This window comes from Perognathus longimembris, chromosome 13 (assembly GCF_023159225.1).
Source record: "Perognathus longimembris pacificus isolate PPM17 chromosome 13, ASM2315922v1, whole genome shotgun sequence".
Classification (NCBI taxonomy): domain Eukaryota; kingdom Metazoa; phylum Chordata; class Mammalia; order Rodentia; family Heteromyidae; genus Perognathus; species Perognathus longimembris.
This window is the reverse complement of record NC_063173.1, coordinates 55,420,546-55,492,634: the sequence shown is the minus strand read 5'-3', so window position 1 is coordinate 55,492,634 and position 72,089 is coordinate 55,420,546. Positions and strand designations below refer to the sequence as shown.

The 72,089-nt window shown below is 42.6% G+C and overlaps 1 protein-coding gene and 1 pseudogene across 1 annotated transcript; one reads left to right on the top strand and one right to left on the bottom strand.

Annotated features, from left to right (window-relative positions):
- Positions 1-23,375: 23,375 nt before the first annotated feature.
- Positions 23,376-24,613, top strand: LOC125362613 (annotated as a pseudogene).
- A 19,447-nt stretch (positions 24,614-44,060) lies between these two features.
- Positions 44,061-46,905, bottom strand: LOC125362612 (mammaglobin-A-like). Its single transcript, XM_048361429.1, has 3 exons — positions 46,775-46,905; positions 44,891-45,078; positions 44,061-44,099 (listed from the first exon to the last, which is right to left on the bottom strand). Exons 1-3 carry the CDS (start codon positions 46,827-46,829, stop codon positions 44,061-44,063), a joined length of 282 nt encoding a protein of 93 aa, XP_048217386.1. The 5' UTR covers positions 46,830-46,905.
- Positions 46,906-72,089: the final 25,184 nt, after the last annotated feature.

Genomic DNA, 72,089 nt, shown 5'->3' with positions numbered 1-72,089 from the left:
CACCTCCAGCCCTAGCATTCTGGTAGTTACTTGAATGTAAGAATTTCACAGATTTTCTTGCCTTGGCTGCCTTTGAGCCAAAATCCTCAAGTCTGAGTCTGGAATTACAGTCTTGATACACCAACACCAGTGTCTTGGATGATTGATCTTCCTTTGCTTTCTGAATCTTACATTATTTTGCTACAGTGTGCCTTTACAACCACTCGACAAATTTCTGTATAAACTATATAAGTAAGAAATCAGCCATATGCCGGTTGTCCATGGCAGTAGTTCTAACTATTCTGCAGGCTGAGATGTGAGATCACAGTTCAAATCCAGATCAGGCAGGAAAGTCTGGGCCACTCTTTTCTCCAACTAACTAGCAAAAAAGCCAGATGTAGAGCTGTGGCTCAAGTGGTAGACCACTGAAGTGGCCAATCTTTGAGGAAAAAAAGGAAACTCTGAGGGGTAAAAACCACGTTCTGAGTTCAAACAACAAGACCAGGAAAAAAAGAAAAATGCTCCAGCTCTACCTCCTGGCTGTTGAAGTTTCAAGAAGCCACCATAGACTGACAATATCTGGGGAAGGAAACATGAAGCGCCAAGGAACCCATCTATTAAGTAGTTTCAAGGCTTGGCAAAGGGAGAAAATGGTAGAATGCCAAAAACTAAATTTCTTTTTACTGTCATTCCACAGCAAATCCCAAGTCCTGCCAGAGTCTTGTTTGGGAAAACTACGTCTTTATAGCAGGGCCCAAGGAGCTGGTAGAGAACCAATTTAAGAAGTATGGTGCACCCCGAGAAGCTGAGGAAGCAAAAATGGAAGCGAAGAAATGTGTAGCTGGCATGGGATTAATTTATACACTACCTTAAAGCAGCATTGGTAATTTCTTTTATTATTATGATTATCATCATAATCATCGTCATTAGTATTGTTATTATTATTTCACAGTCCTTGGGCTTGAATCAGGGCCTCAGCACTGTCTCTGGCTTCTTTTTCTCAAGGCTAACTCTTTATCAATTAAGCCACAGCACCACTTCTGGCTTTTTCTGCACACGTGGAGGTGACAAATCGAACGCAGGACTTCATGCATGCTAGGCAAGCGCTCTACCTCATGCCACATTTGCAGCCCTTTCTTGCTATAATTAAGGAGTTTGCACAGAGGGGTTCCAATTCCATCAGTCAAATGATGAGTGCTGTGCTTCTTGGATGTTGTCACCCCTTCCTTATTGCTCCTCTCCCCATTTTCTCCCTCCTGTCACTACCAACAAGTTTAATAGTCCATTTTTTTACATAATGTATATTGAACACAATGGCGACATTATGTCACCCTTCTTCCCTCCATTCCTGCACCCCAGTACTGGTCATTTCTATCTTCTTTATGCATAGAGGTTTCTGCTCAGTCAGCTGGTCAACAATGAGGTGGGCCTGCCAATCACAGGACACATAGGTACGAAGCTTTCCAAATTTCTGACCTTCTCATTCAACGTTCACCCACAGCTGCAAGGAGGTAGCCTCTGATGTCAATGCTGCACTCACCCTAGGAGGCCATCACCTCTTGTGTAGCCCCTCCCCTCGGACACTGCCCTGGATCTGACATTTCCCATGGTGCCACATTCCCAGCTCGACCCTGTGGCTTTGAACTTGGAGTATGTGCAGTTGAGTTCTGCAGAACAAGGGAGTCACAGCCCTTGTGGTGTTTCCCAGAGCTGAGAGGATGAGAATGGGCAGGGTAAAGGTAGGGTACAAAGAGCTAGACGGGGGCTCTGCCCCAGTCGTGCTGGGCTCTGGTAGTCTGCCCACCACACTGGCTGAGTATTGCTCCTCCAAGCAGGGCTTTTCAAAACTCCCTCTCATTCCTGTCCAAGTCTCCCACATGGGTCCCTCCTTGAAAAGTAGGGAGAGCCTGCTTTTATGACTTAGCAAAGAAAGTAGCAACTGAATTGCTAATTCCTCCTGGGGCCTCTCACGGTCCCACAAACCTGAGTCCACTCAGAGTGCATTCAACCAATGGTAATGAGGATATTTATTTATGTACACCAATTGCTGTAACTGCATCAGATCCTTCACTGGTGTATGGGTGTGTGTGTGTGTGTGTGTGTGTGTGTGTGTGTTTGTGTATGTGTGTGTTGTGTGCTTTTTGCACGTAGTATGGCTGATTTTAACTTTCCTCTCTTTGTTCAACTTCGGTTTACAGTTTTGATGGAGTGTGAGCGTCATGTTAAATGTATTCTTCCTGCTTTCTGCTGTCTTTCATGGTTCTACCCGTCTTCACCACAAAATGTTTCAAAGTGTTGCTCCATTAAATTTCTTGCATCACACATTGGTGTCAGTTTGTTATTATTCCACAGTATTGGTTTTTGGGTAGCAGAGATTTGATCAGGAAACAACCCATTGGATTGGTAAGAATTAGCTATACAGACAATCCCTGTAGCCAATGGCAATCGTCGGGGATGGGAACCACAAGGCAGGGTACTGACCCAAATCACATGTTTGTGTTCTTTCTTCTCTATAATTAATGTTTTGAGTGTAATATGTTATTCGGGGAAATCTATTCTGTTCTGAGCCTTCTAAGTAGCGAGGATTATACCAGGAACCACTGGTACAATGGGAAAATGGCCTCCCCACTTGCTGTTCCTTAATATTGAGTGAAAGGTGTAAATGCTCTGAGCTTCTTTGTGACACTGGTGCTGGTAGCTTTTAACAAGAGGAAGAAGAGAGGAGCCAGATGAAGAGCATCAACAGCCTCATTGTATCCATGACCGCATGACAGCGCTCATCAGCTTTTGGGTGGTTAATTGGAGATAAGAATGTCAGGGACACCAGGCACTGGTGGCTCATGCCTGTCATCCTAATTATTGAGGAGAGTGAGATCTGAGAATGTCAGTTCAATGCCAACCCAGGCAGGAAAGTCTGATAATGTGGTGGCTCCCTTGCATTGAGCCAGAAATCTCAAGGACAGCACCCATCCCCTCCCCCCTAAAAAACCAAACAAAGCAGAGTATCACTGATATTTTTGTCAGTGGTGTGCAGAGGGGTTATAGTCACATAAGTCAGGTAGAGAGTACATTTCTTTGTGCACAATATCACATCTTCCTTCATGTTTTCTCAGTTTTTCAAATGTATGAATCACCAAGTCTCGAATTGTTGTACCTCCAAGACTACTTTTTCTATCCAGGTTTACTTCTGTGACTCATAGCCTAGTAAAGTTTCCTGTGAAATTTGGGGTTGTTTTCTCTATCTAAGTGAAGCATAATGTTGGGTTGTTGGTATTTTGACAGGTCTTGCATTGAATTTGTCAATTGCTTTGGCCATTTTCATTATTTTTATTTCTGCCAATACAGGAGTACAGGGTCTCTCCATTTCCTCATGCCATATTCCATGTCTTAATCCAAAATTTTATAGTTCTGGGGCAAGTGGGGGAGAATGAAGGAAAGGTGATATTGACTAGGAAGCGTTGCATTGATAACCTGACTTACAAAATGCATTCCTTTTGTACAATTATTTAATGTGACAACAACACCAATAATAATAAATGTACTGTTTTCGTTGTAGAATTTATTCACTTCATTTCTTAGGTTGATATCTAAACAGGGTTTGGTTTTTTTTTTTGTTTTGTTTTGTTTTGTTTTGTTTTTTGCCAGTCTTGAGGCTTGAACTTAGGGCTACCCAAAAAGTGTGTTTTTTAAATGAATGAATAAGAACTTACTCCAACTTTACTTGCCACAGAGGCCTGATTCCATCCTTATTAAGCAATTGGCCTTTAATAATTTTGTAATTTATCCCCTCTGTTAGTAATGTGCTTTGTCCTTGAGTTGTACCCTCATGAGGGAAGACCGAGTGGCATGATTTAAGAAGACAGAGACAACAACAGACCAGAGCACACTTTCATTACCTCTGCAGAGGAAAGCCAAGTAGCATCAAGCAGTCAGAGATGCAGGGGCACAGAGGGAGGGGGTCCAGGGGTCTAAGTGTAGTCAAATGAGGAAGTTAGTACTTGTGAAATGGGACAGCTAACATGGACAGACGTCAACGTGGGCCAGGGTGAGGTCATTCTGAGCACTGGCCCTGGTGGGCTGGGGGGCAGTGGGTTGAGAAGGCAGCAATTGGGCTTTGAGAGCAATGCAGATTCCCGTCTTGCTCCCTGGAAGAATCCTTACATTTCACCTCCCTGCCTTGAAGAATGGCAGCCCTGCAAACATTCTCTTCTTGTGGCACTAAACCCTGTGATTGCAGAAATCATACTTGGATCATCTTGGGTCCATCAGATGCAGCAATGCAAGGAAGTACTTTCCCTCACTGAGGAAGGAATGTCACTGACTTCAGGTTCAACAGTCAAAGCATCTGCCTAGCAAATGGGAGACCTTACTTTCAAACCCAGTACTATCAAAGCTGTGACATCTATCAGGATGCATTGAACTCACAAACTGACCTGTTGAATGAAAACTCCTTTGAACGACTAAAGGTAATACTAGTATTAACAAATAAATAGTATTTTATTGGTAATTTCATTAATTTACTTCATTATTTATTTTATTGATAATTTGATTTTCACATTAATTGATATTTTGATACTTATTTTATTAACACATACATAGTATTTTTAAGAAAAAATGTACTGCCAAAAAGAAAGCAGAAAACCTTTATTGCCACCCATTTGTATGTAGAGCTCCCTAAGTTTTGGTCCAAGCCTTTTCCAATACTTGAGGCCTTCCTATAGGAACTTGGCTTTGGTATTTCTTCTACAGACTCTTTAGGTAGCTAGTATGCACTAGTCTCTCTACCCAGTACAGAGCATCCTATGAAGCTGTTACTGCTTCTATGGCCCCTTCCAAACAAACACTGCCAAGAGAACTTCCGGGAGGTCCAGTTCGAGGGCCCTTTCTTGAAATCTAAAGTTCACTTTCTCTCATGGCAACAAACTGTGCTTACTGGCCAGCTAATGAATACTCAAATTATTCCCAATTCATTCCCTTTAGGAACAGTGATCTGGACTTCTGGGAAATTGCTTTTGGGGATTTCAGAAATAGTTCTTCAACATTCATGGAACTCTTCTGAGAGTCAGGCCCTTTATTGAATCTTATAGTACCAAGAAAAATGTCTAAGAACTTTAAGATAGACAGGCCCACAAACAGCTGTCACCTTGCCAGAGGAACCTCTTTATGAAGGAAAAACACAAAACAAAAACCAGACAATGCTACCACCCCAAATCAACATAGGTGGTAGTTGTACAACTTATTTAGCTTTACAACTTTGGGATAGCTGTCTCTATCCCTCAATGCTACAAAATTACTTCTGAGGGATAACTTAATCATTCCTAGCCAGCTGCAATCCCCCCTTAGCTTGTCTCCACAAAGAAGCTGAATTAAGCATTCCAACACCCAGAACTTAAGAAACAAAAGCAGCTCTTTATCATTCATCAGGCACTTGCAAGAATACTAGGAATCAGCAAATTTCCCAACTTCCTGCCCAGGTGCTGTGGTTCCCATCAAGTTGGAAGTGCTCCTAGCCACCTGGTGGATGGGAAATTCTTTGACCAGGAGCTGCAAAGCTAGACTTTTAACCCCAGCTGATTCTGGTCCTAACTAAAGCCTGAGAACCCCCTAGACCAGGCCGCTGGTGTAGTGTGTGGACCAGTGTCTCATCTTTCTGATCAAGGAGAGAGAGAGGGCTGGGAAGTAGAGCCATCATCTTCCAGGATAAATATCATGCTCACTATGGTAAGAAGAATGTTAAAACCAAGAGGTCTCTAAAACACAAAGGTTTGGAGCTGGGCACACTCCAACCTCCTCAGGAGGCTTATATCTAAGGATCAAGATTAGAAGCCAGGAAAATCCATGAGACCCTTATCTTCAGTTAACTACTAAAAAAATAAACCCTAAAGTGAAACTGTAGCTCTAATGATTTGAGCAAAACAAAGCTCAGGGACAGTGCCCAGGCCCTGAATTCAAGGTCCAGTTATGGCACACACAAAAATAAATACAGGGGCTGGGAATATGGCCTATAGGTAGAGTGCTTGCCTCATATACATGAAGCCATGGGTTCAATTCCTCAGCATCACATATGGAGGAAAAGTAGAAATGTTACTGTGCTTCAAGTGTTAGAGTGGTAACCTGGAGCAAAAAGAAGCCATGGACAGTATTCAGGCCCTGAGTTCCAGCCCCAGGACTGGCCAAAATAAAAATAAATAAACACATAAGTAAAGGTGTGGTAAGCTCCCCCATGGACCAATTTCCTAAACTACCAGCAGCGTAACCAGCTAGTAGATGGGAAAATGTCCAACATATTCAACTTTCTCTTTATAATACAAATTTGGAGAGAAGAAAGCATAAATCTGTCAACAACCACAAAAAACTAGGGGATAAAAATTAAGACAAGAGAGTTTTTGTTTTAACAATTACTTGGCAAACCCGGGAGAGGTGGCCTTTGGTAGAAAAACAAAAGTATACTGAGAAAGAATGAAGGGCAAAGCTGGCATATACAGAAATAAGCTTCCATCCCAGCCTTCACTCTGGTCTGCTATGCAAATGAGGGATGTAAGCCTTGGGAACCACTCAGCCCTGAGTAGCTGGTGTTCAGACTTTATTTCCGTACACACCATTGATTGGTCTGATATGGATGGTATTGTGAGACATCCAGGACCTTTTTAACCTTGGCAGTTCTGCAGGAACACAAACAGGCAAGAGCTGCAAGGTTCAGTGTAGTTCTTCCTGTTGGGGTCCATCTTCCCCCTAGATGGAAGGGGCCTGAGGCACCTCCCCCCGCTGGGGAATGCAGCCTTTCCATCCTCCCTACATTGGAATCTGGAGAAACCGGTCCGATAAGAGACCCCCGACCTAGCTGGCAGCCAGCCCCGCCCTGGAGGTCGAGTGACTTAGCCCCTTGGAGGTCAAGTGACGTAGCCCCTTGGAGGTCAAGTGACCAGCCCCTTGGAGGTCACCTGACAGCTCGCGGCCTATGGGAATCCTGGCCAACCCCCTTTCCCCCGGATCATCTACCCTTGCCCCTCTCTCAATAAAGTTAGTTCGCTCTCAGAAGCTGACCCGTGGTCTATGTCCGTTGCTTCCAGAGTAGGATAGCGGTCACATTACCACGCGGGTCGCGCGCCCGCCAGGACGGAGACATCCCCACGTCTCACCCCGACAAACCTGCAGGCCGAGGGTCGGGGGAGAAGGCGATGAGAGGATAATAAGAGAGAAAGAAATGAGCACTTGAGCCGGAGCAGAGAGAGCAGTCCCCACATCTTCCAAGAACATAAAGTATGTATGCAACCCCTGGTGCCCAAAGAGCTACCAGATGCCATTTCAGATTTAAGTTCTCAGTCCATAGCTATAGTCATGGGCACAGAGACCATGCGTCTCAGCTGTCACCTTTTATTTAATTAGCAACAATAACGAGTTTAAGCAGTGACTACCTGCTTCGGCTTTAGCCCGTTGCAGTACCAAGGCTGGAAAATTGTCTTGATCACCAGACACTGATCACTGGGACTTGCGAAGAACCTAAAGAAGCCATCTCCAGAATAACCTCCCCAGAATTTTAACACTGGATCAGACATGATAGCCATTTATCCCGTGGCTTACTGTTCTTTGTCTAAAATATAAAAGCAGTGTGCTTTGTTTGTTTATTCCTTCAAGCTTCACTCTCTTGTTAGTTGAATAAAACTTTATGGCTTTCTATTACTAAGCAGCAATAAAGATAGCTACTGAATTTATCATATTTCAGTTAATAACATTCATATACACTTGCCTGCCACACAACATGTTTGCTTAGGAGTTTCAAAGCTAAATCTTGCTTCCACATATAAAGGGAAACATGTCTTTTGTCTTTCTGGGCCTGACTTAAATAGTTTCCTCATGACGCATTTGGATTGAAGGAAATAAATTCTTAGGTCTGTAATTAGAAAGAGTGGTGAACTCAAAGAAATGTTGGAGAGGCATGTCGCTCTATTCCAGCTCTTTAGTCTCTAAATATGTATGGGCAATTAAAAAATAAAGTGTACATAAGAACACTGGTGAAATCCTCTAAATCCTTTGCAAGGTCATGAGTTTGTTTCACACTGCATGCAAAGCAGTGACTTCATCACCACACGCTGTTAGCATGCAGTCAGGACACCTTCTCCTTAGTCTCTTGGGTTTGTTCCTTCCTGTAAGTAAGTACTTGATTGCTGAGGATCTGCTTTCCACCCTATGTTCCTTCTCAGGAAGCAGTGCTGACTGAGCACCACAAGCCTCCCTGGAGTGGATCTTTTCTACATGGGAAGTTATGTAATCTAACAAGATTCCAAATGGAGAAGTGCCTTCCACCCCTGCTGTCCAGATCCTATCAGCTCCACCTGGAGATCCAAGGGCACTAGTTTTCTGGGTCTGGTTTGAGGTCCTGCAGCTCATTATTAGACCCATCACACTGTGAAGCAGACACGTGAGGATAAAAAGTCCCCTAGCTCAAGGGAACTTCCCAAATAGGAAGATTTGGGAGGCTTGACAAAAAATGAGCTCTAAAAGGATCATGAAAATACACAATTCCTTGCTTCCTTCCTCCCACTCTAGCTCTTTCCGTCTTTGCTTCCTTTTTCCCCTTCTGCCACCGCCCTTCCAATTCAACTTGTCAGCCCTAGGTCTTGAACTCTGGGCCTAGGCAATACCCTGAGCATCTTTGCCTGCAGGCTAGCACTCAACTAAGTCACAGTGCCACGTCTGGCTTCTTCTGTTTATGTGGTGCTTCGGCATTGAACACAGGGCTTCATGTATACCAGGCAAGCACTCTAGTGCTAACCACATTCCTACCTCATCTATATTATTATTCCTACTACTAGTAGTATTGGTAGTTGTAGTAGGAATACAGTTAGTAGCAGTAGCAGTCTGGAGAAGCAGGGATGCCTACAAAAGGTTTAAAGTAATTAGGAATGAGTCTCTGAAGCACGTCAGAGAGAAGCAGAACAAGAAAGGTCAGGATGTGTGAAATGTGCCAGGAAATTGGGGACCTGGGAATCCTTAACGATCTTTGACGTCCTTTACTTTCCTTAATTTACTGTGTGTAGTCAGGAAAGACTTAGTTCTTCTTCTGCCCACTTACAAGTGTTTTTGCTCATGGCTGTTGGCCTTTGCTGTTATTTTACTTCCCAGTCTTCTCTTTTAAATTTCTTATTGTTATTATCAAGGCGAAGTACAATTCCATAAGCGAGGTCAAGTGTACATTTCTTTTTGCACAATGCTATCCCTTCCCTCACTCCCTTCTAGGCCATTAGTCTTTATTAATATTCATAACCAATTCTTATAAGTATGCATATCTTATTACTTTGGTCCTGTTTTGTCTGACATAGGTAGGCACACACAATATATTCGTATAAAGCCATGTGCCCTTCATTCTCATTTTCCCTTCTTTATTATGTATATCTAATAATAATAATGGGGAGTGCTTTGGAGGTACTATTTGTACTATTTTCAGTAACTACACAGAGGAGCTTCAATTCCACAAGTCAGATTCAGAGTACAGGCATCTTGATCCATGTCACCATTCCAGCATCTTTCTCATCCCAGCCCATCCCATTCCCTGAGATGAAGTAGTTTAACTTTTCAAAATGTATCCATCCTCCCTCTCTCTATTTGTCTGACCTCCTCTCCTGACAAAACATGTTTTAAGTCGCTCTCATTTTGTTTTTCCTTGTAGGAATCCAGAGTGCCAGCAATTTACTTTTCTATGGAGCTGGCAAATAGGGCCAACTGGCTGAAATAGAAACCAATGGCTCCATCCCCCACAGTTACTCTGTGGCCCCCGTGGGCATATAGGTTCTTTTATTTTTTTTGACTAAAACTCTTCTAACAGGAAAGTCCTGTGAATTTCCAATCCAAGACTCCCTTGCCACCTGGCTCTTTGGGAAGATAGGAGCATGGAAAAGGTTTAGAATCTGAGTTTTCTCTGTGTCTATCACACCTTCAGTGGTGGCGGTGAGTCCTCTGCACACAGGAAAGTGGGGAGCACTTCCGTTGTAGGGGAGCATGCTCCTAAGATGACCCACTTTGGACTCCTCAACTGAGATTGGTGACAGCAGTCAAGGTGTAGCACATTCCTACACAGAATAAATCATCACCCACTGAGATCCCACCAGCATCCTCCTCATCATATATGTGCCTGGAAACATTTTGTGAAAATCTGTCTTACCCATTGCAGACCATCTACATCAATAGACACAGATTTTCAAAAAGTGATTAACTGATACCATTAGAGAGTTTCAAGTTCACAGTTCAGCAAGAAGAATAGCAGGGAATAAGACCCACCACACAGAAGCAGTGTAAGAAACTCTTGGAGGCTTTCTCTAAATCATCAAGTAGAAATGACTAGAAAGATTTCAATAATTCATGGACACATCCTCTTTCAGAGGAATCATAAACCAACTATAAGGTCTTGGTGTCCGCAAACGTGCAAGCAGCCCGACTGTCCTTCAATAGCTAAATAGAGAAACCTTGGAGCATCCAGGTAATAGGTTTTATTGCCACTAAAACGAAGAACTACAAAATTTTTGGAAACAACTGCAAGGAAGAAAATTAAAGTTCATAGAGTTAACATGGAGATATATTCAAGAACTACAGAATGAAGGAAACAGTCACATGATCAGTGGGGAACAGGGATATGGGAAGATGTGGGATAATTACAGCCTAGAGGATTTGGGGCCTCGTGAGGTTATTCGGGGTGATAAGTCATGAATGCACAGCTTTCCACAGAAGTCCAAGCTATGAAATACAGAACACAAAACACATTTGTGATGTCACCTTTGAATTCAGCAGCTTCTATGTGTCACACTGTGTGTGCCCCTACATTATATATAAATGGTTCTCTGTGGCAAACTGTAGTGCGCCAGTATTCTGAGATATGGCAGAAATCCCTGGGTCAGAACTTCCTACAATTGTAAGTGTCACATTTCTCTTGCACAACATGTACAATTTAAGTTGCCTATACTAATAATTCAAAATAGAGTGAAAAGCTATATCAAAAGAAATAAAACAGAAAGAGGATGAACGAGGTTGAATATTATGAAACTGAATGATTTGCAACTATGAAAACGGAACACTGAAACCTGTTGAAACGATTTCAATTTCAGAGGCAGGTAGAGGAAGAGACAGATTAAAATCCAGAGGAATGTGCTATAAACATTTGCAGAAACATGACAATGAGATTCCCCAGCCCCTGTATGACTACTCTAAGAAAGTAAGTAGGCGGAGAAAGATGGCGCCGAAAGAATAGGAAGGCACCCCGACTCGCACCAACTGAATAGCGAGCTGGGAACTCCAACACCCAACACCCCACCAAGAACCCAGCAAAACCAGCATCCAGAAGCAGTGGAGAAACGCAGGAAAACAAAAAGGAGCAAAAAAGAAGAACTGAAAACCTACACGGAGCCGGAGATTCACCAGGGCACCCTCCCCCCACCAGCCGACCCTGGCCCAAACAGGGCCAGGCTGGGAAAGGGGAACCCGGCCATCGGCAGAAAGGTTGCCAGGAGCGCAGAGTCCATTTAGCGGGAGACCCCACGGACACAAGGCAGGGTACGGACCAAGACACACACCGGCAGCGACGAGAAGTTAGGGTCCACACCGGACAAGGGAACCCAGTGCGGCAGAAAGAGGGAACGGGGGAAGCCACCACAACACTTCGTCAACCCCTGAAGGGCCAACGGCTGCGCGGGACACACACACAAAGCAGCAAAAGTGAGTCCCCCATAATCCCTTCCCCCAACGGGAGACCCAAGCCCGACAAAGAAGCTATATCTCCCTCCCTCCCCCTCCCCACTCCCGTGGGAACAAAGAACCCCCAAATCAGGCGGGAAGCTCCCATCAGGCGCTGGGAAGCCAGTCTAGCAGGGGAAGGGCGGAACAGCCCCAAGCCCCCAAAGGTTCCTGAACTGGCAGAACCGGCCCCGTCCCCTTCCCAACAGGGGCCGGGGGACGGCCGGCAGGGCAAGCCCCACCCGAGGCGCCTGGACCTTGCGGACTCTTACAACTAAAATCACAGGCGCTGGTGGGCAATACCAGCCCAGCAGGGTCACCTGAGCCTGATCACGTCCCCCCCCCTCGCAGCGGAGGCGAGGTCTGAGGGTGCCAAGCCACACCAGGACAGTCGATCCCACTGGGCCCCACACATACTGCCTCCCCCCGCCAACGGACTCGCGGGAGGGCGCAAGCACAACCCAACAACCCAGGGGTCGCTCTGGGAGGCAGACCCCGCTAAAGTGCCTGTTGTAGGGGACTCACAGTGCACAGGAGGGCGGGACCCCGGTGAAAGCGCCCACTCTGGTAGGCGTGCCCTGCACTGGTGGGCGGGGCCACAGCGACAGCACCTGCTGCCGTAGACACGCCTACACAGAAGGGAGGGAAGACCTACACACACCTCCAGATGCACAAATCACAAAGAAACATAACTCAGTTCATCAAAGGACAAGCCAACTCGCCAGCTCCAAAAAACAGCACGACTGAAGAGGAGATGGAGAATAAAAAAGCAAATGAGGCCATGTTAACAGGAATGATCGAAAGCGTCAGAAATGAAATCAGAAAACAATTCCAGGAGTTTAGAGCGGAAATCTGGAAGGACACCCAGGAAGCCAAGAAAGAAATGGAAGCAAAACTGGATACAATGCAAGCCTCGTTTAAAGAAATGGAAGCAAAAATGGATACAATGCAAGCCGCCTTTAAAGAAAATCTCCACACCCTGAGAATTGAAATGCATGAAAAAATAGATTTAAAATACAACTCTTTAAAGGAAGAAATTTCCACGATCAGAGCTGATATGACAACCATGAATAGCTCTCTGACATCCATAAACTCCGCAATTGAAACCATAACACAAAGAGTTGACCATATGGAATCCAGAATCTCTCGCCTGGACGATGAAGCAGCTGACAACAACCAGAAAATGACCACACTCCAAGAAAAGGTGAAGCTTCAGGGAAGATTAATCCAGGAACTAATGGACAAAGACAAGATATAATCTACGCATAATTGGAATAGAAGAAGGAGCCGAATATCAGAGCAGAGGGCTTAATCATGTTCTCAATAAAGTTATTGCAGAAAACTTCCCCAATCTCACAGGGGACCCCATCCAGGTAACCGAAGCCTATAGGACACCTGGCAGGCCAGACCCCAGGAAAACCACCCCAAGGCACATAATATTCAAGACTACAGACCTCAAGATTAAAGAGCGAATTCTGAATTCAGCCAAAGCGAAGAAGGAAACTTTTTTCAATGGTAAGAGGATTCGAATAACATCCGACTTATCCACACAAACTTACCAAGCTCGAAGTGAGTGGAAGAACACCATCCAAGTACTTCAGAATAACAATTTACAACCTCGGATCAAATATCCAGCGAAACTGGAGTTCACATTCGAAGGGAGAACCAGATCTTTCCACACCAAAGAGGAGCTAAAGGAGTATGTGAATAAAAAACCAGCCCTACAGCAAATATTAAGAGTGGAAGCCCACCCAACAGAGATCGTAAAAGACACACAGATAGAATCAGAAAGAAACTTCAATAGCCAAAGTCCAGCAGAAAGACCAGCTCACTAAAGACAAGAAGAAAAAAAAAAAACAGGAAAAAACAGCCCAACAAGAAAATGGAAGGAGAAAAAACACCCTTATCCTTGATCTCTTTAAATATAAATGGCTTAAACTCCCCGATTAAGAGGAGCAGACTGGCAGAATGGATCCGCAAACAAAAAGCTGACATCTGCTGTCTACAAGAGACCCACCTTACAGCAAGGGACAAAAACAGGCTTCAAATGAAAGGATGGAGCAAGATCTACCAAGCAAATGCACCCACCAAAACGGCAGGTGTAGCCATTCTGATCTCAGACAAGCTGGACTTCTCTTTAAAGTCCACTCAAAAAGACAAAGAAGGACACTACATATTAATACAAGGAAAAATCCAGAATCAAGACATCACGGTGATAAATGTATACTCACCGAACAAAAGAGGCCCGACATATGTCAAGCAAATTCTCACAGAATTACAGAGCAAGATAGATGCAAACACAATCATAGTGGGTGACTTTAATACTCCTCTCTCTCCAAGAGACAGATCCAACACCCAGAGGATTAGTAAGGGAGCTGAGGACCTAAATAACACCATTTCCCAAATGGATCTAACAGACCTATATAGAACCTTCCACCCTACACCCTACACCCTACACCCTACACCCTACACCCTACACCCTACACCTTCCACCAATACACCTTCTTTTCAGCAGCCCATGGATCATATTCCAAAATAGACCACGTCATAGCCCACACAAAGAACCTCAGCAAATACAAAAGTATTGACATCATCCCATGTATTATATCTGATCACAGTGGATTAAAGGTAACCCTCAACAACAAAGGAAACCACAGACACTATACACACTCTTGGAGGCTAAACCCCACGCTGCTATCCAACACTTGGGCCACAGACCAAATTAAAGATGAAATCAACGAATTCATAAGCCACAATGACAAAGAAAACACAACACAAAGAAACCTATGGGACACAGCTAAGGCAGTACTGAGGGGTAAGATCATTGCACTCAGCACCCACATTAAAAGAATGGAAGCAGTGCAGGTGAATACCCTCACGATGAAACTAAAACAACTGGAGAAACAAGAAATGACAGAATCTAAAACGACTAGGAGGGGAGAGATCACAAAGATTAAAGAAGAGATAAATCTGATTGAAAATAGAAAGACCATTCAACAAATAAATAAGACTAAAAGCTGGTTCTTTGAGAAAATAAACAAAATTGACAGACCCCTTGCAAGACTCACAAAAAGAAGAAGAGAAGAGACTCATATTCGTAAAATCAGGGACTCCACAGGAAAAATTACGACAAGTACACACGATATTCAAACAATCATAAGGAGCTATTTCCAAAACCTCTACTCAGCAAAAAACAATTATTTTACAGAAATGGATCAATTCTTAGAGAAGTACAAACTGCCCAAACTGAACCAAGAAGAAATAAATCAACTAAATAAACCAATAACTTACAGTGAGATACAAGAGGTAATCAAGAACCTCCCTACTAAGGAAAGCCCAGGCCCAGATGGATTCACCAACGAATACTACAAAACCTTTAGTCAGGCGCTAATTCCAATACTCCTCAAACTCTTCCGCGAAATAGAAACGGAGGGAGAAATCCCAAACTCATTCTATGAAGCTAATATCATACTCATCCCCAAACCAGGCAAAGATCCAACAAAAAAAAGAGAACTACAGACCAATATCACTAATGAACACAGATGCAAAGCTTCTCAATAAAATATTAGCTAACAGGATCCAGAAACTGATCAAGAATATCATACATCATGACCAAGTAGGCTTCATCCCTCAGTCACAAGGATGGTTCAACATCCGTAAATCAATCAATGTAATTCACCACATAAACAGAACTAAAATCAAGAATCACATTGTTATCTCAGTTGATGCCCAAAAAGCCTTTGACAAAATACAACATCCATACCTATTAAAAGCTTTGGAGAGAACAGGAATAGATGAAATATTCCTCAAAACAATAAAAGCCATATACAACAGACCAACTGCTAATATCATATTAAATGGAGAGAAACTTAAATCATTCCCCCTAAACACAGGAACAAGACAAGGATGCCCACTCTCCCCACTTCTGTTCAACATAGTGCTGGAATCCCTAGCCATAGCAATAAGGCAAGAGGAGGACATCAAAGGGATCCACGTCGGCAAGGAAGAAATCAAGTTATCCCTATTCGCAGACGACATGATCTTATATCTCAAGGACCCAAAAAACTCAGTACCCAAACTCCTACATCTAATAAACCAATTTGGCAAAGTAGCAGGATACAAAATCAATCCACAAAAGTCAGCAGCTTTTCTGTACACCAGCAATAGACAAACAGAAAAGGAAATTATGGAAACAATTCCATTTACAGTAGCCAAAAAAAGAATAAAGTACCTAGGGATCAACTTAACCAAGGACGTGACGGACCTATTCAATGAAAACTACAAAAATCTAATAAGGGAAATCAAAGAAGACACAAGGAGATGGAAAGACCTCCCATGCTCATGGGTAGGCAGAATCAATATAGTGAAAATGGCCATATTGCCCAAATTGTTATACAAATTCAATGCAATACCTATCAAAATCCCAGCCACATTCTTCACTGAAATAGAGAAACCAGTCCATAAATTCATATGGAACAGCAAAAAACCTAGAATAGCCAAAGCAATTCTAGGCAAAAAACATAGTGCAGGAGGTATCACCATACCAGACTTCAAGCTCTACTACAAGGCCATCATAACAAAAGCAGCATGGTATTGGTATAAAAACAGATCGGAAGACCAGTGGATTAGAATTGAAGACCCAGAAATAAAACCGCACTCTTACAGCCAACTGATATTCGACAAAGGAGCTAAAGACATACAATGGAATAAACATAGCCTCTTCAACTACTGGTGCTGGGAGAACTGGGCAGCCATATGCAGAAAACTCAATGTAGACCCAAGACTATCACCATGCACCAAGATCAACTCAAAATGGATCAAGGACCTCAACATCAGACCTGATTCCTTGAAACTACTGAAGGACAGAGTTGGAAAGACACTAGAACTTATAGGCACAGGAAGGAACTTCCTGAATAGAGTCCCAGGGGCACAACAAATGGGGAAAGACTCAACAAATGGGACTACTACAAATTAAAAAGTTTCTGCACAGCTAAGGTCATAGCCACCAAAATAGAAAGACAGCCAACGATATGGGAAAGGATATTTACCAGCACAGCAACAGACAAAGGCCTGATACCTGTCATCTACAGAGAACTCAAAAAACTAAGCCCCTCCAAGCCCAATAAACCTATTAGGAAATGGGCAAAAGAGCTAAAGAGAGACTTCACAAGAGAAGATATAAAAATGGCAAAGAAACACATGAGGAAATGCTCAACATCCCTGCTAGTAAAGGAAATGCAAATAAAAACAACCTTGAGATACCACCTCACCCCAGTTAGAATGGCCTATACTCTGAACTCAGGAAACAACAAATGCTGGAGGGGCTGTGGGGAAAGAGGAACCCTTCTCCATTGTTGGTGGGAGTGCAAATTAGTACAACCACTTTGGAGAACAGTATGGAGGTTTCTCAAAAAGCTCAATATAGTCCTACCCTATGACCCAGCCATACCACTCCTAGGCATCTATCCTAAACAGCAAAACCCAAGATATCAAAAGGACATTTGTACTTCCATGTTTATTGCGGCACAATTCACAATAGCCAAAATTTGGAAACAACCCAGATGCCCCTCCACAGATGAATGGATCCAAAAAATATGGTACTTATACAGAATGGAATACTACATAGCGATTAGGAATGGTGAAATATTGTTATTCGCAGGGAAATGGTCAGAACTCGAACAAATAATGTTGAGCGAGACAAGCCTAGAACACAGAAAACAAAGGGGCATGATCTCCCTGATATATGACTGTTAACAAAGGGAGATGGAGAGACAGTAGAGACCAAGTCTGTGAACACTGTATATGTGCTTGATACATTGTATATTGCATATGGGTCTACCTGACCTAGACAAGGGATGGAAAAACAGGTTGTAAGATATCACAAGAAATGTACACACTGCCCTACTATGTAACTGTACCCTCTTTGCACAACACCTTGTAAAAAATTTTTTTTGTTCAATTAATAATAAAAAAAATAAAAAAAAAGAAAGTAAGGAAGTCAGTCAGTCCACCACTGATTATTTTCTTTAAGATTTAGTTGTATTACAAAGATAATTACAGAGAGGTTAATGTTGCACACGTAAGGGAATGAGTAATATTGTAGGTGATAACATTTCTTGCTGAATGTTTTAACCCCCTCCCTTGGTTTTCTCCCACTTTCCCTTTGACCTGTTCCCCTTCCCTAAGTTGTAAAGTTAATTTCCAACACTGTATCTTGTGAGTACAGCTGTTGCATGAATTCTCTCTTTGTTCCTTTGTCTCACCATTTTGGTGAAACAAATCAGATAAGCACCATTGATTCTTGATCAACCACCACTTTTTCATAACTAAACGATTGACCAAACTGGATTCACAGAAAAAAGCCTTCGTCAACATTACTCAGTTAAAATCCTGACTCTCTCTAGCAATGTCTTCATTAAAATTTCACTTTTTCTACATGTGTAATATAAAGAAAAAAGTGAGTATATAGATAAAAGTACCCACTGCACCATGAATGTTTGCAAGGTACACCTCAGTGGTAGCACGCTTTATCAGAGAGTAGCCCTTTCATCCTGGGAACAGGGGCACGTCCTTGCCAAACCGCCTTGCTCCTGATGGAGACATTGCAACACTTCGTGGGCTTGGTCCCCTTTTTGTCCAAGTTTCCCCTCATTCAGTCCCACTTCCCCTAGAATCCTGACAGAGTTGCAGTGCGCATGGCTTGGGCTGTGAAGTGTTGTTCTGATCTGTGGTAGAACAAGTGTGTTGTGTGGGAGCAGTTAGGGTCCGATTTGGTGTCCTGATGTCCTGGGTTCAAGCTCAGCTCCCATCTCCTTGAGTGCTAGGGTCCTCATCAGACTGCTTCACCTCACTGCCTCAGTTTCCTCTTCTGTTCAGTCAAGAGGATAATAAGACTGCATCCTGGGATTAGTGAGGGGGGAAAAAGAATTCACTCAGTGAAACAGAAACATCTGACAAGAAAGGTGAGTGATGATGATTGTATAACCAAAAGGAAAGTCACAAATAAATCTAGTGACAAAACAGCAAACAGAATCTCATCAGGCAACAAGGAAGATTTATTTATCTTAAATGTGAACCAAGTGTTCTGCCTGACTTGTCAATGTTCCAATACAGTTACAGTGTCAACACAGGTAGTCACATTCTCATATCTTAATTGATTGTTTTATGATCAGGACCTTGGGGTTATTATTTGAGTCTTTTATTTATTTATGTTTTGTCTTTCTTTGGTTTGTGTTTTCCTTATTAGTGATTGGGTACTTGTCGGGATCTGAACGATACCCTTCTCCCCGACCCCACGGGGAGAATGGATAACCCTAAAAACTATGAAAGAGCACTCGGCCTTGCCTTCCGCCGGCGGAAGGCCAAAGTCATACTCCATGGACTTGCGCTAAGTTGAGGAAAGGTTGCTGAAGCCTCCCCTCCTCCCAGTCCCCTCACATGTTACCAAGAGCGGGGCGAAAAGGAAGGCATCAGGAACATGCTGCGGTGGTGGGATGCGTCTCAAGGACTTTAATATGGAAGGACACTTATATAGAAGTAATGGTGGGAAAGAAAGGGGGCTGGCCAAAGGGCCAGTCATAGGCTAAGGACCATGTCCATCAAGTGACATCACTAAACTTCCTTTGTGGGCGGGACAACCCCATCATGGTGGCACGCACATGTTCACCTCCCAAGGGGCAGAGGCTTTCTCTTCCTGTTGAGGCCGGAAGGTGGGAGGAGCTCCTTCCCATTGTCCCAGGGCTGGGGGATGGACAGCCCCCAACAGGTACTATGCTTTTAACTGAGAAAACCATTATGTGCTAGGCAAATACAATAACACTGAAGTCTTTCTCCTAGTCCTTTTTCGCCTTAGTTCTGGGTTCTAGGGAACTTCTGCTGGGTTGGTGTGAACCACAACTGCAGGGGCAGGATGGCATCCTCCGAGGGGCAGCCTCCCACACAGGAGGGCGCATGTTTCCTTGGCTTCCCTTATGGATCTAATTGTCTGAGCTGGAAGTATGTTCAGTGGGTGGGGGTCTGAGCCAACCTTATTTCTCTGAAGGCACATGCAGGCTCTGCCGTCCCGTCCTCACAATGTGCTGTCAAATGACCTTTCCGTGAAGGTGACAGCAAAGCTCCTCTGGCTTTGCTCTCCTGAGTGGTGAGTAGATGTCTGTTGTCAGCAAACCCCAGCAGGATGGCTTGCCCATCTTCATGGCCACGTGGAATCTCACAGAATGAAATCTCATGCTGACTCATTTTTCTCTACCCTGACATCAACCATCTTTTTTTTCTGGTCTTTGTGCTTGAATTCTGAGCCTAGTGCTGTTTCTGAGCCTCTTTGTGCTCAAGACTAGCACACTAATCCTTGAACTACAGTACCACTTTTGACTTGTTCTGAGTAGTTTATTGGAGATAAGAGTCTCATGGACATTACTGCCCTGGCTGAGTTTGAACCTAGATCCTCAGATCTCAGCCTCCTGAGTAGCTAGGACGACAGGCGTGAGCCACCGCTGCCCAGGTATTTATTATCCACCTCTTCAAGGTCACTAGAGACTGACCTCATTTCCATGTCCCACATGAATGCTCATCTTTACCATTGCCTTTAGCATCCAAATCTTTACTGCTCAAACAGTCATTTACAGTACAGCTTTGTGGCACAAAATAATCATTTAATGAATATTTGGTTCATGATTGCAACTAAGAGGATCAAGAATTTGATAGATTACCAATGCCAAGGAATTCATTGTGAACAACAAAATTGTCATTTTAGCCTATATGAGAAGTCAAGGAAGCAGTGACATGGCTACCACAAAATTCAAACCTTCTCATGTATCCATTGACATATGAAGCATTTTACAAGTTAAATATTTGGGTGTTTTCACCAACCGAGATGAAAACTGAAATAAAATAAATTTGTAATAAAAAAAACATCCAAAATAAATCACCTTAGCACCATATTCTGTTTTCAAACTGATGAAGTTTAATACCATTTAATCAATATATCTAGCGTTAGTAAGAGTTGCAATACATAAATAAAATAGGTGCAAATATGCACCAATCTCCACTGACAATCGAATTATGAGAACATTATCGGTTGGCACATATATCACTTCATCCAGATTGCTCGGCTGAGCCTGCGAGTCCCAGGCTCTGAAATCAGCTCTGCGTGAACCGAGGCAGCCACCACGCGCCCTCAACACAGCGCCTTCCCACCCCGCACATGGAGGCGCGGAGATGCCACGCGAGTGCACAGCATGGAAAGCGCACTGCGCATTGGCGCTTCCTTCCTTCACCTTGAACCTCAAATCTTGTCACAACCTGATGCGCTTTTGAAGTCTCGGTCACTAATCTGACAACAGCCAAGACGGAAGTGAGAGGAAGTCATAACAGTGGATTTGATTGCAAATTATCAAGTAAAGGAGCCATCGGTGTGCGTGCGTGTGCTCCTGCATACACGTACATGTGCATTGTTCTACTCACACAATTCCTACTGGAATTTACCTCTCACAGCAAAACCTAGAATGTGGAGGAACTTTCCTAAGCCCAGCATGGGCTCCACACAGCCGGGTCTTCCTGGGACTCCGCTCTCAGGCCTCTCTCTCTGGATGGGGAATTTTCAGCACGAAACACTTTGCTTCTGAGAGAAAATTTTTGAGATGGAGACCCACGCTAGATTTGCACGGATTCCTGTTGCTGGTGGCCCAAAGAACCACCATGGTCCCTGCTTCCCACAAAGTTCTGTGCAGCCCGGCCATGTCACCTTCGCATTCAGGCTTCGTTCTCAGTGGCGTCTGCATCTGACAGGTGAAGTCCTCACTTGAGGCTGTCCAGAGTGTTTCAGTGCTTTCCATGCTGCGTGCAGTGGCGAGTACTGCACGGTTAAGCACCCACTTTCCATCCTGTGCACCATGTGTTAGGAGTTCAGGATGGGAGAGCAGCCTGAGGCTCTGCTCCGATCCTCTGTTCTGCTGTGAAACTGCTGTCCCCGGAAGGGAATGGAATGTAGAGCTGCCTGCAGCCACGCGGCATAGGCCTCCCTGCCCCACGCGGCCATCGCAAGCAGGAGTTGCTGGGCTTTGCAGGAGATGATGCAGAGAGTCATTAGATTACCCAGAGCAAGAACCGGACGTGGAGGGCAATGAGTCCCCAACACAGTGACCTTCCAGACTGGGGAGGGACTGTGACGGCTGCAGACAATGGGCACCAAGAAGGATGATGAAAGACAGATTTCTCACAATTAGCTAGGAGGGAAAGGGCACTCAGGCCGATAGAAATTGTCAGTGGCTTCTAGAAGACCTGTGTACACATTCAGAAAAAATGCAAACAAGATGTCTGAAATCAGGAATCTTCCAGCTGACCCTGACTTAGAATCTTTGACGTTGTGTACCATCTTTAATTTTATAGCTTGTGACTGGAACATTTTCTTCTTGAACTGTCCTTTCATTTAAGGATATTAATCCAATCCTTTGCAATTATTAGCCTTTAAGTATCCCTAACCTATCTAATATTATGAGTGAACTTATCTTAGCAGCCTTCCAATTGTAGATGTGCCCACGTTACACTGGAATTTCTAGGCATTCCTCTCTTGTTACCCTCCTTTAGTATGGGAGCTATTCAGTATAAATTGAGTAGAGTGATTTTAGATACTCTTTTATTTACTCTTATTTTACAGTATGATTTTCCACACATTTAAAGATTTCTATTTGCATAAATTAGTGGTCTTAGTGGGATTTGCTGTAACATTTACATACATACACAAGTTTTATCCTGGTCGATCTCACACCTGCCATCTCTTCCCATCATATGACTTCTTTCGTTCCTTAAAGCAATCCCAACAGGCCTCATGGTTCTGTTTTCATTCATGCACATTCACTCTTATCCACCCTTTCTGTTGGCCTTCTCCCAACCTCTGGTACCACATTAATCCATAGAGCCTGTTTTATTTCCCTGTCAGTTTTTTTTTTCACCATAATTAGTTGTACCAAAAGTTTTCACCATGGCAATTATCACATGCATATACAAAAATTTAGTCAAATCCCCCCTCATCTATTTTTCCCCTCTCTCCTTTGCCTTCTCTCATCCTTCTCTAGAGTTTCAACTATTTATCTTGTGCCACCTACATCCATGAAATGCACTACAACTGCCAGCGAGGATGCGGGAGAATGAACTCTGAGATAAAGCAGATACATGAACAATTGGCTCTGAGAAAACTGTTACCTGTATACATGAAATGTAACCTAGACCTCTGTGTCTTACCTGATGCAGAGCACAATGTTCTCAGTCTCCTGAGTGAGCATTTGGAATGAGTTCCTCTCACTGGCACAGAACACAGTGCTGTCATTACATGCTCCCCCTCCAGCCCAACTTCCCTAGTGTTTGAACGCCTCAGCCTATCCACATCTGACCTTCCCTCTTCACCTCTCTGAGCCGAATCCTGCCCAGACACCATGGCAGGATGTCCTCTGCCTCTCGGACCACGAATTCTTTTCTGACACCTGGAGTCGCTCCCAGGGAGGAGCCAGGGTCGCCCCGCTACCCTCCGCTGCTGCCTGAGTGCTGCCCTAGAGCCGGCTTTGGGCTCTGCTCCGCCCGAGCTGCGAGCTCCCCGCATGTCCGCCTAGTTGCAGAAAAGAATAAAAGAATCAGGAAAAGGTGGAGATAAATGATATTCAGTAGCCAAACCATGAATTGACACCAAAAGGAAATGCACAATTTTGAGGACGAGTTAACGTGTCCCATTTCTTACAGTATCTTTGAAGATCCTCGTGTATTACCATGTTCTCATACATTTTGTAGAAATTGTTTGGAAAACGTTCTTCAGGCATCTGGTAATTATTATATTTGGAGACCTTTGTGAATTCCACTCAAGTGCCCTAATTACAGAAGTATTACTGAAATTGCTCCAAGTGGTATTGAATCTTTACCTGTTAATTTTGCATTAAGGGCTATCATTGAAAAGTATCAGCAGGAAGACCATCCAGATATCATCACCTGCCCTGAACACTATAGGCAACCATTGAATGTTTATTGTCTGCTGGATAGAAACTTAATTTGCTGTCATTGCCTAACTATAGGTCAACATCATGGTCATCCTATAGATGACCTTCAGAGTGCTTACCTGAAAGAAAAGGACACACCTCGAAGTTTGCTTCAGCAGCTTACTGATGCATTTTGGACAGATATTACTTGCCTTATTGAAAATCTAGAAGAACAGAAATCCCATTCATAGAAAATGGTCCAAAGTGACACAGAAGTTGTTCTCCAGTATTTTAAGGAGCTTACTGATATATTAGAACAGAAAAAGAAGAATTTTCTAACTGCTCTCTGTGATGTTGGCAATTTGATGAGTCAAGAAATACTCCTCAGATCGAAAGATTGAAAGAAATACAAGAACAGCAGCTTGAACTGGTTACCATGACCACATCTTTACAAGATGAATCTCCACTTAAATTTCTAGAACAAATTGATGATGTTCGCCAATGTGTGCAGATCCTAAAAGAAAGACCACTTCGTGATGTCCAACCTGTTGAAATTCAGCCTCGGGTAAGCAAAGTGCTAAAAGAAGAATGGAAGAGAACGGAAATTGAAAATAAGGAAAGCTTTTATTCCTGAAATGAGGATGTCTTTTAAAAGGGTACCCTGTTCCTGGCCTGATAAGGATGAAAAAGAGATTGAGCTTTTGAAGATTTTAAATATTGCTATAGTCACTCTGATTTCAGTGATATTAATGTTGATACTCCTTTTCAACCATCACATAATAACCTTCTTAAATAAAATAACTTCAATATGTTTTCTGAAGTCTCTTTGTCTATTTACCATATTTTATCTAATACTTTGCATGATTTACAAAATATACTATGTCACACATTACTTTTTAAAGCAATTCATGTGGAAAGTAGTTTATCATTGGAAACGTAAATATGATTTGTGAAATGAGTTTATTTAGGTACAGCAGAGGCTAACTACTGATAATGGAGACTAGGGTAGCTAAAGTAGCAAACTAAACTTTCATAGACTTGCAACAAATATAAATATATAGAAATACATTAAATCTTCTGTGTTTCTGATGGGACAGTAACTTTTTGGGGTGGGGGCAGTACCTGAGTTTGAACTCAGGGCCTTGCTAGGCAGGTGCAATACTACATTAGGTGCTATGCCATTTGACCCATGCCTCCAGACCCGGCTTGAATTGGATACAAATTATGTGCTAGTTAGAAATAAGCCAGTATCTGACAAATATCTAGTAGTTAATTCAGTAATACATCCCATTTTTACTGGTGTAAGAGGTTGATAATGTGCTACTATGACATTTGTCTTTTACCATAAGGTAATAGTTTTGTCTTTGTGCTTCATGTTTTTGTAATATTTTGGTGAAAAAAATGGCAAAATCTTAGGTGTACAGGCTTGCATTTTGAAGTAACTTGAAAGTTTTTAAATGGGTGAATAGTGGTGTTAGATTTTTTTTCCATAAGATACGATTTTTTATTCTGTTTTCAAATCAGTTCCTTCTAAAATATTTGTCTACTATTAAAATTTAAAGTTTAAATGCAAATACATTGAATATTAACATTCTAAACCAAAATTTAGACAAAGCTAATATTTTCATTCAATTTTTAACTTTCATCTTTTTTGTTTTCTTTTTTTCGCTTGCTTTTGTTTTTTCTTTTTCTTTTCTTTTTTTTTTTCAAATTTTTATTATCAAACTGATGTACAGAAAGGTTACAGTTTCATACGTTAGGCACTGGATACATTTCTTGTACAGTTTGTTACCTTGTCCTTCATACCCCCCTCCTCCCCCTTTCCCTTCCCCCCCCCCCCCCCACGGAGGTGTTCAGTTCACTTACACCAAACAGTTCTGCAAGTATTGCTTTTGTAGTTGTTTGGCTTTTTTTACCCGGTGTCTCTCAAAATTGGTATTCCCTTTCAATTTCCTACTTCCAATACCAGTATACACGGTCTCCAATATACTCAGATAAGATTACAGAGATAGTGTAGGTACAACCACAGAAAGGTGATACAAGAACATCACCAATAATAGAAGCTACAGATACACATAGGACATTGAAAATAGTTACAACTGTTTCCTAACATGGAGTTCATTTCACTTAGCATCATCTTATGTGTTCATAAGGGTATACCTATTGGGCCTTGTGATGCTCTGCTATGACTTGCCTAAACCTGTGCTAATTATTCCCAATAAGGGAGACCATAGAGTCCATGTTTCTTTGGGTCTGGCTCACTTCACTTAGTATAATTTTTTCCAAGTCCTTCCATTTCCTTACAAATGGGACAATGTCATTCTTTCTGATAGAGGCATAAAATTACATTGTGTATATGTACCACAGTTTCCTGATCCATTCGTCTACTGAGGGGCATCTGGGCTGGTTCCAGATTCTCGCTATGACAAATTGTGCTGCAATGAACATTGTTGTGCTGGTGGAATTACTGTGATTTTGTTTGTGGTCTTTTGGATAGATACCCAAAAGTGGGGCTGCTGGGTCATAGGAGAGTTCTATATTTAGCCTTCTGAGGAATCTCCACACTGCTTGCCAGAGTGGCTGACCCAGTTTACATTCCCACCAACAATGAAGTAGGGTTCCCTTTTGGCCACATCCCCTCCAACAATTGTTATTGTTAGTTTTCTTGATATATGACATTCTAACTGGGGTGAGATGGAATCTCAATGTTGTTTTGATTTGCATTTCTTTTATGGCCAGTGATGTAGAGCATTTTTTCATATGTCTCTTGGCCATTCTCATTTCTTCATCAGAGAAGTCTCTTTGTAAGTCTTTAGCCCACTTGATGAGGGGGCTATTGGTTCTTTGTGGTTTCGTTTTGGAAAAAGGCAAATTTTTTTGTTCTGCATATATTTTAGAGACGAGGCCTTTGTCCGTTGAATGGCTGGTAAGGATCTTCTCCCAGTCTGTGGGCTTTCTGTTTATCTTGCAAACTATGTCCTTTGCCGTGCAGAAGCTCTGCAGTTTGATGCAGTCCCATTTGTCCAACCTTTCTTTGATTTGTAGCCTTTCTGGGTCTTTGTTAAGGAAGTTCCGTCCTGCGCCCAGGAGCCCAAGTGTTTCTCCTCCTCCTTCCTTTAGTGTTTTTAGGGTATCTGTTTTGATTTCAAGGTCTTTAATCCATTTGGATTTGATTTTGGTGCAGGGTGATATATAAGGATCCAGTTTTAGTTTGTTGCATGTGTTGAGCCAGTTTTGCCAGCACCACTTGTTAAAGAGGCTATCTTTCTTCCATACTATTGTTTTAGCTCCTTTATCAAAGATTAAGTAGGCGTGGTTTTGTGGGTTCATTTCTGGGTCTTCAATTCTGTTCCATAGGTCTTCAGGCCTGTTCCGGTGCCAATACCAAGCTGTTTTTATTACTATAGCTTTATAATACAGCTTGAAGTTGGGTATTGTAATTCCTCCAGCGCTGTTCTTTCTGCTTAGGAGGGTTTTTGCTATTCTAGGTCTTTTATTGTTCCATATGAATTTCTGGATTGCTTCCTCTATTTCATTAAAATATGGTGTTGGGATATTAATGGGTATTGCATTGAATTTGTAGATAGCCTTTGGCAATATTGCCATTTTGATTATATTAATCCTCCCAATCCAGGAGCATGGGAGGTTTTTCCATTTCCTTAGTTCTGACTTAATTTCGTTTTTCAAGTTTTCAAATTTCCCATCAAAGAAGTCTTTCACTTCTTTGGTTAAGGTTATTCCCAGGTATTTTATGTTTTGGGCTGCTATTGCAAAAGGAGTTGCTTTCCTGATTTCAGCCTCGGTCTTCGGGTCGTTAGCATAGAAAAGGCGGTTGATTTTTGAAGGTTTATTTTATATCCTGCAACTTTGCCAAAGCTTTGGATCAGCTCTATTAGCTTGAGGGTAGAGTCTATGGGATTCTTTAGGTATAGGATCATGTCATCTGCGAAGAGAGAAAGTTTAACTTCATCTTTTCCTATTTGGATCCCCTTTAAATTTTCTTCTTGCCTAATTGCTCGGGCTAGGAATTCTAATACTATGTTGAAGAGCAGGGGAGAGAGTGGACATCCCTGCCTTGTTCCTAATTTTAAAGGGAATGGCTTTAGTGTTTCACCATTTAGAGTTAGTCATAAACTGCCTTGATTATATTGAGGAATGTTCCCTGGAATCCCAGTTTTTCCAGGGCTTTTAGCATAAATGGGTGCTGGATTTTATCAAACGCTTTTTCCGTATCCAGAGATAAAACCATGTGGTTCTTCAGCTTGCTCCGGTTGATGTGGTGGATTACATTAATTGACTTGTGTATATTAAACCAACTTTGCATCCCTGGGATGAATCCAGTTTGATCGTGGTGTATGATTTTTTTGATGACCTGTTGAAGTCGATTGGCCAGAATTTTGTTGAGAATTTTTGCGTCTATGTTCATCAGGGAGATCGGTCTGTAGTCCTCTTTCCATTATGAGTCTCTGCCTGGTTTTGGGATGAGGGTTATACTGGCTTCATAGAATGAGTATGGTAGTGAACGTTCTCTTTCAATTTCATTGAAGAGTTTGAGAAATATTGTTGTGAGTTCTGTTTTGAAGGCCTTGGAGAATTCTGCAGTGAATCTGTCTGGACCTGGGCTTTTCTTGGATGGGAGATCATTTATTGCCGTTTCTATTTTAATACTGGATATGGGTCTGTTTAGAAGGTTTAAATCTTCATGGTTGAGTTTGGGGATATCAATTTTTTCTAGGAAATCATCCATTTCTTCCAAGTTCTCGAATTTGTTGGCATAATGGTTTGCAAAATTGTATTATTTTCTGAATTTGGGTTATTTCTGTGGTGATGTTACCTGTTTCATCTCTTATCTTGTTTATTTGAGTGTGCTGCCTTCGTTTTTTGGTCAGGTTTGCCAGGGGTCTGTCTATCTTGTTGATTTTTTTCAAAGAACCAACTCTTTCTTTTGTTGATTCTTTTAATGGTTTTTTTCATCTCTAATTGATTTAATTCTGATTTGATTTTAATTATTTGCTTCCGTCTATTGACTTGGGGTTTGGCTTGCTGTTCTCTCTCCAGTAAATTAAGGTGCTTCCTTAAATTACTGAGTTGCTGTTTCTCCAGTTTGTTGATGTATGTACTCAGAGATATAAATTTTCCTCTGAGTACTGCCTTTTCTGTGTCCCAAAGGAGCTGGTACTTTGTGTCCTCAACTTGGTTGAATTCCATAAACATTTGAATTTCTGTTTTAATTTCTTCAATGACCCACTGATGGTTCAGCAGCGTGTTTTTTAGTCTCCATGAAGTGTAGGATTTTCTGTGGTGGCTGTTTGAGTTGAGCTCTAATTTTATTCCATTGTGGTCTGAGAGAATGCAGGGAATGGTTTTGATACTTCTGAATTTGTACAGATTTTCTTTGTGCCCTAAGATGTGATCTATTTTGGAGAATGTTCCATGTGCTGCAGAGAAGAATGTGTATTCTGTTGTTGCTGGGTGTAATATTCTGTAGATGTCGGTTAAGTCTAGTTGGTCTATGAAATTATTAAGATCTGTGGTTTCTTGTTCAGTTTTTGGCGTGTTGATCTGTCCAGAGGTGATAGTGGAGTGTTAAAGTCCCCAACTATCAATGTGTTTGGGTCTATGAGTGTTTTTAGAGTCAGTAGTGTTTGTTTGATGAAGTTGGGTGCTCCTGCATTTGGTGTGTAGATATTTAGGATGGTTATATCTTCCGGTAGGAGAGATCCTTTTACTAGTATGTAGTAGCCTTCTTTGTCTCTTCTTACCTTTTTTAATTTGAAGTCAATTTTGTCTGATACTAGGATTGCAACTCCAGCCTGCTTATGGGGGCCATTTGCTTGATAGATTTGACTCCAGCCTTTCACTTTTAGAAGATGTTGACTTTTGCTGGATAGATGTGTCTCTTGGAGGCAGCAGAAAGATGGATCTTGATTTTTGATCCAACTTATGAGCCTATGTCATTTGATTGGAGAATTAAGTCCATTAATGTTGACAGTTAGGATTGAGAGATGATCGTTTGTTCCTTTCATTATCACTATCTTGTTTAAAGCGGTGTCTTCCCATTTCTTGATCTGATGTTTACTATTTACGGTTCATTTCTCTGTCTGTATTGGGATCTTGATTATTTTCCCTGTGTAGTACATCTTTGAGGATTTTGTGTAAAGCTGGTTTTGTGGAGATATATTGTTTCAGTTTTTCCTTACTGTGGAAGACTTTTATTTGACCTTCGGCTATGAATGAGAGTTTGGCTGGGTACAGAATTCTTGGTTGGTAGTTATTTTTATTTAGTGTTTGGTATACTTCATTCCAGGCTCTCCTTGCTTTCATGGTCTCTGCTGAGAAGTCTGGGGTAATTCTGATTGCTTTTCCTTTATATGTGATTGTTTTCTTCTCCCTAACAGCTTTAAGGATTCTTTCCTTGTACTCTACTGATCCTGTTTTGATCACAATGTGTCCGTGGGATGTCCTATTCTGGTCTGGTCCGTTTGGGGTTCTAAATGCTTCTTGTATCTGTATAGGCCTTTCCTTTTGGATATTTGGGAAGTTCTCAGCTAATATTCTGTTAAATAGATTGCCTATCCCATTAACTTCTTTCTCCAAGTTTTCCTCAATACCTATTTTTCTTAAATTGGGCTTCCTGATCGTGTCTTGAATCTCGTGTAGCCATCTGTTTGGTTGATTGGACTGGATTTGTATTGATTTTTGATCTTTGTCCATAGAATCTAAGGAATCTTCAGCTGCTGAGATTCGATCCTCTGCTTCAGTTAGTCGGGACTGTAGGCTAGCTACTTGATTTCAATCTCTTTTTCTTCTGACTGGTCTTTCCTGATGATTTCCATGTCATTTCTTAGGTCTTGTATGGACTTCTTTACATCATTAACTTCATTACTTTGGTTTTGATTGTTGTCTCTCAGATCTTTAAGCTGGGTAGCTATCTTTTCATTTGACTCTTGAAGTTCATTTATCTTTCTATTTGTGGATGCCATTGGTGTTAGATTTTTTCACAATTGGGCAGAAAATAAGTGATGCAGGACTACCTAAAGAGGTTTCACACATTTCATGTTTTTCCAGCACATTTTAGGTAACTAAGTGCAAGGTGTTTATCAACATTCATTCCAAGTGAAATAACTCACTGCTTTTGGATATTGCATGAGGGAACTATTTTTTTTTTGCCAGTCATGTGGCTTGAACTCAGGGCCTGAGCACTGTCACTATTTTCTTTTTGCTCAAGGCGAGCACGCTGCCACTTGAGCCACAGTGCCACTTCTATATATGTGGTGCTGAGGAATCGAACCCAGGGCTTCCTCGAGTATAGGAGGTAAGCACTCTTGCCACTAGGCCCTCTTTCCAGCCCCAACAATGACTTCTTGCCATGTTTTATAGTTTATATAAACAGGGATTGTATTTGGAAGCAGCTTGAGTTTTCCAGCCTGAGGCATGAAATCCTTGTGCCTCCAGGAATTTGTCAGCCTGGGCAACAGACTTTTTCTCAAAAAGGGGGTTGAGGTAGAGCCCTAGCTTGAGTGTATTCTACCCAGTAAACAAAAGATTGCATTTTTGATTTGTTAGTGTTGTCAGTTCAGTCAGTTCTTGGACAAATTTCTAGGAGTTATATGTGACATTCCCAACATACTTTGATAGAATCCATTAGTAAACTACTTGACTTCCTACTTGGTGTTCATTCGCTCTGCATCAGCAGAAGTACTAACAATTAATCTTACATTCCTGAACTTTTAAGAGACACTGTAGTTCTAACTGGAATTGGGACACAGTAGGATTTTTTGCTCATTGTCCATGAACTAAGTTGGTTTGCTTTTGTAAGCCCCAAATCGGTAATTTGGATATGCTCTTGGGCTCAAGCACACATTCATTTAAAGTGATTAGATAAAACTGTATCCAGGGAACTACTTCTTAAGGTCTTGCTGATCTGATCACTTAAGATTATAGCAAAGTCAACTTATGATCGGATCCAGACTAGCACAATTATGTCAACTTTTTAAAGGGTGTAATGGAAATGTTAAGGCATACTGTATAGCTTTAGATTGGAGTTGTACTATAGATTGGAATTTAGATTGGAGTTGTCACTATAGAAGTATGTTTTTGAAAACTAAATGTACTTAGTCGCATTGAATGTTAGCTACTTTGTCAAGACCTTAATCCGATTTCTGAGGAAGGCATTAACTTCAAAGTGATATGAAACCATGTATGTGCTTAGGTTTTTTTTTTAGCATTTCTTGCAGGTAAGATATATAGATAAGATCAGAGTATATACCTGTTGATATCATTTTAGGATTGACAGTATTTTAAAACTGAAGTGATTTGAGAACTTTTGAAGCTGATCCTTAATCACGCTGTTATGTACTTCATCAGGATGAGATTGTAAAGTCCATCATCCTGAACTTTTATGTGTAATGAAGGTTTAATTAATTCTTTTTATTTTATTTGTATTTAATGGCTTGATAAGATGCTAATTCAGGAGTGGTAGTTTTGCATTTTTCATATGGGTTCTGGACATTTCAACTTTAAAATTTAGTGCCATGCTCTATGTGTATTAAAATGTAACTTCATGGGCTGGTAATGTGGTAAAGTGCTTGCCTAGCATGCATAAGTCTCTGGGTTTGATTCCTTGGTACCACATAAACAGAAAAGGCCAGGTGGCTTATAATAAGACTTAAAATGATTAAAATGAAAAATAAAGAATTCTTTTCTGTGATTTATTTTGATTGGTTGATTCATTTTTTGCCGGAGTCAGCCGGTAGTGAAAGGGAATTCTGAATGGGGTGCAAGGGGGAGGATTAAAGAAAAGGAAAAATACAAGACAAGGGAAAAAAGACAAGAGACAAAGATGAGGTCCAGGAGGTCTGCAGCTCAAGATCGTAACTCAAGACTGCAGCCCTGTTTTTTCTTAACTTCCAGCTTATATGCAGTTTGAAAACCAGGAAATAGCATAGGCTTAAAATTCCAGAACAGAAAAAGGCTTGGAGTTAGCAATACCCGACATAGCTAAGACAGGATGAGGTTGCTTAACATAAGAATGGACTCCAGAGCAATATCTGATGGTAGCTAAGACAGGATGAGGTTGGTTAACGTAAGAATGGACTCTGGCCGACATAGTAAAGCATTTCCGAATTTCCATTAAGCCATGTCCTTCCAGTCCTTGAAAACACAGCCAGAGGTCAGGAAGAATTTAGCTGCTGCTTAACTCCCATCATCTACACCATCTTTGTTTAAAGAAGTGAAGCTGATTGTCCTAGGTTGGGTGGGTTGCCTTGTCAGCCTTACCGGTCATGGGGAACTTCTTCAGAGCAAAGCTGAGGCCCTGTCTTAGGTTGATCAGACCGGGACCCCCCCTCTTACCCGTCACTGGCTGCAGTTCCTCTCAGGGGAAACTCATTTACTTGGAGCTTGATCTTATGCAACTGGCTGGCTAAACTCATAAAAGAGTTTAGCAATAAATGTACACTGCAAGGAAGGCATAGGAAAACCATGAGCAAAAGTATCCCTGGGCCAAGCAATGTCATTAGCAGCCCCTTAACATTAGTCAAGAAAGGGATATACTGTTGAAGTTGTTCAAACAGTATTTTTGCTGTTTTTGCCACTTCAGAGTCCAGAGGCAGAGCTTGTTCTAGTCCAGCTATTTTCCTATGGAGTTGAAAGAGATCTAAGGACAAATTATTATGGTGCCAAATACCATTAAGATGTGCTACAACTTGTTCCCAAGGATAGCTTGACCCATTATATTTATGGAGGGTCACACAAATAAAGTCATACCCAGCAAGGCAGCGCACCCGTTGCAAGGTTTGTAAAGCACAAATTTGTTATCCCAGAGACAAGATTCATACAATGCTTCTAATTTTTGTTCTACCTTATCATCAATCCTGCCTTGAAAGTGCAAGGCTTGTGTAGTAGTATGAGCAAGCTGATTAACATAGTGAGCTGACTGCACACTTTGTGTCAAAGCCACAGTAGCTGCTGCAGCAGAGGCAGCTAAGGAAATAAAGCCTACAATGCCTGCTACCAATAGCCCTATAAATCGTCTAGGGCACATGAGCTCTTTTAAATGTTTTAACACTTGAATACCTGTTTCTACATACCAAGCTTCAGATATGTTCACAGGAAGCATGACAAATGGAGGCTGCTTAATAACAATTACAGAATCAGTAAGACCACTATACAAGCAATTTGTAAAAGAACAGTTACAACAAGTAACATTGAAATACATAGCACCTATAGAAATATTAAAAGGTCCATACATAATGGCATAAGGAGGTGTTACACAAGTCATAATATTTTTTTTTGCCAGTCCTGGGCCTTGGACTCAGGGCCTGACCACTGTCCCTGGCTTCTTTTTTGCTCAAGGATAGCACTCTGCCACTTGAGGCACAGCACCACTTCTGGCCATTTTCTGTATATGCGGTGCTGGGAAATTGAACCCAGGGCTTCATGTATTCAAGGCAATACTCTTGCCACTAGGCCATATCCCCAGCCCAACTCATAATATTTTTTAAAGAAGAAGAAGTGGGCCAAGAGATATTATTTAGGGCAGCCACTAACATCCAGACATGACGTTGAGGGTGTCCATTCATCCACCACAGACCTGGGTTGTACTTGGTGAGATTGGCTCCTGACAAGTCCATCAATTGAGAATTAGTTCCTGAAATTTTTGTTACAAAAGGATGTTCATGTCTACACTTTATGGGGTGCAGTTCTCCAGTGGATTCTACAATTTGACAAGAATTGATGGAGGGAGGTATTATGAAGGACGATGTGGAATTAGCATGTACAGGAAACCCAGTAGAAAATGAAGTCATTCATATATTATATACTTGACTGTTATCATAAATCCAAATTCTATGTTTTATGGATTGCATTACAGTGCAGCCTGGAATATGACTGTTGGAGTCAGTTGTGAAACATAAAGGAGTTCCAATGCCAGAAGCTGTAAAGTCTCCCATTTTAATGTGTTGGACAAAAGGATCTGGAGCTGTACCATATGCTGATCTGTTGACATGGACGAACACCTCAGCTCCTTCCCGTGTCACAGGGTTTACAATTGGTAGATCTGGCACATAAGTCCAGTGAGTTAGCGCTTGTGCCATTCTGATGAGCTTCCACAATCCGAACACAGCGCTCAGGTAGCCAGCGGGCGTCATTTTCATCCTGTGAAAAAACACAGACATGTCTTTGACCCCATGTCAATATTGGATTGGACCCGGGCCAAGCACCTGTTAAAGGATTTTTCCACTTAACTTGGGCAAAAGCTCTTTGCTCTCTCTTTTCCCAGAACTGCTGTGCTGCGGAAAGGCCATTATAGTCCAAATTTAATAAATTTAGTATGAATAAAGCATGAGAAAGAATATTAACAGGAGAGAGGGGGTATAATCCCAGCCCCTTTTAATTTAGAAATTTAGTGTTTTAACAAACCGTTGGCCCGTTCAACAATTCCTTGACCTTGAGGATTATAGGGAATTCCTGTAGAGTGAACAATTTGGTAAGATTTGCAAAAAGTTTGAAAAGCTCGTTCGACATATCCCGGACCATTATCAGTTTTAATATGTTTAGGAAGTCCCATAGTAGCAAAGCAGGGTAAGGCATGGGAGATCCAATGTTTGCTAGCTTCCCCAATAAGAGGAGTAGCCATAATAAAATTACAGTAGGTGTCTACGGTAACATGGACAAAGCAGAGCCATCCAAAAGAGGGTATGTGTGTAACATCCATTTGCCAAACATGGTTGGCCACTAAACCTCGAGGGTTAATGCCATTGGAGGGCACAGGTAGGAAGGTAGTACAGTTGAGACAAGTTTTTACAATTTGACGAGCAGCCTCACATACAATATGAAAATGCTGATGTAAGGCACAACTGTTTTGATGGTGGGCAGCATGTGATTCCTTTGCTAAGTCAATCTGAGTGAGAAAAAATTGAGTAACCTCATCTGTGATAGCATTGCCCTCACTTAATGGTTCAGGAAGCTTAGTATGAGCGGGTATAAATCCAAAAAACCACAGACAGGTGTGAGAGTGAAGAAGAAGTTGTATCTGGTGAAAAAGAGTTTGGCTAGTGGAATTAGCTGTTCCAAGAAAAGAGACAGTTTCAATGAACTGAAGGGCTCAAATAACATAATGACTCTCCGAATATAAATTAAAAGCTTTAGTAGGTAAAAGTCTAAGGGCCTGTAAAACTGCTTGGAGTTCAACTTCCTGGGCAGAAGAAAGACCAGTGTCCCGGGGCTGGGAATATGGCCTAGTGGCAAGAGTGCTTGCCTCCTACACATGAAGCTCTCGGTTCGATTCCCCATCACCACATATATGGAAAACGGCCAGAAGGGGCACTGTGGCTCAGGTGGCAGAGTGCTAGCCTTGAGTGGGAAGAAGCCAGGGACGGTGATCAGGCCCTGAGTCCAAGGCTCAGGATGTCCAAAAAAAAAAAAAAGAAAGAAAGAAAGAAAGAACGAAAGAAAGACCAGTGTCCCTAGATTTAGTTTCACCATCAATAGTAAGAGCGGCGGTTCCATTAGAAGATCTGTCTGTAAACACCAAGGCAGCCATAGAAAGAGGTGATAGAGATACAACCTGAGGAAATATAAAGGTGTAGGAAGAGGCAAAGTGAAGTAATTTGTTGGAGGGATAATGATGTGAAATTGTGCCCATGAAATTGGCCCAAGCAATGGCCCAGGAATCACAATGAGTATAAAGCCATTCTTGCTGTTGTAAAGTATAGGGGATATAAATAACCGGTGGATCTCGTCCAAGATACTTACAAGATTCCACACGGCACATATGGACTAAGGTGGCCACCAATTCATAATAGGGAGTTAACACTTTTGAGGGAGTAGCAGGCAAGGAAAGCCATAGAAGGGGTTCCTTAATCCAGAGGACAGCTGTTGGAGAATGAGGTATAGTTAAAATATATGCTTCCCAAGGGGCTGAGTAATCAATATAATTTACATGCTGGGAAGAAATGGCAGAATTTACTATGCTTAAGGCTTTAGCTGCTTCAGTTGTCATAGGGTCAGGGTCCCCCTTTAATAGATCAAATAAGGGTTTTAATTCAGCTGTGGATAATTAAAGATAAGGGCGAAGCCAATTAATATCTCAGAGAAATTTTTGAAAATCATACAAAGTATGCAAATGAGAGGTCTTAATCTATAATTTCTGACTAGAAAAATAATAAGGGCCTAAAATATGACCGAGATAAGTATACAGATGATGCTCTTGCATCTTTTCACTAGCTATTATTAACCCAAAAGAGGTGAGATCTTGTTTTAATTGTCCAAAAGCTTGGCGTACTACTGCAGGGTTTAGATGAGCTAATAAAATATCATCCATATAATGAATAATATAAACAGAAGCAAAATTTTTGTGAGTAGAAGAGAAAGCCTTTGCTACAAAGCTTTGGCATAAGGTGGGGCTATTTGCCATGCCTTGAGGCAACACTAGCCAATGGTATCGTTTCATCGGTTCTTTAAAATTAGTTGAAGGGACACTAAATGCAAAGCGTTTGCAATCTTGAGGAGCAAGGGGTATGGTATTTGGTATGAAAACAATTTTAAGTAAATTACTATTTTGTATGTGTTTTGAGGAATTGCCATAGGAGATGGCAAACCTGGTTGTAATGCCCCCATAAGTTCCATTGTGGCATTTACTCATCAGAGATCCTGAAGAAATCTCCATTTACCAGATTTATTTTTAATAACAAAAATAGGTGAATTCCATGGGGAAGTAGAAGGAGCAATGTGGCCCAAGTCCAGCTGCTCCTGCACCAGCTGTTGGGTGACAATAATCTTTTCAATTGTTAGGGGCCACTGATCCACCCACACTGGAGCCTCTGATAACCATGTGATAGGATCGGCATAAGGGACAGGATGAGCAGCAACCCCCATTAAAAATATCCCAGCCCTTGTCTAGAAGATCGGGGCTGAGCTTGAATGGGTTCTCGAATTCCTTGTTGATGAATTCCCAATCCTCCTGAAGGCAGTAGCCCTTGACTTAAGAGTTGTCGAGTTATTGCGTCACTTGGGCTAAGCAAATAAACTCCCATCTTTTCCAAAATATCCCTCCCCCACAAATTTATGGGCAAATGATCCAATACATAAGGTTGGAAAGTCCCAGAATGGCCCTCACCATCTCTCCAGGTAAGGATGGCACTGCGTCTTGTTGGGGATCTGTGGCATGGCCAATCCCCTGTAAGGATGTGAGAGATGCAGTAAGGGCCAGTGGGAAGGCCAATGTCTCTTGGCTATCACAGACACATCTGCTCCTGTATCTAATAGGCCTTGGAAGGGCTTTTCTTGTATATAAATTGTAAGCTCGGGCTGTTCCCATTTTATGTTTTGAACCCAAAATATGTCTGAAGACCCAAATCTCCTTTCTCCCCTAGGGTTTGTAGTGGCTGAAGCACCAACTGAAATTAAATGAACAAGGATGAGCTGAGCAATTCTTTGTCCTGCAGGGATAAAGATAACACTAGCAGGTGCTGAAGCCATGATTTTTATTTCTCCAGTATCGTCCTGATCTATCACTCCTGGAAAAATATTTAGGCCCCTCAGTGCAGAGCTGCTGCGGCCTAACGGTAAGCCAACAGATTCCCTCGGCAGAGGGCCAATGACTCCTGTAGGGAGGGCCTGGACTCCCATTTCCGGAGTCAGTACTGTGCAGGAGGAGGAACAGAGGTCCAGTCCTGCACTCCCTGGTGTTGCTCAGAGGAGACGGGAAACTCATTGTTGCTGCAGGTTGTTGAGGGCTAGGCTTGAGGTTGGGGGAAGGAAGGAGCCACCCCAAAATTATTCAGTGGGGCCAGGGGCTGGCCCCTGGCCAGTTTCCCAAAATAGGGCAGCCAGAGTTATTCAAAGTAGATCTGCAATTCTTAGCCCAATGCTTCCCCTTTTTACAATGGGGACAAATTCCAGGCATAGCTCTCCTTTTCTGATTAGGGCAGTGAATCATTAAGTGGTCCGTTTGTCCACAGGAAGAACAGCTGCCGGGAGACCCAGCAGTACGTAGATGTCCCCTCCCCTTTCCCCCTGTACGGGGACACATAAGAACTCAGTTACAGTCTGCCCTCAGAGCACTGCAGCCAGGGTGAGGCCCTGCATATAGGATGGACTAATGTCTGCACAAAGCCAAATATAGTCAGTTATTCCTCCCTTTTCCTTAAACCTGATGGCCGCTTGGCAAGCAGCATTAGCATTTTCATATGCCAATTGTACAAGAACCTTGCCAGCATCCTCATCTTGGATCAAACGGCCTGTTGCTTCCAATAATCGAGAGACAAAATCTTGATAAAGTTCATCTGGTCCCTGTCTAATTTTAGAAAGGTCTTCAGTCTTACTAGAGTTAGGGAGTCTATTCCAGGCACGTTTAGCAGCAGCACTGATCTGACCATAAACGTCCGGAGTGTAATCTGAGTCTGGGTGTCATTGTAATCACCTTCCCCAGTGAGCTCTGCAAATGTAGCAGGAACATCATTAGCCCTGTTGGCCTCTGCTGTGGCCTGACACTGTTCTACAAATTCAGACTTCCACAATAAGTAATCTCCTCCACTAAGACAAGCCCTAGCCAACTGTTTCCAATCATTTGGGCATAAAGCTTCAGTAGCCAAAGTTTCAAGAATGACTTGAGTAAACGGCGCTGTAGGGCCCTATTGAGCACAAGCACTCTTTAGATCTCTTATTTGTTTAAATGGCAAAGGCTGATGAAATCTTTTACTGTCTTCATCCTCCCTTACAGGGAATAAATGAAAACCAGAAATGTCCTCCCCTCTTTGAGCAGCCTTGGCCAAGGAGAGTTGCAGGGCACTACGCTTAGGGGTGAGATTAGAACTTGTCCCAAAGGGGAGTTCACCATTAGGAGGGCCAGGCACCTTTAACAGCACAGGCTGAGATGGTACTGGCTGTAAGACAATAACAAAATGAATAAATAAATAAAAGATAGAAAAAGGATAACTGGAGTCTCATAGTTAACCCTCCAGAATGAATACCAGAAATTCACAATTTACAATTGGTCAAGTGGCAATTATATTTAAATAATTGAGTGGAAAAAATCTAATAACAGGGTAAATCCTGAACATTACTGAGCACCAAATCAGTTTAACAAAATAAATACTAAGTAATAGCATTACAGAGCATATAGAGAAACGCACTGCCAACAGCAGAAAAAGGAGCATCACAAACAGTTTAAATCCACTTCCATGGATATGCATATACTTGAAGTTAGGAAAACGTAACTTTCCTTCTGTACATGGCAGAATATCATTGTACATTTGTTTGTGGGGTTTGAACCCAGTGCCTCTGGCCTGCATTGAAGCAATGCCTGTGACTTTCAGGAAGGACCTCTGACCTTTGCCCCCCACTGACCTCTGAGATCCTATTCAATATGGCCTCTGGCACAGCTAATATGCTAGGCAGGGGCCACCATTCTGGCTTCTGTGATCCTATTCAGTATGGCCTCCAGCATGAGTAGGAGGCTGGGCAGGTGCCACCATGCTGGCCTCTGTTAGGATTTCAGTTCTGAATTGTGGAACTAACGTGCCCGAGCATGAACCACCAGAAAACCGCAAGTGGCACTGTGGCTCAAGTGGTAGAGGACCAGCCTTGAGATGAACAGCTCAGGGACAGCACCCAGGCGCTGAGTTCAAGCACCAGGATGAACAGGTTGCAACTGCGGACAAGGCAGTAACAGAGACCAGGCCATGGAATGGAGGTTTGAGGCACCAGGGGCCTGAAGCCTTCCGCCAGCTCCCGGCGCCCAAGGTCCAATTTACGAGATATTTCTTGAGGAGAGTAGTGTCCTATGAGGAGAAAGTGAGGTCATAATGTCCTGAAGTCCCAAGCACCAATCACGTGATAGAGTCTTATTCAACTGATAAATGACTTCTTTATGTGAGAAGCAGAGGTAAGCAGTAAGTGACTTACAATTTGCTTTTGTCTATTCCAAAGCTTCCAGAAAGCTTGGGGTTGAATTAGCCTACACCCAGGATGGAAATCTGAATTTGTATCAAGGCAGGACTGGTGGACCTTTTTAGGAGATGTTCAGTGTTCTGAGAACTCATGCTGGGAAGGAGGCATTTGGGGCTCACAGCTAGGCTTTTGGGGACTCTCATACCAACAAACACAAAAAGGGAGGATATTTTAGTTTACTAATGATCCAGAAATCACAGAAAAGAATTTTGAGGTAACTCATAACAATATAAACTTTTAGTTCAAAGTCTGGGATATTCAAAAAATGAAGTGGCATATTACAGGAAGATTCATGATTCCATAGTGCTCATTTATGTGTTATGTATTTTAAAAGTTAAATAATTGGGAAGGGGGGATGAAGAGAGCATATGTGGAGGCATCTTGAGAAAATCCACAAAATATTCTTTGAATGTTTGGAGGGAAGAAGGCTAAGGAGGTGTGCTATATGGGGTGAGCCTATGCAAAGTCCACTGTTCATACACACAAAATTCTCACAGGGAAACTCCTTTGCATTATTGATGCTTGCAAAAGACAAAAATAATATTATTAAGTAATAGTTTTCACTGGATACAATAAATGTGATCATACTTCACAGTTCACATTGAATAGTATTAAACATAAAATGTGACAAGACCACATTCTGATCATATTGATGTATTTTAGTGACCATATATATATTATATATAATTATTTTATCAAACATATAATTAGCAAACTCCACGACATATTTTGTTAATGTATCCCTCCTTCTCTGCCAACCCTGTGTGAGTCACACCCTTCAGTTCTTCAGGGCATTGAGTGAGCAGATCTAGCCCCTGCCCTCCTCTACACCACCTGTTCCTCTACATTCATTTCTTGTTCATTCTCAAAGTTAAAAAGTGACTCTACATTTGAGAAAGGGTCATTAAGTATCTGAGATTATTACCTTGAGCTTACGCATCAAAGCCTGGCAAGAGGTCTTGTAATGTCTAAATCTTTATTTTGTGCTCTATCCCAGGAGGAAGAAAAAAGTCATTCATGCTTCATTCCTTCATTCACCTCTGAATTGCCAATTATGTCTTCTAACATTGTGCACTGTCTTCCTCTTAAGTACAAAACTCAGAGTTTAGGGACTGTTCATATGCCTGTAAATTGACTTCATGTGTCATCTGTCATCACTGGATTCTTCTTGTTACCAAGATATAGCAAGCTACATAAAATAATAAAAACCAAGAGAACCTACAAGGGAAATGATTACCTTTTTATAAAAATTTGTTTTACAAATTCAAACTTTTTTTACCAGTCCTTGGTCCTGGCTTCCTTTTGCTCAAAGCAATCACTGTGTCACTTCAGCCACAGCGCCCCTTCTGGCTGTTTCCTATATATGTGGTGCTGGGGAATTGAACCCAGGGCTTCATGTATATGAGGCAAGCACTCTTGCCACCAGGCCATATTTCCAGCCCTCAAACTTTGAAAAAAAATTGTATGCCAAGTGATATACATGGGCAGCTCAACAGTCCCTCAAGAAAGGTAAAGCAACTTTATTTATCTATCATCATAGCAATGAGTTAACACCCAACTTGAACTCCAAAAACTACAGCAGGGCTCCCAAACATTGCAACAAGAGCTACTTAATGCAACCTTCAACATCTTTAAAGATCTGGTTTAAGAGATGAAAAAAGACTTCTTAAAGTTAAATGGTAGCGTTTTGCTACTGTCGTGCAATGCCAAAAATAAAATGCTTTGACCATGGATGAAACAAGCCTCTGGCTCTGCTACTAACATATCACTGACAGTGTCCGGCTGGCAAACACACTAGCTGTATCTCTCTCTCTCTCTCTCTCTCTCTCTCTCTCTCTCTCTCTCTCTCTCTCTCTCCCACCCCCGCTTCTTTCTGAACCTGAAGTCTGAAAAAGAAAGTATTGTGGGTGGCAAAGACAGTTTAGGACACCCTCTTAAAATGCATGCTTACAAAAAAATGTGAAGACTCTATGATTAAATCAACTCATAGCAGATTCGGTACACATTGTGAGTCAAAATGCACCACTTTTGCTGTAAGAAGGGAATTGATCTTTTGTAAACCCCACGTAGAGTAATTTCTCTCTTCAACCAGGAGGAAAAGTGAACACGATATGTAACAGTTGCTATATTTAGGGACTGGGAATATGGCCTACTGGTAGAGTGCTTGTCTTGTATATCTAAAGCCCTGGGTATGATTCCTCAGTACCACATATATAGAAGAAGCCAGAACTGGTGCTGTGGCTCAAGACGCAGAGTGCTAGCCTTGAGCAAAAACATTTAAAAAAAACAAAAACAAACAAACAAACAAACAAAAAATGCCAAGGGCACTTCTTAAGCCTTGAGTTTAAGCCTCAGGACTGGCAAATAATAGCTGCTATAGTTACTGTCTTTTGTCTAGACTGCACATGAGTTTAGAAATGGTTAAATCCTGTATGCACAAACTATACTTCACATGAATTAACATTGTTAGCATCAATATCAAAGCAGCTATGGAGGGACTAAGGGTGAACAAATGCAGCAGTGGTATTCAGTGCACACTAAGTGGAAAATGAACTATACAACTTGTGTGGGGGGACAGGTGGGACAAACTGGAGAGGGGGTGGGATGAGTGACATCTTAAAAAAAAAAGTACTCATTACCAGGCTATGTAGTTGTAATCACGTGTATATCACTATTATAACTATAATGATGACAGTGATGAAGCACAGATATTATGTCATCCTCTCCAGTTTTCCCCACCCTCTTCTCTTGTTCTCTGACCAAGGGTCAGTTCAGAGGTCGCTCTGCTCTGCTCCATACAGAAGTGTTGGACACAGATGCAGAAGGGAGCATTTCTCTCTGGACATAGGTCATTGTCATGCCTCCCATCTATACAAGCCTTCCTCACTCTGCAGAGAGGCCCTGGTGTCTTGCAGTAAAGGAGAAGCCGGGGAGCCTGTCCACGGGCTTTTAGATCCTCTTCTTCCTTCCACTTTGGGAAGTGAGGAGCAGGCACAGGTGGGAAAGACATAGCCTGACGGAACTGATCTGAACCAACTTTACACACCACCAGCCTGCTGTCTTCAGAGACAGTTGTGTGCACCAGGGGTGGGAGGAGACAGGGAGGCGATTCCCCTGAGGGGATTCCATGCTGAGGAGTGACTTCAGGAGAAGCGTGCTTTCCAGACCCTTCCATCCTGAAGACTCCCAGGGGCTCCGTAATGAATAATTGTGACCATGTGCAGATAGGACGGCTTCCAAAGCCTCTATTTGCAAAGAATAATAACACAGAGCATTCATGCTTACAGGTAGTTTATTGGGATGAAAATGTAGGTGAGGTTTCAACAATTGTCTTGCATCTCCTATACAAAAGGACAGAAATAAGAAAGAAAAACCATGTTTTATAGCATCTGCAGTAGGTGTCCATGCCAGTCCTGTAGTTCTCCCAGACAGGGATATCATGAAAGGCTAATATTTCGCACAGTTTTCACTGTTGTATATTGTCTCCTGGAAAAGATAACAGGGCTGTCACTTGTATGTTCTTACCTGCAGTGTCAAGCACTGAAAGCTAAAACTACTTGTGTGTGTGTGTGTGTGTGTGTGAGAGAGAGAGAGAGAGAGAGCATGTGCATGCATGTATGCATGGGTGGGGGTTTTCTTTAGCTGCAATAACTAGCATCCAAACTATTCTAGAAACAGTATCAGATGATCTATTCTGCTCGGTACATAGTTATTGTGGCCAAAGGAAGGCCACTTTTTCTGCATCTCCTACAAGTACAATTGATTCACGGTTCCCTATGCTGGCTGATGTTTAAATAACTTACTCATAGAGATACAATAAGTCTTATTTGCTGAGAACCCAGCAGTTTGAAATCTTCCAATATCACACTTTTGCCACAAGACTGCTAAAATTTCTGCTCAACTGAAAGAGTTTTTTGACCATTTTTGCTTGCTGAATGTGAGGTCTTGAAAATGAGCTTGAAGCCAGCACAGGCAGGAAAGTCCTCGAGAAAAGCAAGAGGTGGAGCTTGTAGGTCAATTGGTAGAGGATTAGCCTTGAGCAGAAAAGTTCAGGGAAAATCCCCAGGCTCTGAGCTCTGAGGTCAAAGCCTAGGACTGGCACACACACACACACACACACACACACACACACACACACACACACAAAACCCCACTCTCCATGTTATACTTTAAAGAGCGTGTGCACCAATTGCTCTGACATTATTAATGACAATCTCAGCCTCTGATTTTTCTGGGTGAGTTATGATACAAAGTACCGGAGGAAAAATCCAACTCACCATCATCACTTTCACGTTGGCCAGAGTTTCATTAGACTGCTTGAGAAAACATTTTTTCATTTTTGCCACTGCCTCCATGAGGTGGGAAAAACCCACATAAGAATGCATGACTTCCACGTACTCTTCCACAGACACGGCTGGATCAATTGCAGCGTCATTCATATACTTCAACTCAGGGCAACCTGCACCTGAGAAAATACATAAGAACAGGGGCTCAGAGCTAGGCACATGAACCCATTTCAGGGTGCTTTATAGGCCGATTATGACAATCATCATAGCTCTCCATCGAGGGACGTCAGTGCAGTAATGAATTAAACGTGGAATTGTGGCAAAGGGATTGGGAAAGGGTGAAGCTTTCTTAACTCTAGCACAGAAGATTTATGCTCTCAGTGTCCTTTGAGTCCTATCAGATTTTACCCCATTACACAGTGCTGAAGAAGCTATCTGCTATGAAATGTTGGCTAACAGAACACTCAAGGAAGGAGGTGAGCTGACATGGTGATGCTATTCAACATGATTCAGGCTTCTTGTTTTCAAAGGTGTGTCATTACCATCTTTGAGACTATGATTTGGGATTTCTAAATATTTATGAAATTCTGAGTTTTAAATAATTTCTGCTAGCTTTTTAAAAGCAAAAAGCCTTATCAACAGGCAATGTAAAACAGAACCTTATCTCCCAGCATGAGGGTAAACACAGATTTTTCCCAAAGAGGTCAACACTCTGAATCATCAATGCCCGGACAAAGGACACAAGTCTTTCCCAAAAGCAACTTAAAAAGAAAGAAGAAAAAAAGGACTGAGGGGCTACTTCCAGTACTAAGACATTTTCCGCATAATGGGAAGCCCGGATGTCAACCCTTGTTGCCACCAAAACCCATTTTACAACATAACAAAACTCCTTGTAGTTGCAGTGAGCTTTTGTGACCAAACTGTGGATGAGAAAAAACGCAGATGTTGGACACCCATGAGCTGGGTTCATCTTTCCCTTTGTCATTTCCTATCCAGTTCATGCACACCTTGTCTTTTGGCCAATGGGCACCAACTTGGGAACAAGCACAGGAAGCAATCTAAACAAGCTTCATGAACTGTGCACATCACATTACCTCTGGGACAGACCCACGCTGATCGTCCACTGCCGGAGAGCATTTTGCTCTCTTAGTGAGAAATCTCCTTCCAGTCAGCATTGAATGTAGAGGCATATGTTTTGTTTTGTTTTGTTTTTGCCAGTCCTTGGTCTTGAACTCGGGGCCTGAGCACTGTAACTAGCTTCTTTTTGCTCAAGGCTAGCACTCTACCTCTTGAGCCACAGTGCCACTTCCAGCTTTTTCTATGTATGTTGTGCTGAGGAATCGAACCCAGCAATTCATGTATACAAGGCGAGCACTCTACCACTAGGCCATATTCCCAGCCATGTAGAGAGATTTGAATCTATGTACCTCTTGGAAAAGGCTCAGATCACATCCACAAATATCTGCTTTTGCCAGCTCAAGCTGTCTAACGCTGGGTTGCAATCTGCAGCCTGCATGATTTCTCTGGGAGGTTTCACATTTCCTGCTCTATTTAAGGAGACTCATGAGGGTCTCTGTCTCATGCACACCTTCTTCCACCAGCCCAATAGAACTATCAAGCTCTCATACTGAATCCTGAGACGAACCACCTCATTGCACACACTGGATGGAAGTGAAATGCAGGAGAAATATCTATGAGAGTTCTGCCTCTCTGATGATCTGGATTAATGGTATTTCATTTAGAAAAATGACAGCAGTCACCTAGCCCCACTGCCCTGTGTTTGACCTGGACTGGGGTGCAGGAAATAGACATGTTCCCTAGGGCCCAGGTAACAATCTGTGTTCCCAAGGCAGCCCTTTCCGTCAGGGAACTCACCTGCATAGCAGCACACAGGGATGACAGCGAGCATGAAGACCACCAGCAGCTTCATGGCCAGGTGCTTGTTGTCGCTCTTGTGTTGGGTGTGAACAGAATCACAGGATTGTCTTGGGAAGTGAGCTCCCAGCACGCCTGTCTTTATTCCTCCCATCCTGGCATTGATCCCTGTCTCATTTATATTAGGATCAATAAAATTTCCACACACAAAGAGGAAATGAAACATTGAAGTGACTAATGAAAGACAGAATCCTGGAAGCACATCAGGCCAGCACAGGGAGCCAGGCGCCATCTTTATTCAGCTTTGACAGCTTAACCCTAGCCTCCAGGGGCCAATTGTGCAATTATTTCAGTAGAAAGGACATGAGGTCCAAAGGAGCAGAAGGCAGATGGCTCTTGCCAAGGACACAAGAAGTAGAAGAGGAAGGAATTTTTCAGTTCAGAGACATATATAATTGAAAACAAATAATAGAGGAACATGGTAAAGAGGTTCTGTTAAGATAAACACAATTGGGAGGAGTAAAAACAAGAACAAGGAAATATGTACAGGAGTCAGAGAGGTGAATCTGTTCCTGAGTGCCCATCTAAGCCTTTTTTGATGTGTGGATTGAGACACATTTCTTTTCATCAATCAAAGGGGGCATGAGGTGCCAAGAATAAATCAGATTTAGGAGAGTAAAATTACATTTATTTGTGTTTTGTTCATTTAAAAATTTTTTATTGTAACGGTGATGTACAGAGGGATTACAGATACATAAATCAGGGAAGGAGCACATTTCTTTTTGAACAGTGTTCCCCCTCCCTCATTTTCTCCCAGTTGCATTTATGCTTGAACTTTGAAACCAATTGCCCACGTCCAGGTCCTTGAATCCAAAGTCATGTGAAAGATACTGACAAGGATCAGAACCCCTTCTCCTTTTTGGAGAGAGGGGTTCTGCTGGGACCATAATCTTTATGAGTCTTCCTACGATTTCACTTTCATCTGAGAATTACCACATGTCGGGTACAGGTTCCCATACCATAGGGATTTTTATGATTATTTTAGGCTGATTGTTTTCTCAGTATACCTTTCATGGTGACCCTTCTCTGGGTAATAAAATTATAATAACTTTGCCCAGAAAAGTCTTACTTGCAAACTAGCCTTAACAAGGGGGGAAAACGATCTCAGATTAATTGGGTTTTTGGTCTGATTTCCCCCTAAAAAATCTTCCCTTTCCACCTTTCAAGTGCAGTTCACAAACTGGAAAAGCCTAACATCCTTGAGGGTCCACACGGTAGGGAATAATATTTATGGTTTCTCTTCCATGACAAAACATGGCATAATTGTAAATTGTTCATAGATACTATTCCACATAAGTTGATGTTTGCAGTGTGCCAAAAATAATATTTTCATGACAAATGTTTCTTATATGATACGAGATATTATCAGATTTTTAAAAATACTGACCTTTCAGAGCCTTTGCCATACTTAATGTTAGGAAGAAATATTGTGGGCAAAAAAAGTGTAGTGATGAAACTAAGGAAGGGGAAGGGAATATCAAACTGGAGAGACAAAGGCAAACCAATGCAACGACAATACTTACAAGACAACTGTAAACCAACTGTACAACTGGGGGTCGGGAGAAAGTTGGGGAGGGGGAAACGAGGAAGAAAATGGAGGGAGAAGGTAACAAGTTTGATAAGAAATAGACTCACTGTATGAAAGTGTAACCCCTCTGTATATCACATTGACAATGAATTAATTTAAATTGTATAGTGATTCATTTTCAAAAACAATTCCATAAAGCTCTTAATGTAGCATTTACATATTTAAATTATTTTTTTATTATTAGTCCCAGGTGTGTATCTACTGTACAGTATGTTTAGGCCACCCGCTTATTTTCCATCATTTTGTGATTCTGTAAACCTGAATCTCCCCACACCTTCCAGAATATTTGTAAAACAACCTCAGGCATGTCTTTGGCAATCTATTCAGCCTAGTTTGAAAATTAGGGGGCTGGGTCTGATTGGCAAGTACAGACCCTGAGTAAAAATGGTTTGGGGCATCTGTTCATTGCTGGATAGATGTCTTGTAGTTCAACCCATGAAAATATTTCCTCCACCAGGCCTCACCTGCATCAGAACAACTCTGGGAAGCAGAAACGTTTCCTAAACCAGGATCTTCTTTCATCAGAACTAACTGGTAACCTGCTTACTGAGCTGTGTTCCTTCACTGCAGAATCAGCCATTGTTGGTGAGTAATAAGGAATATCTACAATCTTTTATTTTATTTAAATTTTTTTTTTGCCAGTCCTGGGGCTTGGAGTCGGCCTGAGCACTGTCCCTGGCTTCTTTTTGCTCAAGGCTAGCACTCTACCACTTGAGCCACAGCGCCCTTCTGCCTTTTTCTGTATATGTGGTGCTGAGGAATCGAACCCAGGGCGTCATGTATTAGAGGCAAGCACTCTACCACTAGCCCATATTCTCAGCCCCCGTCCACCATCTTTGATACCATCCTTCCTAACACTGCATCCATGGTTCCAAGGGTGAATATGCAGGCCTCTCTGACATCTCCTCAATCCACCTAACCAATCTGGCCACACTATCCTCCTCAGCACACTCCTAACCCACTTTTGCCAATTACTGACATTCTCCTTGTTATGGGCACTGGAGTTTGGAAGAAGACTGAAAAATGATGATGGCATTCCATTAGGGCCAAAACATTAGCATTTTTTCTTCAACACTTTTGAGGAAGACAAAGTCTTTTCCCTTAATATTGAGTCTACGAGAAGAAAGCAACTGTGCAAACACATACACAAGATGTATATGTACAGCACTTGTATTGAGTCATCACAGAAAGAAATCACATGTTCCTTTGTACTTCTGATAAAGCTAGAGAAACACACACAGTACAATAGAATCATTATTGGGAAAGAGGAATGGGACAGGTATGTCAGAAATGGGATCTGGAAAGTCAGAGGAGGACGGGAAGCTTGCCTTGAGAAGGAGGATAGGTCATCTGGTTCCGATGGATGAGAATCAACAGAGCCCCTGGGGTAGACAACAGGCAGGTTTGATTGGCATGCACACACACCAAGAGGGAGCTGGGTACATGTTCACAGGAGTCCAGAAAGTGGGAGCAGGTGGCAGAAATGATCCGTGTTCCAACTGGACATTCTTGGGGCAAGTGGAGCCCCTTGAGAAGCTGGGTCTGTGTTGAAGCCATTGTGTGGGGCCTGCTAGTCACATTCCCGAGCCCCACCCCCACCCCCTGCCCCTCCCGGTATGAGGCCCTTTCCTCTCTTTGCAACAGAGAGCATAGGCCTTGTGACTCCTTGACAACAGAAAGGTGCATGGTGAAGCATGAGAAATAAGTTTGAGGTTCCAAAATTTCTTAGGGAAGGACATTAGAAGGCACATGAGGAAATTGGTGGCACATTGTTTTCTGTGATTAGGAAATGTGTTTATGAGTAACCTCCAATGACTGTTAAGAATCATGATCACTGAAAATGCAGATATCCTGCCTCAACTATACTTACCTCCTTCACCTGTGCCTCTGGGGAAGCCACATTATAGGTCAGATGTCATCGTTCCATTCCCCCACACACACTGACCCCATGGCCATAGTTCCTCCAGTGTGAATGTGAACTCTGGCTTGGTTGTTTTGTTTGCCTCCTGTTTGTGCTCTAGACCTTTATCTTTGTGGATTCCCTTGATCCTAGACATGCCCAAATCACCTTGCATAGAAAATACCTGCTCTATCACCTCAACCCCCAATAGATTCCATGTCTTGGGAGTCTCTCCCATCCCTTGAGATCTTATAGATCTCCTCATTGGCAGGACACTGTGGTCCTTCCTGGCTAGCTCTGACATCTACAGAACTCTCATCTCTAGCCACTACCAATGGTTCATGTTTTTTTAGGACAGAGAGCGTACACTTCCATGTTCCTGTGGAAGCATCACACAGTTAGTGCTTAATACAGGCTGGTGAGGCTGATTCCCAGGGAAGGAGTATTGTGTTTGACAATGCTTGTGTCAAATGTATAGCCTATGTGGTAGATCATAGACATGCAAACACAAATCAAGAATAGATATTCCTCTCTAATTTATTAATGTTATACTGAAGACAGCCATTATTCATGAAAATCCCACCAATGTCAACTCCTGTACTTGTCTTCAAGTATAATGGAAATGTACTATTTATGTTATTATATCATATCAAGGGTTATTCCTTTCCATCCTGTTTCTGCCACTCTGGTGGGAGTTGTCTGGAGGCGTCTTAGTTGCCCCAAATGAATGATGGTGGTGGGGCAGTTGGATCCAGTGTTGGGAAGCCAAGGAGGCTGCTGAGCCCCTACGGGCACTGGTCAGGCTCCAAAGCCACGAAAACTCAATGCTTGGGAAGTAACCGGAAATACATGAGCTGGTGAAAACTTTTCTACAATGAATTATGCTGAAATAAATAACTGACAAGGAAATAAAACAAGCTCTGTTGATTGACGTGATAGCTAGGGGTGAGGGAAGGCCAACAGATAGGGTGGATAGGAGTGAATGTGCATGAATGAAAACACACCAAGAAGCCTGTTGGGATTGCTTTAAGAGAGGAAAGAAGTCATATGATGGGAAGAGATGGCAGGTGTGAGTTCGACCAGGATAAAACTTGTGTATGTATGTAAATGTTACAGCAAATCCCACTAAGACAACTAATTTATGCAAATAGAAATCTTTAAATGTGTGAAGAATCATACTGTAAAACCAAAAAGAGTAAATGAAAAAGTATCTAAAATCACTCTACACAATCTATACTGAATAGCACTCGTACTAATGGAGGGTAGGAAGGGAGGGATGACTAGAACGACCAGTATAACAGGGGCACTTCTACAATTGGAAAGTTGCTAAAATAAGTTTGCTCACAATATTAGAAGTGTTGGGGATACATAAAGGCTAATAATTACAACAGATTGGATTAATATCCTTAAATGAAAGCACAATTCAAGAAGAAAATGTTCTGGTCACAAGCTGTGGAATTAAGATGTGTACAGTGTCATAGATTCTAAGTCAGGGTCAACTGGAAGATTCCTGATTTCAGACATCTTGTTTTCATTTTTTCTGAATGTGTACACAACGTCTTCTAGAAGCCACTGACAATTTCAATCAGCCTGAATGCCCCTTCCCTCCCAGCTAATTGTGAGAAATCTGTCTTTCATCATCCTTATTGGTGCCCATTGTCTGTATCCCTCACAGTCCCTCCCCAGTCGGGAAGTTCACTGTGTTGGGACTCATTTCCTTCCACGTCCGGTTCTTGCTCTGGGTAGTCTGATTCGCTGCATCAACTCCCACAAAGCCCAGCAACTCCTGCCTTGCAATGGACGCGGGGCACCGAGGCCTGGGCCGCGTGGCTGCAGGCAGCTCTCCATTCCATTCCCTACCGGGGACAGCAGTTCCACAGCAGAACAGAGGTTCGCAGAGGACCCTCAGGCTGCTCTCCCATCCTGGACTCCTAACACGTGGGCACAGGATGGAAAGCGGGTCCTTCACGGTGCAGTACTCGCCACTGCACGCAGGATGGAAAGCACCGGAATACTCTGGACGGCCTCAAGTGGAGGACTTCACCTGTCAGATGCAGACGCCGCTGCAAACGAAGCCTGAACACGAAGGTGACATGGCCGGGCTGCGCAGTACTGTGCAGGAGGAAGGAAGGAAGGAAGGAAGAAGGAGGAAGGAGGGAGCACAGAGGTTCTTTGGGCCACCAGCAATAGGAACCCGTGCCAAACTAGCGTGGGTCTCCATCTGAAAAATCTTCTCTAAGAAGCAAAGTGTGTTGTGCTGAAAATTCCCCATCCAGAGAGAGAGGCCTGAGAGTGGAGTCCCGGGAAGACCCCGCTGTGTGGAGCCCACGCTGAGCTTAGGAAAGTTCCCCCACATTCTAGGTTTTGTTGTGAGAGGTAACTAACAGTAGGAATTGTGTGAGTAGAACAATGCACATGTACATGCACGCAGGAGCACACACACGCACACCGATGGCTGCTTCACTTGATAATTCATAATCAAATCCACTGTTATGACTTCCTCTCATTTGCACCTTGGGTGTTGCGAGATTAGTGACTGAGACATCACAAGCACATCCGGTTGTGCCAAGATTTGAGGTTGAAGGTGGAAGAAGGAAGCACCAATGTGCAGTGCCCTTTCCACGCTGTGCAGTTGCGTGGCATCTCCACGCCTCCGTGTGCGGGGTGGGAAGACCCTGTGTTGAGGGCTCGTGGTGGCTGCCTCAGTTCACGCAGAGCTGATTTCCGGGCCTGGAACTCACGGGCTCAGTGGAACAATCGGGAAGAAGTGATAAATGTGCCAACTGATAATGTTCTTGTAATTCGATTATCAGTGAGGATTGGTGCATATTTGCACAGTATTTTATTTATATGTTGCAACACTTGCTAATTCTAGCTAGATTAATTAAATGGTATTAAACTACATCACTTTGAAAACAGAATGTGTTGGCTAGGTGATGTATTTTTGGATGTTACTATTTATTACAAATTCATTTTATTACAGTTTTCAACTCAGTTTGTGAAAACACACAAATTTTGAAATGCTGCACACATCGATGGACATATGAGAAGGTTTGAAATTTGCAGTAGCCATGTCACTACCTCTTTTACTCTTCATAGAGGGTACAATTGAAGTTTGTGTAGTTCACTATGAATTCCTTGTCATTGGTAATCTCTCAAATTCTTGACCCTCTTAGCTGCAATCATAAGCCAAACAATTCATGAAAGGATTATTTTGTGCCACAAAGCTGTATGTTAAATGATTGTTTCAGCAGTAAAGATTTGGACCCTAAAGGCCATGGTAAGCATGAACATTCACGAGGGACATGGGAATGAGGTCAGTCTCTAGTGACCTTGAAAAGGTGGATAATACCTGGGCAACAGTGTCTCACTCCTTTCATCCCAGCTACTCAGTAGGCTGAGATCTGAGGATCAAGGTTCAAACCCAGCCGGGGCAGAAATGTCCATGAGACTCTTATCTCCAATGAACTGCTCAGAAAAAGCCAGAAGTGGTACTGTAGCTCAAGTATTAGAGTGCTAGTCTTGACCACAAAGAGGCTCAGGAACAGCACTAGGCCCAGAATTCAAGCCCCAAGACCAGAAAAAAAAAAGGTGGTTGATGTCATGGGAGAGAAAAATGAGAATTGGCATGAGATTCCATGCTGTGAGATTCCACATGGCCATGAAGATGTGGAAGCCATCCTGCTGGGGTTTGCGGACACCAGACTTCTGCTCACCACTCAGGATAGCAACGCCAGAGGAGTTTTGCTGTCACCTTCACAGAAAGGTCATTTGACAGCACATTGTGAGGATGGGAACCCAGAGCCTGCATGTGCCTCCAGAGAAAAAAGGTCTGCTCGGACCCCCACCTTCTGAACCTTACTTCCAACTCGGACAATTTGATCCATAAGAGAAGCCAAGGCTCCATGCACCCTCCTGGGATGGAGGCCGCCCCTCCGAGAATGGCATCCTGTGCCGGCAGTTGTGATTCACCCAAAACCAGCAGAAGTTCCCTAGAAACCAGAACTAAAGGACTGTGAGAAAGACTTCAGTGGTATTGTGTCTGCCTAGCACATAATGGTTTTCTCAGTTAAAAGCATAGTACCCACTCACTAATAAGGAAAACACAAACCAAAGAAAGACATACATACATACATACATACATACATACATACATACATACATACATACATACATAAATAAATAAGTAAGTAAGTAAGTAAATAAATGACCCAAATAGTAACCCCAAGATCCTGACGATAAAACAATCAATTAAGTTATGGGGGTGTGACTAACTGGATTGACACTGTAAAGGTATTGGAACTTGGGCCAAATTTGGCAGAACACCTGGTTCACATTTAATAAATCTTCCTTAATGCCAGATGAGATTCTGTTTGCTGTTTTGTCACTTGATTTATTTGTGACTTTCTTTTTGGTTGCACAATCATCGTCACTGACCTTTTCTGTCAGATGTTTGTGTTTCACTGAGTGAATTCTTTTTCTCCCCTCACTAATCCCAGGAGGCAGTCTTATTATCTTCTTGATTGAACAGAAGGGGAAACTGAGGCAGTGAGGTGAAGCAGTCTGCTGAGGACCCTAACACTCGAGGAGATGGGAGCTGAGCTTGAATCCTAGACATCGGGACACCAAATCGGACCCTAACTGCTCCCCACACAACACACTTGTTCTACCACAGGTCTGAACAACACTTCAGAACCCAAACCATGCACACTGCAATTCTGTCGGCATTCTTGGGAAAGCAGGAGTGAATGAGGGGAAACTTGTACAAAAAGGTGACCGAGCCCATGAAGTGATGCGATGTCTCCATCAGGAGCAAGGCAGTGTGGCAAGGACGTGCATCTGTGCACAGGATGAAAGTGCTACTGTCGCAAAAAGTGTGCATGCCTTTGAGGTCTACCTAACACACTTTCATGGTACAGTAGGTACTTTTATCTATATAATCACTTTTTTCTTTATATTACACATGTACAAAAAGTGGAATTTTAAGGAAGACATTAGTAGAGTGAAGCAGACTTGGAACTGAGCAATGTTGACGAAGGCTTTTCTCTGTGAATCCAGTTTGGTCAATCGCTTAGTTATGAATAAGTGGTAGTTGATCAAGAATCAGTGGTGCTTATCTGATTTGTGTCACCAAAATGGTGAGACAAAGGAACAAAGGAAGAATTCATGCAACAGCTGTACTCACAAGATACCGTGTCGGAAATTAATTTTACAACTTGTCAAAGGGGAACAGATGAGAGGAAAAGTGGAAGAAAACCAAGGGAGGGGGTAACAACGTTCAGGAAGAAATGTTATCACCTAAAATATTACTCATTCCCTTATCTGTGTAACAGTAACCTCTCTGTAATTATCTTTATAATACAACTAAAGCTTAAAGAAAAGAATCACTGGTGGATTGAATTACTTACTTATTTTCTTAGATTAGTCATACAGGAGCTGGGGGTTCTCATTGTGATGTTTCTGTAAATGTTTATAGCACATTCCTCTGGATTTTAATCTCTCTCTCCCTCTACCTGCCTCTGAAATTGAAATCATTTCAAAAGGTTTCAGAGTTCCGTTTTCATAGTTGCAAATCATCCAGTTTCATAATATTCAACCTCGTTCATCCTCTTTTTGTTTTATTTCTTTTGATATAGCTTTTCACTCTATTTTGAATTATTAGCATAGGCAATTAAAATTGTAGACGTTGTGCAAGAGAAATGTGACACTCACAACTGTAGGAAGTTCTGACCCAGGGATTTCTGCCATATCTCAGAATACTGGCACACTACTACATCCTTCAGTATTGTGAACAGCTTGTCACAGAGCACCATTTATTTATAAGGTAGGGGCACTCACAGAGTGACATAGAGATGCCTCACAAGTCAAGAGCTGATGTCTTAAATGTGTTTCCTGTTTTGTATTTCATAGCGTGGACACGTGGAAAGTTGTGCATTCATGACGTGTCACCCAGAACAACCTCACAGGCCCCAAATCCTCTAGGCTGTAATTATCCCACATCTTCCCACATCCCTGTTCTCCACTGATCATGTGACCATCTCCTTCATTCTGTAGTTTTTGAATATCTCTACATGTTAACTTTATAAACATTAAATTTCTTCCTTTCAATTGTTTCCAAAATTTTTGTAGCTCTTTGTTTTAGTGGCAATAAAACCTATTACCCGGATGCTCCAAGGTTTCTCTATTTACCTAGTGAAGGACACTCAGGCTGCCTCCACATTTGGGGACACCAAGATCTTCCAGTTGGTTTATGATTCCTCTGAAAGGGGATGTGTCCATGAATTATTGAAATCTCTCTCGTTATTTCTACTTTATGATTTAGAGAAAGCCTCCAAGAAGTTCTTACACTGCCTCCTTGTGGTGGATCTACTCCCTGCTATTCTTCTTGCTGAAGTGTGAACGTGAAACTCTCCAATGGTATCAGTTAATCACTTTTTGAAAACCTGTGTCTATTGATGGAGATGGGGTGCAATGGGTAAGACACATTTTCACAAAATGTTTCCAGGCACATATACGATGAGGAGGGGTGCTGGTGGGATCTCAGTGAGTGATGACTGTTTCTGTGTAGGAATGTGCTACAACTTGACTGCTGTCACCAATCTCAGTTGAGGAGTCCAAAGTGGGTCATCTTAGGAGCATGCTCCCCTACAACGGACGTGCTCCCCGCTTTCCTGTGTGTGGGGGACTTACCACAACCACCGAAGGCACGATAGACACAGAGAAAACTCAGATTCTAAACATTTTCCATGCTCCTATCTTCCCAAAGAGCCAGCTGGCAAGGGAGTCTTGGGTTGGAAATTCACAGGACTTTCCTGTTGGAAGAGTTTTAGTAAAAATAAAAATAAATGAACCTATAGGTCCACAGTGGCCACAGAGTAACTGTGGTGGATGGAGCCCTTAGTTTCTATTTCAGTCAGATGGCAACTATTTGCCTGCTGCATAGAAAAGTAAATCGCTCGCATTCTTATTTCCTACAAGGAAAAACAAAATGATTGGCATTTCAAACATGTTTTATCAGAAGAGGAGGTCAGGAAAACTGAGAGAGTGAGGATGGATACATTTTGAAAAGTTAAACTACTTTATTTGAGGGAATGGGATGGGCTACGATGGGCAAGATGCTGGAAAGGTGACATGGATCAAGATGCCTATACTCTGAATCGGACCTGTGGAATGAAGCCCCTCTGTGTAGCTACTGAAAAGAGAATAGAACAAATAGAACCTCCAAACCACTACCCATCATTATTCTGAGTTATCCATAATAAAGAAGGGAAAATGAGAAGGAAAGGCACATGGCTCCTACATGAATATACTGTGTGTGGCCTACCTATGTCAGAAAAACAGGAGAAATGAAATAAGGTATGCATACTAAAAGAATTGGATTTGAATATTAATAAAGGCCAATGGACTGGAAGGGAATGAAGGAAGGGATGGCATTGTCCAAAAAGAAATGTACTCTTGACCTTGCTTACGGAATTGTACTTCACCTTCATAATAACAATAAGAAATTTGAAAGAGAAGACTGGGAAGGATAATAACAGCAAAGGTCAAGAGCCATGAGCAAAAAGACTTGTAAGTGGGCAGAAGAAGGGCTAAGTCCTTCTTGGCTACACACAGTAAATTAAGAAATGTAAAGGGCATCAAAGATCGTTAAGGATTTTCATCTCCCCAATTTCTAGCCACATTTCACACATCCTGACCTTACTTGTTCTGCTTCTCCTTGACATTCTTCAGGGACTCATTCCCAATTCCTTTAAACCTATTGTAGGCAGCTCTTCCTCTCCAGACTGCTAAAGCTACTAACAGTACTCCTACTACAACTACCACTACTACTAGTAGTAGGAAAAATAATATAGATGAGGTGGGAATGTGATTAGCACTAGAGTGCTTGCCTAGTATACATGAAACCCCGGGTTCAATTCTTTTTTTTTTTTTTTGGCCAGTCCTGGGCCTTGGCTAGCACTCTGCCACTTGAGCCACAGCACCGCTTCTGGCCGTTTTCTGTATATGTGGTGCTGGGGAATCGAACCTAGGGCCTCGTGTATCCGAGGCAGGCACTCTTGCCACTAGGCTATATCCCCAGCCCCCGGGTTCAATTCTTAAGCACCACATAAACAGAAGAAGCCAGAAGTGACACTGTGGCTCAAGTGATTTCTAGCCTGGAGCTAAAGAAGTTCAGGGTCATTGCCCAGGCCCAGAGTTCAAGACCCAGGACTGACAAGTAGAAATGGGAGGTGGGTAGCAGAAGGGGGAAAAGTAAGGAAGCAAGGAAGGAAAGGAGCTATGGTGGGAGGGAGGAAGGAAGGAACTGTGTATTTTCATGATCCTTTTAGAGCTCATTTTTTGTCAAGCCTCCAAAACCTTCCTATTTGGGAAGTTCCCTTGAGCTGGGAGAGTTTTTATCCTCATGTGTCTGCTTCCTAGTGTGGTGGGTCTAACAGTGAGCTGCAGGACCTCAAACAGGACCCAGCAAACTACTGACCTTGGATTTGGAGGTGGAGCTGATAGGATCTGGACAGCAGGGGTGGAAGGCACTTCTCCATTTGGAATCTTGTTAGATAGCATAACTTCCCAAGTAGAACAGACCCACTCCTGGGAGGTTGGCCCTGCTCCGGCAGCCCTGCTTCCTGAGAAGGAACATAGGGTGGAAAGCAGATCCTCAGCAATCAATTGCTTCCTTACAGGGAGGAGCAAAACCAAGGGACTATGAAGAAGGTGTCCTGACTGCCTGCTAACTGTATGTGGTGATGAAGTCGCTGCTTTGAATGTAGTGTGAAATGCACTCATGATCTTGCAAAGGATTTAGAGGATTTCACCAGTGTTCTTATGTACACTTTATTTTTTAATTGCCCATACACATTAAGAGACTGAAATGTTGGAATAGAGCGACATGCCTCTCCAACATTTCTTTGAGTTCACCACCCTTTCTAATTAAAGACTTAAGATTTTATTTCCTTGAATCCAAATGGGTCACAAAAAACTATTTAAGTCAAGCCCAGAGAGACAAAAGATATGTTTCCCTTTATATATGGAAGCAAGATTTAGCTTTAAAAGTCCTAAGCAAACATGTTGGATTGCAGGCAAGTGTATATGAATGTTATTAACTGAAATATGGTAACTTCAGTAGCTATCTACAACAGTATAATTCCTTAGGAAAGCAAAGGTTAACAACATATAGTATCAGGAAGCCGGTACTTGAATGGTGTAAGGTGGGGTCATGAGAAAAGTCATAGATAAAAGAAGAGGGGAAAAGGGGGCAAATGCAGAAAAGAATCCAATGTATATCCTGTAATATTAAGAAGGGTGAGGCAAAGAGTATATAAGGTAGGGATGGGTGATAATGTTTAAAGAGGTGACATTGAACAAGATATATTATATTCATAAATTGCTTTCTTGAATGGCAACTCCTTTGTATGATTGCTTCAAGGTAATAAGCATTTTTTAAAAACTCAGTATCTTAACAAGTGTTCTTTTAAGCAATTACTATTGTTTCGCTACTCATAGTAGCACACTGAAATTCCTGCCTTTTGATCATTTGTGGGAACCCATAATTGCAGAGGCATAAGGTGGGCCTTAGAGGATTGGAAGGCCATTCCCTGTTTCTTGTAAGGCTAAGGGTAGCCCTGACAAGAGCCATTGTGCTTAGCATTACAATGGCCAGAGCTTCAAGCTCTCAAGATAATCCAGATCTTCACTGGACCTTGGAGCTTGCAGGTGGCCTATTTGAATTGGCAGTTTACTGTTCATCTTCACATCCTGTTTTCAGAAAGTCACTAATGCTAGGATTGTTCCCCCCTCCTTGGTGCCCTTATCTCTTTAAAATGGCTATCTTGTTTGCTGCACTACTCTCCAGCTTGATAATGAATAAAATCCTGTTCATGGCACCCTCTGGATCTGTTGCTGGAGTGAGGCAACAGGTCCTCTGGCATCCCAAAGCCAATTTCACTGTCCTGTCTCCATCATTGCTTTGCTCCATGCCTTGCTCCCAGCAGCAGTGGGACAAGTCCCTGGTGATAGTTGGCAACAATAACTCCTGTAGAAGTGAAGTTTGAACACTAGAAGAAAGTGGAGTCTATGATAATTGAGGCTGTTTGGGGCTGTGGATGGTTATCTTTCCTACCCTGTGGCGAGAACATTTGAAGAATAAAATTATGTGGTTGTTTTTTTTTTTAAAGTTAACTTTCCAAAGTAACATCTGGCCTTTATCCTTGGCTTCTAAAAGGTGATGTCTAAACCCTCAGGAAGTTGTGGTTGGCAAAAAAAAGAAAGAAAGAAAGAAAGAAAAAGGACCATTCCAGATGGTCTAAAAACAGGATTGTAAAAAGACAGAACTTGGAGCAGACACAGAGGAAGGATCTCTGTGACAATCTCTGGAGGCAGAGATTGGAAAGATTCATTTACAAACCAAGAAAGCCAAAGATTGCCACACCTATTGGATGCTCAGTAGAACCAAAGAAGGATTGTTATATGGAGGTCAGATATGGCCAGGGAAAGGTGGCAGAAGGTGACTCCATCTCCACTATCTTCCCAGGCCCCTCTTCTCAGAGACCCTGGAAGATTCCCTCTCCCTGTAAACAATAGTGCCCCACACCCCCTGAATCTGCACACCAATTCTTGGTGGGTGTGTCTCGATTCCTACAGGAAGGGAAGTCCCATCCCCAGATAATGGGAGTTCCTGAACCCCAAGAGACAGGGGCGGCACCTAGCCTATAAGTTACTGAACCTGTCTGTCAAGTGCTTGGAGCTGGGAGCTTCCCGTGACTCTGCCCCCTGACCTGACCCTATTTAGAGACAGGCTAGCTCAGGCGCCATTACACCATGCCACATGTTCGAGTCTTGTGTCTGTTGTCCCCATGGCATCCCAATTCAGCTCTCCTTTGGAGCTGAATTGGTTTGTTGGAATCCTCCTGAAATAAGTCTCTATGCCACTCTCTTGTTCTGTGTTATATAGTTTTCTGAAACCTGGGACCGGTCCATCTGGGAATTCGTCAATGAATTTGTCTTTTTACTTGAAATTGTCGTTAAGTGGTGGACCCTTGGAAGGATGGGGGGGTCCCCCACCTCGGATGCCATTACAGCGTTTTCTCCTAGATCAATCAGAGAAAGAGCAGACCTAATGACACCCTAATTTGCTCTTCTAGCCCCCAGAACCAGGCGTTTGAAGGGAATCTTCTTCTTCTTCTTCTTCTTCTTCTTCTTCTTCTTCTTCTTCTTCTTCTTCTTCTTCTTCTTCCTTTCTCCTCCTTCTTCTTCTTCTTCTTTTTGCAAACTCCATTCCAATTCTTTGACAATAAGCTGTAGGCGATATCGCCACAGAAAAACACTGCGCCGTGGGGGTGGGGCATAAAGACGTTGAGGTAGAGTCCAACAAAGCAAGTAACATTTAGTAGAGAAAGGGTAGGTGTGGATACCCCTGAATGAGGGGGTAGGGCTGGGCAACTGAAAGGAAGGGAGCCTGGCTGCCTCCGTTGTTGCCCACAATTGCTGATACACGCAGGCAAGTTTCAGAAAAAATTCTACCACGGTCTTTTCATTCCTAGAGAGGAACAAACAAGGAATCATATCTCAAGAGGGGGTGCTCTTGGGTAGTTATTCTGGTGAACAGTATTTTAGGTCTCTAGCAGGTGGCCTCTTATAATGCCTCTTGATTATAGCTTGACCGATGACAGTAGAGTTGGTAACAAATTGACTACATACAAATTAACAGAAAGCAGGTTCATCGGCTTTTAAACATGGGTTAGTGCCAGGGCAACTGCGTATAGGTCCTTAAACTGTGCAGACCCTGTAACTGGCTCAAAGTAGTGGGTGCTCTCTTCTCTATTGGCAAGGGAGAAGGTGGAGTGTATCACTGCAGCAGATCTCACTTTTCCCCCATCAGTAAAAACATTTTCAGCATTAAAAAGGGGTTTTGTAGAGAAAAGTATGGGGGGAGTCCACTGTAACCTCAAAAATGAGGTTACCCATCTTGAAGTGTCATAATGGCAGTCCAACTTCCCCATGAAACCCAATAAGGCATGGACACCCAATTATGTTTTTTTTGTTTTGTTTTGTTTTTGACCCACTCAAAATCTGACAGCCGGTAGGGAATTACTAGCCTATCAGGATCCTGCCCATAATGTCTCAGGGAAATATCCCTGCCCTTAATTACCAGGTCAGCTAGCTGGTCTAGCTGGGAGTAGGCCCTGGGAGCCCCTCCTATCGATGCATGTACCCTTTGGAGAGGCTCACCCGACTGAGTAATGGCTCTGAGCTGGGAAGGATCCAAAGACAAAGGGGGCATTGGAGAATATAGCGAGCCAATTATGCAATACTTAAGGCCGTCTGAATTTTTTGAAATATTACTTGATGTGATGGAGTTATTGTAATAATATCTTTGGGGGCTTAATCCCTTAAGGAGTCAAAGAGCGGAAGCAGATCTTATTTGTAGGCAGGTGAAGCCAAGGCTTTAACCAGTTAATCTCACCTAAGAGTTTTGTAGCTCCACCAAAGTATAGGTGCCATCAAATCAAATCATATCATATCATTTAACCTTACTGGAAGGTGTTAGAGAGCACAAGTGAATAACAATCAAGAGGGCCAAGGGTCAGGACAATGTAAAAGTCTCAGCTTCAGAGGATCGGAAGTGGCTGTATCTTCCATCCCGAATCAACAGGCCTCCTTAGTTATGTGTGATGGAGGCAGGCAGATGGGTTGGATCTGGGCAAGGCTGTAGTGGCATCTCTCAGAGTCCCCTGGATAGATTGTCAGTCACACCTCCTGCTGGGTTGCGTGAAAATTTCTACACAAAGTTGTTAAAGGCATTTGAAATCTCCCAGTATTCCCTGGTTGCTTACTCTGAGTACTCTGGCTTTTGTAGGCTGGTGTCCTACTGATTTAAGCAGGGTGACAACTTCAAAATCATTTTAGAAGGCTTGGGCCTTTAACCATCTTCCTAGTCACAAAATCCACACAGACCAAAAGCCAACCAAGTCTGCTCTCTGCAGCAGTCATGACAGTTTCTGAGACATTGAGGGAGAAGACACCAATGCTACCCCAATGCAAACCTGTGGCCACCAAATACAACTCTGATGCTTTTAACCTTGGAGTAATTCTCAGTTGCAACTTTGTCATGATAGGCCTGCTATAAGCCCAACTCTAAGAGAAAGAGAGAGAGAGAGAGAGAGAGAGAGAGAGAGAGAGAGAGAGAGAGTAAGGAATCACTATAGTGAAACCAGGCAGTTTGGGAGCCGACTGTGGAGGCAGCTTCCTGTAGCCACAGTCTGCCACAGTCCACGTAGCTAGCACACATGTCAAACTGCATCCTATAAAGCAAAATATCAGTCCTGGGAAAATTGAGGTTAGTAGCCACCTTTATGTACTCATTCCAAAATGACTCTGGTCCCTTGATCTGAAAGAGTTTATGAGAGCACAGGAGAGAAAAATGGAGAAGTAGATAGACATAAAGAATAACACACTGGTTTTACATTATTGTACTTATACCACATGCTACATATTTGAACTCTTTGGAGTTTTTCTTAAACACATTTGCTCGTACCCAAACATGATCAGTTTGGGTTTAAAACCTGGGTTTTGTTCTTTTGGCTTGGAGTCTGGTGAGAAGTCAGGATTGCCTCCAGGCTGTTCATTGTGACCTGCCCCCCACAGGCTGCAAAGATCAGTTTAACATAAGACTTAAAGTAAGTTAAAATAGTAGTTAAAAACAAGTAATTTTGAAACAATGATGCCAGTTTTTACATGTTTTACCAATAGACAGACAGACAGACAGACAGACAGTTGTGCACAAACTTTGGGGCGCGCTTAGAAAAAAATTTTTTTGAATTGGCCATGTAAGTTTTCTGGAATTCCAGTGGCAAAATGATATTATTTTGCCCATATTTTAGAACCACGTGGTCAGTTAGGAAACAAAAAACTTTCAGCAAACAAAAATTTTCACAGATTATCCAGCGAGGAAATGAAGAAGGCATATTTTGAGAAACCAGTTCAGCTCCAATGTGGGTCTGAGGTGGGATGCTATGACCAGAGAAGGTCCAGGAGATGGAAGACAAGACATGAACAGAACACATACACAATGGCAGTGGAGCTGGTCAGAGCCTCAGCAGGCTCAGAGCAAGACACCTTCGCCTTCCAGCATTTGAATTGCAAGGCACATTTGAATTGCAAGGTACATTGAATTGCAAGGCCACAGTTGCAGACTTTAGGGTGGGGGGCAGGGTTACCGGGAGCTGGAGTCTCCACATCCCTGCCCAGCTTCCAGAAATTTGGCACGCCCCTGTCCTGGGCCGTGGGTGGGAGGCGCTTGCTAAAACGCATTCTATTATCGACCATGAGGTCAATGCAAGAGAAAACATAGGATTTAGACAACAACAAGCAGAATTCAACCGAACCTCCAAACTTAGCAAACATCAATAAAAAGAACAGAAAACCTTCTAAGCAGATGTTAAGCAAGCAAGCCCTTATCTTCCAGGGCAGCCAGGGGGCTGTCTCCCCTCTATCCAAGAAGAGGAAGGAGAGTCATAAAAGGGCCTTTACTGTCCCCAAGGTGTCTATTTGGGGGCCTGGGGAGAAACAGGCCTTGAGGGAGGATAGGGTCGGGTAGATCCCAGGAGGGGGATCTTCTCCTGAGTTAATTTCCCTCTTCCACACCTGTTGTTCTACGCAGTCCCAAGTAGCCCAGCTGAAAGGATCAGCGGCCAGGGCGCGGTCCGCGTCAAAGTCTCCCAGACCTTTTCGGCTTGGGGGTTTGAGAACTCTAAACCTACGCTTATAAGCATGAATCTCAATGCTTTAAGCGCTGGATCCTCATGCTGAGTTTGAGATTGCCCCATCTTTTCAAGGATATCCTCACCTCGGAACGCACTTGGCTTGGCCCACCAATAGTTTCACTTTGTACGTCTTCCTCGTTGCCCAACATTGGGCGCCATTGTCGGGGTTTTTACCCCCTGTGCTCTCCTGACCTGCAGGAGAGATGGGGAAGCAGGCCCCGACCAGACGAACCAAGAAAGGAAAGAGTCAACAGACCGCCCACACCCAGCCCTCCCTCACCGGAGGACCAATAGACGTGTCCTGGAGCTAAGTCCAGTGTGAAGTCTCCTGAAGGGAATCTTCTTATTTGACTCTTTGGCTGGATGGAAAAACTTAATTACGACAAGTGCTGCTTAGCAATAGAAAGTCATAAAGTTTTATTCAACTAACAAGAGAGTGAAGCTTGAAGGAATAAACAAACAAAGCACACTGCTTTTATATTTTAGACAAAGAACAGTAAGCCATGGGATAAATGGCTATCTTGTCTGATCCAGTGTTAAAATTCCGGGGAGGTTATTCTGGAGATGGCTTCTTTAGGTTCTTTGCAAGTCCCAATGATCAGTGTCTGGTGATCAAGACAATGTCCAACCTTGGTACTGCAACGGGCTAAAGCCTTGGCAGGTAGTTACCTCTTAAACTCGTTGTTGTTACCAAGTAAATAAAAGGTCACAGTTGACAAGCATGGTTTTTGTGCCCACGACTGTAGCTATGGACTGAGAACTTAAATCTGAAATGGTATCTTGTAGCTCTTTGGGGACCAGGGCTTGCAAACATACTTTATGTTCTTGGAAGAACTACACTGAACCTTGCAGCTCTTGCCTGTTTGTGTTCCTGTGGAACAACCAAGGTAAGAAAGTTCCTGGAAGTCTCACATTACCGTCTAGATCTGACCAATGAATGGTGTAAACAGAAGTAACATCTGAACAACAGCTTCTCAGGACTGAGTACTTCCCAAGGTTTACATCCTTCATTTGCATAGCATACCAGAGAGGATGCTGGGGTGGAAACATTTTTCTGTATAAGCCAGCTATGCCCTTCATTCTTTCACAGTATACTTTTGTTTTTCTACCAAAGGCTACCTTTCTCGGGTTTGCCAAGTACTTGTTGAACCAAAGACCCTCTTGTCTCATTTTTTTTCTCCTAGTTTTTTGTTGTTGTTGACAGATTTATGCTTTCGTCTCTCCAAATTTGTATTATAAAGAGAAAGTTAAATATGTTGGACACTTTCCCATCTACTAGCTGGTTACACTGCTGGTGGCTTAGGAAATTGGTCCGAAGGTCAGCTTATAAAACCCTTTACTTATGTGTTTATTTATTTATTTACCTGGTCCTGGGGCTTGAACTCAGGGCCTGAGCACTGTCCCTGGCTTCGTTTGTTCAAGGTTAGCACTCGACCACTTGAGCCACAGTGACACTTCTGGCTTTTTCTCCATATGTGGTGCTGAGGAATTGAACCCACGGATTCATGTGTATGAGGCAAGCACTCTACCACTTGGCCATATTCCCAGTTGCTGTTTTTATTTTTCTGTGTGCCATAATTGGAGCTTGAATTTAGGATTTGAGCACTGTCCCTGTGCTTTGTTTTGTTCAAATCATTAGAGCTACAGTTTCACTTCAGGCTTTTTTTTTTTTAAGTTGTTAACGGAAGATAAGGGTCTCATGGATTTTCCTGGCTCCTAACCTTGATCCTTAGATTTCAGCCTCTTGAGGAGCTAGGAGAGTGCCAGCTCCAAACATTTTTATTTTAGAGATGTCTTGGTTTCAAATTTTTCTTATCACATTTATCATGAGATTTATCCTGGGAGATGATGGCTCTACTGCCCAGGCCTCCCCCACTCTCCTTGATCAGAAAGATGAAACACTGGTCCACACACTACACCAGCAGCCTGGTCTAGGAGGTCTCAGGCTTTAGTTAGGACCAGAATCAGCTGAGGTTAAAAGTCTAGCTTTGCAGCTCCTGGTCACAGAATTTCCCTTCCACCAGGTGGTTGGGAGCATTTCCAACTTGATGGGAACCACAGTAGCTGGATAGGAAGTTGGGAAATTTGTTGATTTCTAGTTTTCTTGCAAGTGCCTCATGAATGATAAAGAGCTGCTTTTGTTTCTTAAGTTCTGGGTGTTGGAATGCTTAATTCAGCTTCTTTGTGGGGGCAAGATAAGGGGGATTGGAGCTGGCTAGGAATGAGTAAATTAGTCCTCAGAAGTAATTTTGTAGCAATGAGGGATAGAGACACTTATCCCAAAGTTGTAAAGCTAAATAAGCTGTACAACTACCACCTATGCTGCTTTTGGGTGGTAGCATTGTCTCTTTTTTCCTTCATAAAGAGGTTCCTCTGGCAAGGTGACAGCTGTTTGTGGGCCTGTCTATCTTAAAGATCTTGGACATTTTTCTTGGTACTGTAAGATTCAACACAGGTCCTGACTCTCAAAAGAGTTTCATGAATGTTGAACAACTATTTCTGGAACAAATATTTTTGAAACAATTTCCCAGAAGTCCTTGGTCACTGTTCTTAGGGGTAATGAACTGGGGATAATTTGAATATTCATGAGCTGGCCAGTGAATGCCATTTGTTGCTCTGAAAGAAAGTGCACTTTGGATTTCAAGAGAAGTCACTGGAACTCGAGGTCCTGGAAGTGTTCTGGGCAGTGTCTGTTTGGAAGGGGCCATAGAAGCAGTAACAGCTTCATGGGATGCTCTGTGCTTGGCATAGAGGCTAGTGCATACTAGCTTCTTAAAGAGTCTGTAGAAGAAATACCAAAGCTAACTTCCTACAGGAATTCCTCAACTATTGGACAAGGCTTGGTCCAAAACTTCGGGTGCTCTACAAACTAATATGTAGCAAGAACATTTTTCTGTCTTCTTTTTTGTAGTACTTCCTTTTTTCTTAAAAATACTATGTATGTATTAATAAAATAAGTGTCAAAATATAAATTAATATTAAAATCAAATTATCAATAAAGTAAAAAATGAAGTAAATTAAGTAAATTACCAATAAAATACTATTTATTTGTTAATACTATTATTACCTTTAGTTGATCAAAGGAGTTTTCATTCAACAGGCCAGTTTGTGAGTTCACTGCATTCTGACTGATGTCACAGCTTTGATAGTACTGGGGTTTGAATGCAAGGTCTCCCATTTGCTAGGCAGATGCTTTGACTCTTGAACCTGGAGTTAGTGACATTCTTGCCTCAGTGAGGGAAAGTATTTACATTACTGCATCTGGTGGACACGAGATAATCCAGGTTTTATTTCTGGAATCACAGGGTTTAGTGCCACATTAAGAGAAGGTTTCTCAGGGCTACCATTCTTCAAGGTGGGGAGGTAAAATGTAAGGATTCTTCCAGGGAGTATGGCGGGAATCTGCGTTGATCTCAAAGCCCAATTGCTGCCTTCTTGGCCCACTTCCCCTCATACCACTGGGGCCAGTGCTCAAGAAAACCTCACCCTGGCCCTTTCTGAATGTACCCATTGCCCACGGTGAAGACTATCCGCAGTGGCTGTCCCATTTCACAAGTACTAACTTCTTCATTTGACTACACTTAGACCTTCGCAAACCATCCCTCTGTGCTCCTGCATCTCTGACTGCTTGATGCAACTTGGCGACTCTCTGCAGAGGTAATTAAAATCTGATCTGGTCTGTTGTGGTCTTTGTCTTCTTTCTTTCATCCCACTCGGTCTTCCCTCATAAGAGTACAACACAAGGACATGGCACATTAATAACAGAGGGGATAAATTACAAAGTTATTAAAGTCCAATTGGTTAGTGAGGATGGAATCAGGCCTCTGTGGAAAGTAAAGGTGAAGTAAAGTTCTTAATCATTCATTAAAAATACTATATTTGTTGGTGGGACCTGAATTCAAGCCCCAAGACTGGCATCACCTCCTTAGATACTAACCTAAGAAATGAAGTGAAGAACTTCTACAACAAAAAGAGTACTTTTTATTATTATTATTGTTGTTGTTGTTGTTGTTACATTAAATACTTGTACAAAGGGAATTCATTTCTGTAAGTCAGGTTATCAGTGCAATGCTTCCTGGTCAATGTCACCTTTCCTTCATTCTCCCCCACTTGCCCCAGAACTATAAAATTTTGGAGTATGACATGGAAGATGGCATGAGGAAATGGACAGACCCGGTACTCCAGTATCAGCAGAATTAAAAATCATGAAAATGGCAACATCGCCAAAGCAATTGACAAATTCAATGTAAGACCTGTCAAAATCCCAACACCCCAACATTATTCTTCACTGAGATAGAGAAAACAACCCCAAATTTTACATGAAACTGTACTAGGCTATGAGTCACAGAAGTCAACCTGGGTAGAAAAAGTAGTGTTGGAGGTACAACAATTCGAGAATTCAAAGTCTACTACCTAGCTGCAGTAATGGAAACAACTTGTCACTGGCACAAACACGAGCTCAAGGACAAAGGAAACAGAATAGAAAACCTAGAAACAAACCCACAGATGCACAGCGATCTAATATTGGATAAGGATCCCCTAAAATGGTTTCAAAATATTTGATAAGGGTAGGAAAGAAGACAGCTTTTTTAACTAATGATGTTAGGAAAACACTATCCACATGCAGAGAATGCCAACCGGATCTGTCCCTGTCACCTTGCCTGGTATCAACATATATTTACAGTCATGGGGAAAAGATGAACCAGTCCTATTTGGTAACACTGGGCAGGAGTGGGGTGGGACAGAGGGTGTGGGAGCCTCGATTGGGTCTAGATGTGTCACTGATGAATGAGAAACATTTGGCCTGTTCCAGTGGTTGATACCTGTAACACTAGCTACTCAAGAGGCTGAGATCTGAAGATCACAGTTTGAAGCCAGCCCAGGCAGGAAACTGATGTGATATCCAAAGATAGGGGGCCACGTTTCTACCTTGTGGTGCTCAATCCTAAGGCTTGCCATTGGTAATAGAATTGCCTGCAGAAGTGGGGTTTTTTAAAAAGAGTGATTTAACTTGAGTTCTTCTGCATATTGACGTAGGATGATGGTGATTTTTTATTCTTGCCTGTCCTGGTGCTTGAACTCAGGGCCTGGGCACTGTCCATGAGCTTCTTTTGCTCAAGGCTCGCCCTCTATCACTAGAGCCACAGTGCCACTTCTGGCATTTTCTGTTCATGTGGCACTGAGGAATTGAACCAGGGCTTCCTGCATGCTGGACAAGCTCTCTACCATTAGGCGACATTCCTAGCCCAAGATGGTGATCTTAAAAAATATGTGCATTTTAAAAACTGAGAGAGTACGAGGGAAGGGGTTACATTGTCCACAAAGAAATGTACTCTACCTGACTTATGTGACTGTAACCCCTCTGCACACCACTGACAAAAATATCAATGATACTCTGTTTTGTTTTGTTTTTTAGTGGGGGGCTGGGTGCTGTCCCTGAGATTTTCTGCACAAGGCTAGGGCTCCTCCACATTCTCAGACTTTCCTGCCTTGATTGGCTCTTAACCGCCTTCCTCAGATCTCCGTCTCCTAAGTAGTTAGGATAACAGGGATGAGCCACCAGTGCCTGGTGTCCCTGACATTCTTATCACCAATTTACCACCGAAAAGCTGATGAGTGCTCACATGCAGTCATGGATACAGTGAGGCTATTGATGCCCTTCACCTGGCTCCTCTCTTCTACTTCCTCTTGTTAAAAGCTACCAGCACCAATGTTACAAAGAAGCTCAGAGCATTTACACCTGTCACTCAACATTAAGGAATGGCAAGTGGGGAGCCCATTTCCCCATTGTTCCAATGGTTCCTGGTGTAATCCTTGCTACTCAGAAGGCTCAGAACAGAATACATAGATTTCCCCAGTCAAAAGTTTAATTACAAAAAAGAAAGAACACAGACACATGATTTCCCGTCAGTTCCTATGGGACATGCCTGGATGTGTTACATCAGAAAGAGGAAGTCAACCAGCTGGCCCCTCCTGTTTCTCAGTCCTGGGGCCACGTGTGGCTAAGTTGGCGGCTGATGGTGAGCCAGTCGGCACTTCTGTGGGCCATGACATAAATTCAGGCCACCTCTAGGATTGGTCCCCGGCTCTTCCTCCCTGACAGACAGCTCATGCCTCCCCTCACAGTCCCTAGATAGGTGCACGTACAACCCTCCCCTCCCTTCCGATCCTTGATCTGAATGGCTCCTGTGCCTTATATTAGTTACATGAACTTCCTGACTAAACCAAGATCTTGCACTGACTTGACTCCCAGATGGGTCTGTCCTCAGGTGAGGGAGGGCTGGGTGAGGTTGGTAGGTCATTGGCTACAGGGATTGTCTGTATAGCTAATTTTTACCAATACAATGGGTTGTTTCCTCATCAAAGTCTCTGCCACCCAAGAACCAATACTGTGGATAATAACAAACTGACACCAATTTGCGATGCACGAAATTTAACGGAGGAAGACTTTGAAACCTCTACATTTTGTGGTGAAGATCAGTAGAACCATGAAGACAGCAGAAACCAGGAAGAATACTTCTATCTGTGATGCTCACACTTCATCAAAACTATCAACTGAAGTTGAACAAAGAAATAAAAGTTAAAATCAGCTATACTATCTGCAGAGCGCACACACACACACACACACACACACACACACACACACACACACACCAGTGAAGGATCTGATGCAGTTACAGAAATTGGTGTACATAAGTCAATATCGTCATTACCATTGGATGTATGCACTCTGAGGGGACTCAGGTTTGTGGGAACGTGAGAGACCCCAGTAGGATATAGTAGTGCAGTTGCTTCGTTCTTTGCTAAGTCATAAAAGCAGGCTCTCCCTTCTTTCGAAGGAGAGACCCGGGTCAGAGACTTGGACAGGTACCAGAGCGAGTTTTGAATAGCCCTGCTTGGATGAGCTTTTCTCAACCAGTGTGGTGGGCAGAATACCAGAGCCCAGCACGACTACGGCAGAGCCCTCGTCTAGCTCTTTCTTCCCAACTGTCCCCCACCCATTCTCAT

What these genes read in the sequence shown, in the direction of transcription:
- LOC125362612 (XM_048361429.1), bottom strand. Translation starts at nt 46,829, where the DNA reads ATGAAGCTGCTGGTGGTCTTCATGCTCGCTGTCATCCCTGTGTGCTGC. An exon ending in CCCTGTGTGCTGCTATGCAG is followed by an intron (nt 45,079 to 46,774) that starts GTGAGTTCCCTG and finishes GTATTTTCTCAG; the next exon opens with GTGCAGGTTGCCCTGAGTTG. An exon ending in CCAACGTGAAAGTGATGATG is followed by an intron (nt 44,100 to 44,890) that starts GTGAGTTGGATT and finishes TATCTTTTCCAG; the next exon opens with GAGACAATATACAACAGTGA.